General features: G+C 38.1%; 1 protein-coding gene across 1 annotated transcript; it reads left to right on the top strand.

Moving 5' to 3' along the window:
- The first annotated feature begins 1,221 nt into the window (after positions 1-1,221).
- Positions 1,222-59,494, top strand: FRK (fyn related Src family tyrosine kinase). Its single transcript, XM_084515239.1, has 8 exons — positions 1,222-2,119; positions 28,777-28,898; positions 37,089-37,252; positions 37,916-38,084; positions 48,100-48,258; positions 53,106-53,287; positions 55,520-55,685; positions 58,616-59,494. The coding sequence occupies exons 1-8, from the start codon at positions 1,689-1,691 to the stop codon at positions 58,822-58,824; spliced, it is 1,602 nt and encodes a 533-aa protein (XP_084371365.1). The 5' UTR covers positions 1,222-1,688; the 3' UTR covers positions 58,825-59,494.
- Positions 59,495-60,948: the final 1,454 nt, after the last annotated feature.

The raw sequence follows: 60,948 nt of genomic DNA, 5'->3' as shown, positions 1-60,948 counted from the left end.
TTATTAGGTATAGTGATCACTTAATGTGTATGGTCCTTTCTTCTTCTTTCAGTTTCCTTTACACCATTACAGAAGAGTGAGAAAGCAGTTCCCCATCCCTCTTCAGTGGAGATGCACCTGATAAGCTTTCAGTGGAGACTTTCAGTCATCCAGCAGTCCCCACTGCATCGCTCAGCTTCTGCCTATGCCACGGGTCTCATCATTAAAAGGATGGGCTGAGAAACATAGTGAAAAAAAGTGGTTTTGGTTTGTGTGTTTGTTATTATTAATAATATATACATATATTTAAAGCAACAGAAATCAGGAACTCTAAATGGAGCTGGTACACATGTGAATAGTTTAGGAGGATATCATTTATTCACAGAATTTCTAGGTTGGAAGAGACCTCAAGATCATCGAGTCCAACAGTATTCCTGACACCCCTTCAGCCCCCCCAAAAAATAATTATTAATGGGAGTAAGTTTCTTTATCACCTGGAAGTTTTGTGCCAATGAGTGGGTTTTGTTTAACCTCTTATCTGTAACAGCTTTTCTGTTACTGAAATGCCACTGTGTGGTACAGCTTGGCTATCTCCTGGGCTTCCTGCTCCTGCTCAGCATTACGTGTCCCTGAGGCTGGTGATTTCCAGCTGTTATAAAGCTGGGGCTGCACTGCTGGGATGTGGCAGACAGCTCCCCAGGCTGCTCTGCCACAACAGTAGCCAGACTCCTATGCTCTGTCTGCATGCCAGTTTATGGGTGCTTTGGAAAAGGGAACATACTGGCTAGATTAGTTTCCACTGACTTGCTCTCTGGCTGAAGAAAAAAAAACAAAAAACAAAACAACAAAAAAAACCAACATTAATTTTATACGTTGTTGTTAAAATTAACCAACCACCTAGAGCAATTCCTTGGCTAGTAACTTAGTGACTTTATTTCCTTAAAATGCAGAATAAGGATTGAAGTTTTATTATTATTATTATTATTTCTTCTTTTTCCTTCCTTATAAGAAGGGGAAAAAAAAAAAAGAAAGGTGGGTGTGTAAGTGTGCAGAAGCAGCAGGTGTGCTCCAGGTGAGGGTGTCTGCTGGCCTGCTGGCCTTGAGGCTTCTCCTGTGAACAGAAACCAATGCAGACCAGGAAATAAAAAGAAATAATCAAGCTGTTCATGTCGGAGGCTGAGGAAACAGGCAGGTCAGCTCGGTTAATCATTGCCAAGATACATTTTACCGAGGTTCACTGCTGATCATATGACAGTTTGAGATGAGAAAACCTCACCGTGAGCTATAAGAACTGAGAATACTAACCCTGCTCTGGATTAGGTTTTCTGAATTATTTTATTTTTATGTTTTTGCTATTGGAGAGGAGGATTCACTTTCTCCTGCTCTCCCAAGAGTTTATCCCAGAGGCAGTTTTTGTGCTGCTTTCCTGTTCCGATGAGGAAGTGAAAAATTCCCTCCACATCTGCTCTCGCACTTGGATACTCAGTTTTTACTCCTGAATCAGGAGCTGCCTGGAATGAACTCTCAGTGGGGCTCAGAGAGGAGCTTCCAGCTGTGCCAAGAGCTGTTTGATTTTGTGCCAAAGGAGGAAGAAGGAAAGAAATCCTGCAAAGCTCTGAAATACTGATGGGGCAAAAGTTGGTCTAAGGATATTGCAACTGAGAAAAGCGAAAGAAGAGACGAAGCAGAGCAAGGCACAAGGAAACAGGATGGGAAACATCTGTCGGAAGTACTGCACCTGTTTGGAGCCCTATATCCCTTGCTTATTCTCAGTGAAAGAACATGAAAAGGAAGACAAAATTGGCCAAACTTTTCCCAACCTTGCTGTGATATCCACTGACAACCAGAGAAATGAGGAAGCCAAAGAGAGTGAGAAAAAAAGCAAGCCCTTACCTCCTTTGCCTGGCCAGCATCTGGTGAACATTTGCAACTTCGTGGCACTCTTCAGCTATGAGGCTCGTACAGAGGAGGACTTGAGCTTTCAAGCTGGGGAAAAGCTTGAAGTGCTGGATGCATCCCACGAGGGCTGGTGGTACGCTAGGCTCCTCCTGCCGCCAGGGTCAGTCTCTCCTGGCCGCAAGCTCCAGGGCTACATCCCTGCCAACTACATAGCTGCTGACCAGAGCATCGAAGCTGAGCCGTGAGTAGCCATGAAATGCGTGCCACAGTTCCTTTTCTGTTGGGCTAAGTGGGTTTGGAGCAGGCAGTTGTGACACTGCTTCCCACTGAGTAGTAACCTGCAACAGTGCACCTCCAGTGGTGCTACCAGCAATACTGCTAGTCAGTGCATGTGAGGAAAAGGTGAAAGAAAATAAGTTGCAAAAGGCAGAGTGCTGGGGGTTCTGTAGTGGTTTAAATCATTTCCATCTCTGATATAACCCCATGATCTGCTGAAAAAGCACCTGGCAATATCAGGCTGGTTATCACTGTGATGGTTCATTATTGTTTTTCATCTAACAATTATTACTGTGGGTCAGATGCTTTCCAGATTGTAAGAAGGTATCACTCCCACCCCAAATAGCCTTCAGCCTAACCAGTTGTGGAGTTGTCAATTAGAGTCCAGGAAGCTACCTTTACACTTTCAAATCTTGTTACAGATGATGGGCGAGTCTCTAACAGATAAGATTTATAGTGTTTTTTTTTTTTTTTTTTTTTCTATTTATATTTTTTTCTCCTCTGTAAGCAAATCACTACTCAGTAAAAATTTAACTAAAGTACTGCAAAAGACAAAGGTGTGGATATAGCAAAGGAACAGGCTGAATTTCTTAGTTTCACAGAGTTTAACTATGCAGATCATGTTCTTCTGCCCCTTCAAAACATGTCTGATCTTGTTTGCCATTCAGAACTGGAGCAGACATCACATGGAATCAGTTACTCGTATACCTAGTGAGGACGATTAAGGTCTGTGTCAGGCCAGGATGCAGAGTTACTTTTGTGTGCTTCAATCATAGGTAACATCTTCTGCTGAAATAACACTCACTGCTGTTCCTGAAGTGTGTCTTGGCAAAAATTATCAGTGTGGAAAGAGACAGCAGAAATGGTGTTAGTCTCTGAATTCATTTTGATTTTAAAGGAATGATATTGCAACTTTGCAGTTAAATCTCATCTGGACCTGAAACATCTCCAATCTGATCTGCCCACCGTACTGCCCAGGGCTAAGAACACCGGCTCGGATATGGTTATGAGTATTTTATCAGCTGTAAGATGTGTAACATAGGACAACTATGAGATTCCTCTCTAACCTGAAGACTTTAATTTCCAGAATCTGACCAGCCGTTGCTATTTCTGTATTAAGGCAAACAACATTTTCAATGGTTGTGTTCAAAAGAATTCTTCCAATTGCAGAAATTAATCTGCAGGAAAAACATTTTCTGAACACAAGAGGTGGTAGACTCTAATTCAACTCATCTTGGCCTTTGCTCCCTTTCAAGAAGTAGTCTTATTACAAGTCTTCTAAGATTGCTGCTTGCTATTAATACTTTGCAAGTAATTTTTCTCAGTTACAAAATCAAGTCTCAGCTCTTAAGCTTCCTCTTATCTTTGTTGTGTAGTTAACTTTGATAAAGTGCATTTCAACATAACAGTTTTTTTTTTCTTGTAATAGAATGAAATTTATTTCTTTATACTTTTTTTTTCTTTTTTTTTTTTTTTTTTAATTATTTTCTTCCTTTATTAATCATGACTATTTTTTTATTTTTGGCAAAAGTTTTTTTTGTTTTAAGTTCTTTTTATTTTCACCAGATTTGTAGAACAGTGGACATAGAGAGCTATTAAAGCTCTAAGATGAAGTCATTCCTCCAAAATGTTTGACATTTGATTTAATAATTTAAACTTAATTTGATACCAAAACATTTCTGGAAAAATATTCCATTTTTTCTCAAATTTCCTTCTAAGTCCATTGGCCTTGGTGACCTTCAATGAAAAAAAATACAGATCTGCTTATTGTCAGGTCACACAGAGACACTTTTCTACAGTCATAAAAAAACTCATGTTAGTAAAGGCCTCAGAAGGACATTTGAACCAGTTGCCCCAACTCAAGGCAAAAATAAAGTTTGACCAGTCTGCTTAGGGCTATTTACAGTCAAGCTTTTCAATCTGATGGTGATGATTTTTCCTCTTGTATCTGGTTGGAATATTTCTTGCTATAATTTCCTCCAAGACTTCCATTTCACCCACCCTCTATATTTGACACCTTTATTATCCAACTGAAACAACGAAAGCAGCAGTAGTGATGGTGTTTTAAAGAGATAACACTTGCTTTCCCTTAAGTAAAAGGAGGAACATGAAAAAGTTATTATATTTTCTCTTTAATTAAAAGTCAATGTTTTAATCACATTCTCTGCCTGAAATTTAAATTTAACTTCTTTCATCTTTCCATTTTGATTTTAATTAGCTTTCTCATTTGGTGTTGGACAATTGCTTATGGCCATAACATACATATCTGTGGAAATTGGAAAAGTTTTTATTGTATCCTTCCATCTTTTTACCAGTTCTTCATGTTTCCAGCACGGAACTGATAAAGAATGGAAGACTTGTAATCCGTGTCACATATAAATGTACATTCTCTAGCACCATCTAGCTTCTGTATGTCTGCAGAGAAAATGGATGTTTTAGTTTATTTCTAGAAAGTATTTTGAACTTACTAGATCAAGACAAACTGGAAAACCTGTTCCAGGAAGCAGATTTCATGATTATGCAAATGCCTGGGTCACTGTCTCATGCACGTATAGGAATTTGTGAAAGTAATGATTTTTTTTTTTTTCTTTCTGTTTTTGAGCCTTGAATTTGTAAACTAATATCTGCAAGAAAGGTAGGCAAAGACACTCATTGACAGACAATAACAAGCATTCATTTAGTGGTGTGTCTTCATCACACCCAGAGCTCAAGAAGGGGAAGTCCTTAAAAGGCCTTTAGCATCTGAAACTGTCTTATAAGGTTCTTTAAAAAGCAATATTATAGTGCTTCCAATCTTCAATTCATCACACGAGTCTTAGTAAGACTTGGAAATAAAACAAACTGACCATATTCTTTAACAGCTGATTTCAGCATGGTTGTAAATAAACTTTCAAAAAGAAAAACATTGATTCTCAATGCCTGCTTGGTAACCCCATAAATTCACTTAAATAAAGGGATACAAGGACATGAAATATTCTATAAATTATGTAATATCTTAGAGAAGACAGGGTCACTATGGAAGTTTAGCCAATATAGGCTTGAAAGCTGCATGCAGAACTGTTGAATTTTGTTTGCTAATCACTTCAGTTTTGCCTGTAGCCATCAATATTATTAACAACAATATATATGTAGCCCTTTCTAATCAATGTTTTGATGTGGTCTGTATTGTAGAGCCAGTTAAGGATTGGTAAGTCTGTTGGGTTTTGTGTTGTCCATCCTGGCATGAGATAATGTGGGTGATTATTTATTCCCTGCAAGTCCCACAGCAGACTGTTTTGACTTTGCTGAAGTGTCTGTGTTTTTTTTTTTTTTTTTTTTTTTAAAGGGAGAAAGGCTTTTTTTGAAATTTTCCTTGGTAAGAAGGAAAATGAAATAAAATAAGACAGAAAAGTGAGGAACTTTGCTGTCTTGTCCTCATTTAAATAAGCTTTTCTTCCTGGATGTTTCTTGGACTCCATATAGTATAACTGAGGTAGTGCTGGTAAGATAGATTAATAACTGAAATGGAAGAAAGGAAATACAGTATCTTCAGCCTTTAAAAAAAAAAAAAAAAAAAAAAAAGTTTGATACTGCTTATAACAAAGAGAATTTTCATGTATTCTTGGCTATCAGAACATTCAAGCAGAAGTGATAAAAATGAGATTTCCTTACTGTGTTGCTTTCCTCTCATTACTGATTTTTTTTTTCTAACACCTGCAGTACTCCTTACATGGTCTGAAAAAAAAGGCAGATTCAAGCTTTGCTGATGATAAATTAGCATCTATAAGAATGCTTAGCTCTTTTCTTCTTTTTATATCATAGATAGCAGGCAAAATAATAACCCAAACTTATTTTTCATTTTTAAGCAAGTTTGAGTGAGGTCACATCTGGTGCATCCAATGATTTGGGAATGCTTTTTCTTTTTCCCTGGGTCGAGGCACATAGGGTTTAGCACAAAGGAAGTGAAAAATGCATCTGGAGACACAGTTATATGATTTGCCTTGCTTTTTTAGCAGAGCATGATTAGAAAGAACAATCTGACTAACACCAAAATAGGAATAAATATATATATTTCCTCAGCAAGGAGTGTGACCTTACATTCTCTGTGCTTTCTCTGTGCCTGCTATTCTGTGCTATAAACAGGAACCATAGTAACACATTCAGCTGCCCTTACTTTATTATTGCCACTTGTTTTAACTAAACAAGAAAGCGACATAGTGCAAATTGTTATGGACAACAAATATGGCCCAGCTGGACAGTAAATTTTAATGAAGCAAAAATAATGATTAAAAAAGAAAACAAAACTGTTGGAGTGACATGAATTATTTACTAGAGGAAATGTAGAGTGTACTTAGAAGGGGCTCTCATCTACCATCTTGATGGACCTGTTGGCTGTTCATCGATAGTCAAGTTCATTTCATATGCTCCTCCCAACATTATTGACACAGTAATGCTGTGCTGAGGGAAGTAATTCCACACAAACTCCTAGCTGATTAGGACAAACAAGAGCACTGCAATTACTTGTAACATTTACTAGTTTCAGAAACGTTCCTTATTTCAGAGAGATTTCTGGGGTAGGTGTTTCCCAGCTGCTGGAAACCAAGCCCTAATCAACAAAACCTCACCAGTCAATTCCATAATGAGCTTTCTATACAACTCTTTGAAAGCAGAAGTGATTTGCAGGTTATTGTTGTCAGTCTCCATAGTTCATTCCTTTCTGTGGCCTGACTCAGTTTTAACTATTTCATGTATTGACTGAATCTGAGTCACTCTACATAAGTAAGAAATTGTTCACCGAGCCAACCTGTTTCAGACTGTCTGAACATTCAGGCTTATGGGGTTCCTTTTGTTCATGTGGGTCATTTTGCAAAGTGGTATTTAGAGCCACAATGGCTAGCAGCTCTTTCAAAAGTGAAACCTTAAATTCTTCTGAATACCTCAGAAATCTGAATGTGATCCACTGTGGTTTCAGCGCTCTCCCACTCTCGTAATTCCTTTCTGTATTACAGTACAAACTCTTGAGGACACCACCAGAACCAGCAGTAATCCTTGTAATGAAATGGGTTTGTAATATCTGTTCATTAGCTAGCATGGCTGGTTTATATTTCTCATGTTCCTGGAACCTGTCGCATTACATATGAAAGCTGTTTTTAACCAATTTTGGTAGAAAGGGATTCTTTATTGCCAATATATACATTTATCGTAAATCACTGAAAAGGCAGTATACGAACTCATAACTGAAAGAGATGGATGATTTTTTATATACTTTATGTATGTACCTGAATATACTTAATGCATGAATTTTTGTGTATGCACACATACGGACAGTTTATAAGCCTGATAGTTTTAAGACTATGTCAAATAGCTGGGTGATACAGGGTGTGTACCGCAAAGCCAGATCATGCGTTTGATCACATTTTTTCACCCTTTGTTTATGGCATCTGAACTACCTAGCCAGACTTTTGAATTGCCATGAGTGTTTGTGAATGCCTTTCTTGAATTTAAATTATGGAATGCTAAAACAAGACCCTAAATTTACTTAATTAACTTCATTAGTCTTGTCTCAACATTGTCATGCTATCTTCAAGCAAACCCCAAACATTTTCTTCAGCTCTGCTCATTTCTTAAATATACAGTGATAAAGTGAAGGAGATGGTTTACAGAACTATGCAAAATGTCAGGCTTTATCAAGTGCCAGCAGTATTTACATGTCCATGTATAATCCAAATGTGTATCACTGCTCAGAAACATGAAAGGTATTCTGGCATCACAGATGAGCAGTTTATGCAAGTTTATGCAAACTTGTCTAGTTTAGGTCACCTGGCAATGTGGTTTTCTAGATATATAACATTACTTATTCAAACTCTGAATAATGAAGAAATTCTTTCCTTTCTCTACTTTATATGGAATCAGTGTGTAAGTTATATATGGTAATTACTATGCAGTAGTTTCCATTACCACGTTGTGAAATATTTGACAATGAATGATGTCACAACCAGAAACAATATCTTTAAAGACTGAAAACATGGGCAGTTAGATTTTTTTTTTTTTTTAAATGGCATCATGAAACCAAAATGGCCTTTATGGCACATCATTGAAAAACAAAGACAACATTCTGGTCAGAATACCTTAACGGTCCTGTCTAATGGTTTTTCTTCAGACTCAATAGAAGTAAGGATTGTGTGTGTTAACCTAGATTAGTTGTTTGTGAGTGATGTTGGCAAAAACATTGGCCAGGTATTGTACAATAGTTACTATTTCTGCAATAGCTGTCTTTGACAGCTCTCTGCATAGCACAATGCAGACCCGTGCAGAGCTCAGTCATCTCTGAACAGGTTTAGAAGAGAAGAATAGTAACCAGCAGCTCAGTCAGGCTAAGAAGTCCTAAAGTTGTGCTGGATTTAAACAAACTAGGTCAGGTATCTCTGTGAAGAATTATTCTGTAGCAAGTGAAATGCACAGCTGGGTATAGAAGACTTTGAGGCTTTTTCTTGTGTGTGTAGGACCATAACTGTAACGAAAAGATTAAGTCACAAAACATACAAAATACCCTACGAGGTCAAACCAATGGCCCTTCTAGCCCAGTTACTCTGTTTCAGAAAGGATTTTACGAAAAGTGCACAGGCCTATCCACTTTCTGTGATCTGTTCCCTTTGTACTTCACCAGAGACTGGAACTGTTGTATAAGCAATGTTAGAGGGTACATCACTGCCATGTCTAATTACAGACCTATTGTCAAGTCTATTTAGCAAAAGCATAGGTGTTGACACTGCACAATTCTTTATTTCTGTTTGGAGACAAAGAGTAAGCTATAGAAAAAAGAAAAAAAAAAAGAAAAGAAAAGAAGCAAAACCCCAAAACCAATCAACCAAACAAAAAACCCTTCTCATCTCTGCAGAAAGTTTTAGATTCCTAAACAAGGGTTTGGCTTTTTTATTTTTTATTTTTATTTTTTATTTATTATTATTATTTTTTTTTTTCCAATTGTTGATTGTTCAGTCAGGAGTGACTGAAAAAAAAAATAAATCAAAAAACACCAAGCCACACTAAAAAATTAAATTATTTAGGCACAAAAAGAAATAGCAGTGTTGTCACAGTCCCTGTGAGATTTACTCACCTATTTCTTTACAGGCCATGCTTTCCTGTTTCCATCTGTCATAATGCCCAAGTCAACCTGGGTTGCAAATGTGAGTTATTTAACTGTGAGCAACTTACTGCCAAATTTATTTCACATCCTACTGAAGGTGCAGAGTAAGACCAGAATGTACCCTGTTATTATCTTATAGATGGTATCTTCTAACAAAATCCTTTAGCAGTGGTGTTTCTTGCAAATGTTATAATAAAGATGCAGCCTTCCCATAGCCTAAGTTAGACAATACACAATTTACCTCTCAATTTTATTTAAAACAGATTAGTAAAAGATATGATTGTTTATGTTTCATATATTTTCCCATAATAAAATATTTTGTTCCTTTTCAAGTCTCATGGGTGGCATCCCTGTCCATGGCGGGGGGGGGGGGGGGGGGGGGGGGCGGTGGAACTAGATGATCTTCAAGGTCCCTTCCAACCCAAACCATTCTGTGATTCAGTGATTCATTCTAGGATTTTTTCTACGATTCCAAGTCATGCAAGCAAAATAAAAATAGCAAAGAAATAATAGAATGTTTTAGGTCATATTTTAAAAAGACAAAATATTATCACATATTTACTGCTACATGTAAGAGATAAAATAGTATTCAGTGTTTTCCAAATAGCATTATATGGAGCATATTTGAAGGCACTTATTGCATTAGAACTCAAAAAATAAGTGATTAAAATCCTTAGTTAAGAAGCTAACGATGTCATTCAGGTTTGCACCTCAAAACTGCGTTAGGAAAGCCATAAAAGAAATGAGAAATTAGAATGGAAATTGATATCTTTGCAATTTTCAGTCTCCAAACATGCTTAGAATTTATCTGGAAATAGTTTCTTCAGAAGATCATACAAAATATTGATAATGAACCAATAGCTTTTATTTATCACTTAAACTAGATAAAAATACATTCCATTTATCCATGCTGGTATGCTAATCTTAATCCATAAAAACTGGAAAAACAGAGCAGTGAATTAAATAAGGGATGGTTTCAGATGGGATTGCACTAATTGACATTTTCATTATTTCTTCACGGATTACTCTATAATCTCTTATGTTGTAGGTTTATCTGCAATAAAGTTCGTAAGCATTTTGCTTTAGCTTTCTATCATTAAAGCAGATATATTGCTAGTATCCTGAAAAATAAATATTTTTTTTCTTTATTTGTAACACAAACAATTTTGTGGCACACCTTTTCAAAATGGACCACACAAGAAGAGGAAAAAAAATCTGAATCTTACATCTGGTAATTAATATATACCGAGTTTCAGAACTGATGAGAACTCACAAAACTCATTCTTCCTTTTGAAACTACTGGTCATTTGAGTTAGTGGAAGCCTCTCTGAAGGTATGCAGGAGTGTCTCTGCTCCTCTAAGAGTATCTGATCAAAGGAGCCATAAAGAACACACAGATACAAGTCTGACTCACACCTGATAAGGGAGGTGGTGATGATAAATCTCGTCAGCAGCAATGATTGATAAGGGTATATAGCATGCGGGAATGCTTTTTTTTTTTTTCTGTAAGATTATTTGACTGAGCACCTTGCCAAATTGGGAGGACAAGGAAGTGGAGAGAGACAACAACAACATAAAAAACAGACCAATTCATATTAACTACAACTCAACCAGAAACAAACCGAGTAAGTCACACCAATTGATGGGCTATATAGAAACTGGGGGCAAACTGAGACTTTGCAGTTGTTAAGGTGAAAACCTGGGGTCCAGGAGGCTGTTGAAGGCAGCACCTTATCTGTGGCCATCTGTGTGGCTGGCCATGTCTGTGTCCTCTACATGTGTCCATGTCCCTTGTGTGTGTATGTGTCTGGGATATGTGCTCAACTTTGCTACTGGTTGAACCTCCAAATGGGAAAGCAGCAGGTGCATCCATGGACTAGTGCTGAGGGAAGAGGCAGCCATCCCTAACTTCCCTAGCAGCCTCCTTTACCCTTACTCCAAAAAAAAGAGCCTTGATTATGTTCCTGTTATTTTATACTTTTCCCAAACTCCGACAGATTTACAAGAGTTTAGAAGTGTGTACATATTCTCAGTCTCTAACACAGATGAATCAATTATATTTTCTACCTTTCTGACATGGTGCTGTGATCTCTTACAAAATAATCTGTATGTGTGGGTCTTGTGATGATAGTGCACATAGATTTTCACAGATGGGCTAGCCTTACTTCTAGAAGTCAAAAGTGTCTTTAGTGTGTCACCCTTCCCATCTGTCATCCTGAAAAGGCTACCCTAAAATCTGGGTGACTGCTTTGTTAAGACATTTGTGACCATGTGAAAGAGACAGTATGTTAGGGTAATGTTTTTAAAGTAAAAGAGAATATATTTAAGTTAGATATAAGGAAGAAATTCTTTACTGTGAAGTTAGATACTGGAACAGGTTGCTCAGAGATGTTGTGGATGCCCCCTCCCTCAATGTAATCAAGGTCTGGTTGGATGGGACTTTAAGCAACTTGGTCTAGTGGAAGGTGACCAGGATGACTAGGAAACAGATGATCTTTAAAGTCCCTTCTAACCAAAACCATTCTGTGATTTTCTTTCCCTTGGCTTGTGGTCATTTTAGGGTTCCAGACAGCACAATCCTTTTCTGATTACCCCTGGAGACTGAGTGAGACAGTGGAGGTCATTCTCTAGTGAAAAGTGACCTGAGAGAGGGCACAAGTCTGCTCAGACAAGTCTGCTTCCAGCAATAGGCTGAGGAAGTACGTGCCTGTGCCAAGAGAGCTCTGCCCAAAAAGCAGTGGAAAGATTTTAAACATCCTGTACAGCCATGTGGGGCTTTTTGTTCCTGAGGGCTTCTGTATTACTTCTGAGCAGAAGTGAATTTCATTGTAAGAGAAGAAAATAATTTTTCAGGAATGATTTTCTCAAGAAAATCAATTCAGTGCTTTTGGAAGCTGTAATGGTTTAAGTGAACATATGACTGAAAAATTTCTTGTACTTCTGAGTTTCCCTTAATGTTAAATCAATTGATGTTAGAAGTGCTTTGTACCATGTTAATATTAAGGCTACTTCAAGGTTTCAATTTTGTTCACCAGATGTTATGAATAGTAGAGCTCTTGTTACTTTTACAGTACATTTTAACAGTAGATCAGTACTTTTGTTCAGGTGTATGTTAACAAATGTGTAAAGACACTAGCATTGATGCAATATTTTACAATACTCTTGAGAACTCTGTGCAGCTGAAATAGGGCCTGAGGAACACATTTTATTTTATTTATTATTATTATTATTATTATTATTATTATTATTATTATTTTATTAGGGTGATTGTATGGATATATTTCACAACAAAAGGCCCAAAGCACTTCCCATGCTTTGATGGGAAGTGCTGATAGCCAAAAACTGATGATAGCCTTTCATTTACTAGAAGACAAGTATTTTCATTTACTAGAAGACAAGTATTTTCAAACAAGCTTTAAATGCAATGAAGTCCTTACCCAGGTACAAAACCACTATTGGGAACAAACTGATACACTAATTGACTTTAGCCACTTAAATTGAAGAAATACCAGTGATTTACATAATTAAAACACAGCAAAAAAAAAAGTAATATATCACTTCCATCTCCAATTTATTTTCACATATAAAAGCACTTCAGAGAAGATTAGATGCAGATGAACAATATTCTGAAGAATGTGTGGAACTGTTGAAATGAATTACTCAATAGTGAATAATCTCTGGATGAGATTTATTTACGGAGATTAACTCAAATTAATTCTATCAGGCTGTGATTTGATTGCTATTTTATTATCTTTTGTTCCTATTGTACAATGAAGCTAGAATTGGGTGAGCTATGCTGATTTGCAGAGCCCATGGACTTGGCCTTGCAATACTATCCCTACAGGAGAAATCCCAGTCGCTTCCCAGCCATCATTGACCCAAAGATGTGATGGTTTGTTGTCTTGAAGGCTCTGTCTCAGAGCCACCACGTTTGTTTTTAATGCAGCTATGTCTTTCCCCAGGTGGCACCTTTCCCAGTGGAAACCTTGGGGAAAAAGGGGCAGCACTATCATCATGAAGGGTTTGAGTGTGGTGGTATTCACTTCAGAAATTTGAATGGACTTGGATATGGGGCAGAGCAGATGCATGGCCTCTCCCCTCTCTGGTCAGCCTGCATTTGGGGAAGGTCACCTGAGTGTGCCATTCACCTGAGCACGCTAGCCCTGGTGAGGCATGCCAAGGGCTGGGGAGAGAAGCTGCTGTGCAAAGCTGCATGCCCCAGCCAGAAGAACGCCTATAGGTATATAACTAACTAATAGACAGGGTTCACCACAGAGCCTTTGGCAGGGTTGCTGGGGTCCATCAACTATGGAAACACAGGGAAACCTGGAGCACATGCTTGATCCACAGACTTTGAAATATATTCTGTATCCCTCCCTTTTTTGCTGCCCTGAGAAAGAATCTGCCTTTCCTGTGGGCTCCCCCATGTGAGGCATGAGCACCATGCTCCAGGCTCTGTTTTGGTTTGCTCCCTACATCAGTCTCAGGGCAAATTCAACAATGCATTTGCAGCACAATCAACTGTTATTATCAAGAAGTGAAAAATCAACATAGTACTAGGCATAATCTCTTTTAACAGAATCACGCGGCAATGCAGTTATGCCCTCTTGCAGTACTTACTGAAAAGGTGTAAACCCAATGTGTCATGGACTCTTGTATATTAATGCCTGACTAATCTTTTTATTTATGTTTACAATACAATAAATTTGTTCTGTACCGTAACAGGAAATGCCAATCTCTGTGGTGGATTTTACCACACTCACTGTTGAACATTACCTTATCCAAACAATCCCACGCAGTGTCTTACTGTAAAAGTCCCTAACGCTCTGACAGGCCTTTTCTTTAGGGCATAGCTTATTATTTCCAACAAAAACAGTGGGGTAACACAAAACAAAGCTATTTCTTAGACCACAACAGTTTTCAGGGGCCCAGGTTCCTTCTTTAAGACACATCTGCTGCCCTTCTCTCACACGAACAAATAATATTCTCCTGCAGCTTCTTCAGCTGGGCTCACCAGTCATTTGTTAGTGTAACCTGGGGACCCTTTCGGGTCTCAGGCATACATGAGATCGATCTGTCTGGGTAGGTGGGTGTTTCACGCGTTTAATAGGGCTATGTTGTGGTCAATGGGCTCATATAAGGTAAGCTATTGTTCAATGTTACAGTCAGGTTTTTAGCAGGTAATTAAAACAATTTTTATTTATTTATTTATTTATTTTTTGGAAAGGTACTATACAATGTAACTGTGGTGAATCTGGTCCTTGAATCTTGAAGTACAAAACTTTTTTCTGTCCATAACTTGCAATTTCCTATCTCACTAAAAATAAATAGTAGCAAAAATTCTGCCCACTTTTGATGGTAGCTCATGTACTTTCAGTTCCAAAAGGATTGCCTGGGTTGTAACCATGTTACACTATCCAAATTATGTTGAGTAAGCATCTATGCATGGTGTGTATTCCAGCAAAATAGTGATTATGGTATGTTACAGAATGAGGTTCAAATTGCATTGTTTTAACTAAAGATGCTCTGGGTCATGGATACTCATCTGGGTCATGGATACTTAGGCATCACTTATGCCTAAGTGCTCACATCTTAGTGCCCAAACCAACATGGGAAGAAAAAAGGGGGAAATGGCTCCCTTTTGAAGAAAGAAGCAGCAATGTTTCTCATTTTATTTGTTACCCTTTATTTTTGCCCCTAAGAAAAAAAAAAAATAATTTTGTATCAAATTAAACTGAAGAAATTACAGGGTATTGTTTAGTTGTACCTTGTTTCCAGATAACTTAATACTTTCTCAACAAAGTTAAAAATAAACATTTATGTACTTTGATAGAAACTTCATTTGAAAACAGAAATAAGAAACAACTTTAAATATGAAAATTATTCAATTTGAATGTACATGTATTTACCACATAAGAACATAAGCTTTAATATTTTGTTTTGAAAATATATACAGAAGTAGAGAAGTATAACTTATTTTTATTTCCTTTTTTTTTTTTTTTTTTTTTTTCCCCTTCTATATCTCTTCAGTTATCAACTCATTCATTCTGCCACCTCACCAGTGAAACTCTCTCAAGTCTACCATAAATTTAGTATTTATGGAAAAATACCAATCTATCAGCTATAATCTCTTAACAAGAACATTAGCAAAATGTTATCCAAAAGCTCAGAGGAAAATGGGATATGTTACTTTCCAAAAGTATGTCTTTCTAATTGTACTCATTAAAGAGAAATCACAGCATTGATCTCAAAATGTGGAAAGCACAGTGGGACTTATACTGCATTGCTCTACAGACAGTCATATACATGCAGACTTCTACATACTTGTGTAACATAAAATAATTATGTGCTGTTGGTTTTGATAGAACTCTGCCACTTGTATAACATGGAAATGATCCTTTAGTTTTTCAGAACTATTCATATGTTCTGTGTTTTCCCATGTGGAAAGAAAAAACAACTTACTCCACCTGCCGTCACTGTGAAAAGACTCAGGACATCCCGGTCCAATACAGTGCATGCAGATGGTCTTCACTTAACTTTTGATAAGTTATTCAGCAACAAGGACCTAAGCAATACGTGACTCAGATCTTTACGTATGAAGCAAGTGCATTGTGGTTGTGTAAGATTAAACGCGCTACCTTATGTAATCAACCCTGAAAACCAGAATTTCTAGTTTCACTTGGAGTTTCACTAGTTTCTGATAAATAAGGAACTATTCTTATGCTGGCAAATAAGTAATCACAACAGAGCTGTGTTAACGTATAGGTACATTTTAAATGCGTTTTTATTTCAATATTGTCTAAGTTAGATACTTTCTGCAGCATGATAAGATTGTAATTGATTTCCTTATACAGATTGTAGAAGGCTGTTGTTACCAACACATTTCTTTAAGTTTTATTCTGACTATCTTGTTTATGACAGTACTTTGGGAAGTATGGATTAAACCAGTACATTTAACAGTGACCTCTAGTCAATAAATATATGATGAAAATGCATGGTAAAGTATTCTCTTGGCAAGCACTAGTGCAAGTAGAATGATGAAGAAAGGGAAAGGGAAAATATCTCTAGAGAGCACTGCTTATAGTGAGAGTTTCTCTGTGAAACTGTATCCCCAAATAGGACTGAAATCATTGCCAAAAATGTGTGCCTTGCAAAAGCAGAAGCTGGAAACCAGCATTTCATTAGCAGGTACAGTAGCTCAGGCAGCAGCAGGTTATAGTCCCTGAGCATGAAATGAAGTCTTTAGTTTTGTCATGTCTTTAACTTCTCTTCATCATTGTCTGTTAGCTCTGACTTTCTCTTTTCTCCCATCTCCTTGATGATATATTATGGTCCTCTCTGCTTAGAATTCTTAATATCCCATTTCCTCTGTCCATCCTGCATTGTCTTATATTGTTTTATATTCCTTCCTCTTAAATTTTGTCCTTGTACCATGCATTCTTCAATATCTGAAAATAAATAACAGTGAGAAGTACATGGTATTAAAAACAATCCCAGACAAGCCTGTAGAAAGTAGAAAGGAAGAAGAGCTTTATGTCCAAAGAAGCTGAAACAGCCTGATATTTTCCAGCCTCTGCACAGCTGGTCTGCAAGCCTTAGAATAATTCTGGATCTTTCAGTGTGTAGATTCTTGTGCCATGACTGTGAAAGTTTACATTTTTGAGCACACTTATGAAAGGAATCTTTTGCAAGTTTTAATCATCATGGGTATATAGTTAGTATAGTTAGTATATAGTTAGACTATATACTTTTCTGTTTTTTCAATGTCCATCATTGGGTTCACTGTAGATTATAAAGGGAAGATTGAAGCAGCCAGTGCCCCTCTGCCACGCTCCACTTTACACATGCAGTTCATCACTTGTAAAGCACATCTGCTTCTTAGCTGTGTTATATCTGGGAAGGCTCTGATCTTTGCAGAAATGTTTGCTAATTTCTTAAAATATCAACTGTTGGGGAAATGGTATTACTTCATTAGGCTTATAATTAAGACAGCTTAATATTTTCTATCAGAAGGGCTTGTTTAGTTGCTTGCAAGTTTCCCAGGCTTTACCTGATTGGATGTAAATTTTCCGGGGCTAATACCAGGAAAGTATTTCATCACTGAAAGTAAAAAACATGGCTCAGAACAGTATGAGAAATCCTTCATGCATGTACTTTGGAAGAAGAGCTTGAGATTTCATTTTGGAGACAGCTATACTGCTGACGATACGAAACTGGGAAGTGCTGTTGACTTCCTGGAGGGATGAGAGGCCTTGTAGAGGGATCTATATAAGCTGAAGTACTGGGCAGTGAGCAATGGCATGAAGTTCAGCAAAGGAAAATGCGGGGTCAGTGCAGGTTCTACACCTGGGTTGGAGTTGTGCCAGACACAGGCACAGGCTGGGAGAGGAGTGCCTGGGGAGCAGCCCAGCAGAAAGGGACTGGGGGTGCTGGTGACAGCAGCGTGCTCTGGCAGCCAGAGGGCAAAGAGCATTGAGGGGTGCATTAAGCACAGCACAGCCAGCCCATCAAGAGAGGTGATGCTCCTGTTATATTTATTGCTGGTGCAGCCTCACCTTGCGCATTGTGTGCCGTTCTGGGCTCCACAATTCAAAAAGGATGTTGTGGTCCTTGAAAGCATCCAGAGGATGGCAACAAAGCTGGTAACAAGGCGTGAAGGCATGTCCTGTGAGGAGAGGTGAGGGCACTTGGGTTTTCTGCTCTGGAGAAGAGGAGGCCCAGAGGTGACCTTGTTGCTCTCTGCAACTCCTTGAGCAGGGGAAGTGGGGAGGGAGGTGCCGGCCTCTGCTCCCTGGTCACCGATGATAGGACATGAGAGAACGGCACAAAGCTGCACCACAGGAGGGTCAGGCTGGGCGTTAGGGAAAATTTCTGTATCATGAGGATGGACAAACACTGCAACGGGCACCTCCTAGGGAGGTGGTTGATGGCCCACTTTGGTTAGCCCTGAAGTGCTCAGGCAGTTAGACTCAATGGTCTTTGAAGGTCCCTTCTAACTGCATTTACTCTACTCCACATTAAGGTCTTACTTGCTACCTAAGAAAACTATGGTGCAAACTGACCAAGCATCTGAAAATAAAATTGCCCTTTATATGTTGTAACCAAGCAGAGTTATTAGAATTTGACACTCCCTAGATGTTTTTGATATCCTGGGAAAGCCCAGCAAGTGCTTGGAGCCTTCTCAGCACAGAGAGAATGTGCTGGGTGTACCCTTAGTAGACTTGTGTCCCAGCTTCAGTACTGATGTTTACCCACAAAAGACTGCAAACCTGGCATGGATTAAAAGCTGACTCAGCTGCACTGTTTGTCCTGCTCAGACAACAGCAGGGAACAGTGGCACATGCAAGCCTGTTCAGGTTTTCATGTGCTGAGTAAGGGCAGCGATCACAGGATGGTCATATGTTGAAACGAATTAAATAAGACCCCAGAGGATCTCTCTGTCTCTGTTTCACTTTCCACATCTCTCCTTGTCTTATGTGAAACAATTCCTGAAGTTAACAGACATTGTTCTCTGAATGAACTACTACATACAGTGCAATGCTAAATGCCCTGAAAGGTAGGCCTTAGGCTTTTCAAGCTGGATGTCCAAATTTAGTAGAGAATATTTATTATAATCTCCTATTCCCTAGTCCCTTTTCTGTGTTGTTTCTCCACTGTAAAATAGTTTACAAACAAAAGTGCCACAAAAGAAGTTTATGAATGTTTGTAAAGCATTCAGATATTATAATCATGAGCACTATAATAGAGGCCTCTAGGAAATTGGCCATTCATGTAATTTTATAACTTGTATTGAGAGCAAAGACTAAATGTACAGTAGAAAAACTCTATCTATGCAATGACAAAACAAAAAGCAGGGTAACTATTCATTGAGCAGCACTCATATTCACACTGTAGGAAGCAGTGGATGTGGCCATGTAATTAAAGATGGTATCAGAGTGCGTCTTCCTGAATTGATGCCAGGAAAGCTATATTAATATTGCCAAGTCTTTACTTCAGAGTTCTTGACTTTGTGGCTACAGCTTTCTATGAATGTAGATGTTGAGGCACTTAAAATATAAAATTTATAGACCACTGAAACTTTTATTTATTTGTTTTAGCTATTGTATGAGCTTTCTACATTCCAGAAGAAACTGAGATATATTTGTTTTCACTGTATATAATAGCTGTTTTTCTTTATCTTCATCGAAGGCTTTTGCTCTAATTGCAGTAATTCTTCGTTCTTAGTTCAGAAAATCTTTCATTCTCCTCATAGTTTAGCACTACAGATACAATTAACACAATACAGTTGTAGGGTCACTGGAGGGCCAGCTAACCTGTTTATCACCATCATTTCTTTTGTAATGGAGACTTCAGGACAAGAACCACAGGAACCACAACAAACCTTCCCAGTTCTGGGATTTAGTGTTCTCATAGTATTTACCCTAACATGGGAGTGTAAATCCCAGTTGCAAGGATTTATGACAAATGAGAAGTGATAATCTGGGATAGGATCATGCTGTCCATTTCAACATCTTTAGTGTTTTTGAAAATCAGTTTCACATGACTGATTCCCTGATATTTTTTTCTGTTATGTCTTCACCCATTTTGAATGAGCTTGCCATGTAGTTCTCAATGATCTTTTCTCCCCTTTCCTCCTCCCCATTCTTCTTGTAGTAGTCACAATGTCTATATGTGGCTATACCTTACTTCTGATTTAGCCCTCTGGATTTTCTCCTTTAGCTGGGCATTCACAAAATTCAGTGTGTCATGTACCTCTGCCTTTAGCTTTATTTTACCTCCAAACCTGTGATTTGAATGAAAAACTGAAATAATCCCACCTTATCCCAGCCACAGCTAGTTATTAAAGCACATTCAACTACTTCAGATATGAGATGTGGAGATGGTTCTGACTTTGGTCCTATGCATGTTCAGTCTAGGTGGAGTAGAGAAAAAAAGTGGAAGTTGTACTCTGATGAGCCTAAATGATAATGGGTGCCGTAGTCTGAACTTCCATATCATTTTCTGTTGTGATCTTCAGTACAGCTAACCAAAGAACATTGAAGGTTCTGGTGAAATTTCTAAGAAGGCTATTTGAGATGGCTTGGTGTTTGGCTTGGTGATGAAGATCTTAGCCACATCTCAAATGGTGATGGCACACTGAGTTTATGAGCTTATTATGAGCTTAGAATTGCTATTGATTGGGTTTGCAAAGGGGCTGCCCAAGGGGAGGTTATGCTGCCAAAAAATTTCTCCAGTAACAAATTTTTCACCTCAGATGTGGTTTGGATGATCTTTGGATGTGGTTCCTCCAATGAAAAATCAAGTGGTAGAATTAGGGGAAAGACAAGTGCTAGAGTTGAAGGGAGGTGGCACAGGGGCAATTCAAAGAAGGTGAAGGTTGCAGAAAGATTTGTTTCCTTAGGACGTTTTCGTCTGACCCATGCCAAGGGGTCCCTCTCCAGAAGGACTTGGGCCATAGTATGAGAGGTAGGAGAGACAAAGCCTAGAGGTCCAGTATGAGTGGGGCTGCTATGGGGCTGCTCAAGGCAGTGATAGCCTCTAGAAAGATGTGTTCCCTAATAAATAAGATATATTCCCTGAGAAGTATTTTGAAACTTATGTCTGGAGTTCATTGTTTAATACTCAAACAAGACTTAGGGCTATCCCATGCCTAAGGCTGAGCTTGAGGGGCAGGTTAGAGTTAGGGAGGATGCATTACCAACAGTGTTAGTGGGGCTGCAAGGGGCTGCTGAAGGAAGGGTAGACTGCCAAATGAATTCTCCCTTGAGGGTTTTCTCACCTAGTCCATGGATGAGGGAGTCTGAGGTTTTCAGCCCATGTCTAGAATTGGGTTAAAAGTGCAGCAAATCTCAGAGCTGTAGTGCGAGTGGAACAGTGGGAAGGGGCTACCAAATGTTGGTTGAATATGCCAAATCTTTGTTTCCAGACTGCTTATTCATTTGACATGACTGAGGCTCTTTGACAGAGGCCAGTCCATGCCTAGGGTTGGGATAAGGAGTGAGATTAGCCCTAGAACTCCAGTGTGACTGTGACTGCTAAGGGAGAAAGACTTGTCCCCTGAGAGATTTTTCAGGGTGGTGGCCCATGACTGGGGGTCTTTGAGCTAAGCTTCAGAGCAGGTCTAGGGTAAGCATTAAGGTTGAATTAGTTTTAAGGTTAGCAGAATGACAAACTCTAGAGCTCCATTTAGAACTGAACAGGTCTGTTTGAGACAAGTCGAGTGTTAAGAAGGACTTATCTTCTAAGAAGTGTTTTGTCTGGCCCATGACTGGGTATCTTTGGCTAAGGTTTAGCCCACAGCTTTCAATAGAGTCAGGAGAGAGACGAATCCTAGAGCATTAGTTGTAATGGGACAGTAAAAAGGCTCAGCTAGATGTGCTTGAGGCTGCAAAAAAAAATTGCTTCATGTCTTCTTCATACAGGCTATGACAGGAGGTCTTGGATAAAGCTGGTACTGTACATACAGTTAGTGTATGTGTTAGGGTTAGGGATTTAAGAGAGATAAAGCATAAAGCACCACGGTAAGGATAGGAAGCAAAGGAGTTGCTCAAGGAGTGGTAGGCTGCCAAGAAACATTTCCACTGAGAGCTTTTTCATCTGGGCTGGTAATTCTTTTGTTTGGGCTTAGTTTTGGGGGTTCGATAGAGTTAATTCTAGGAGACAGAAGGAGTCTGTGGTTCCCAGTTGAGATCTTCTGTCAGATCTGCTCTCTACGTCAAATGAATGCATTGCACCAAAGGCAGAGACATGATCAGAATGAAATATTGCCTTAATGCTAAGGAACTGAAATGTGGTGTGACCACTCCCATGACTGGAGTGCTACATTGACTGGCTATAGGCTCTTCAGAAGGGACAGGCAACACAGAAGGGGTGGTGGCATGGCTCTCTATATTAGAGAGTGTTTTGATGTTGTAGAACTCGAGACTGGGAATGATAAGGTTGAGTCCTATCACTTAGGATCAGCGGGAAGGCTAACAAGGCAAGCATCCTGGTGGGCGCCTGTTACAGACCGCCAAACCAGGAAGAGGAGACAGATGAGGAGTTCTACAGGCAGATGGCAGAAGTTGTGAAATCGCCAGCACTTGTTCTTGTGGGGGACTTCAACTTCCCAGACATATCCTGGAAATACAATAAAACTCAGAGAAAGCAGTCTAGGAGGTTTCTGGAGAGTGTGGAAGATAGTTTCCTGATGCAGCTGGTTAGTGAGCCTACTCACTACTCACTACTCGGGGAGGTGCCCCGCTGGACCTTCTGTTCACAAACAGAGAAGGACTTGTGGGAGATATAGTGGTCAGGAGCTGTGTTGGGCAGAGTGACCACGAAATGGTAGAGTTCTCTATTCTTGGCAAAGTCAGGAGGGGAACCAGTAAAACTGCTGTCTTGGACTTTCGGAGGGCAGACTTTGAGCTGTTCAGGACACTGGTTGGCAGAGTCCCTTGGGAGGTGGTTCTGAAGGGCAGAGGAGTCCAGGAAGGCTGGGCAATCCTCAAGAAGGAAATCTTAATGGCTCAGGAGTGGTCTGTCTCCACGTGTCCAAAGACAAGCTGATGCGGGAGAAGACCAGCCTGGCTGAACAGAGAGTTGTGGCTAAAGCTTGGGGAAAAAAAAAAAAAAAAAAAAAGAGGTTTTATGGCCTTTGGAAAAGAGGGCAGGCCACTCAGGAGGACTATAAGGATGTTGTAAGGCTGTGCAGGGACAAAATTAGAAAGGCCAAAGCTCATCTGGAGCTCACTCTGGCTACTGCTGTTAAAGATAACAGAAAATGTTTTAATAAATCCATCAACACAAAAAGGAGGACTAAGGAGAATCTCCATCCTTTACTGGATGTGGGGGGAAACTTAGTGACAAGAGATGAGGAAAAGGCTGAGGTGCTTAATGCCTTCTTTGCCTCAGTCTTTACCATCAAGACCAGTGGGTCTCTGGATACCCAGTACCCTGAGCTGGTGGAAGGGGATGGGGAGCAGAATGTAGCCCTCATAATCCATGAGGAAATGTTTGTTGACCTGCTACAGCACTTGGATGTGCACAAGTCAATGAGGCTGGATGGTATCCACCCGAGGGTACTGAGAGAACGGGTGGAAGAACTGGCTAAGCCACTTTCCGTCATTTATCAGCAGTCCTGGCTATCAGGGGAGGTCCCAGTTGACTAGCAGCTAGCAAACATGATGCCCATCTACAAGAAGGGCCAGAGGGTAGACACGGGGAACTACAGGCCTGTCAGTTTGACTTCAGTGCCAGGGAAGCTCATGGAGCAGATTATCTTGAGTCATCACGTGGCAATTGTAGGGGCACCAGGTGATCAGGCCCAGTCAGCATGGGTTTATGAAAGGCAGGTCCTGCTTGACAAACCTGATCTCCTTCTATGACAAAGTGACATGCTTGGTGGATGAGGGAAAGGCTGTGGATGTGGTTTACCTTGACTTCAGCAAGGCTTTTGACACTGTTTCCCACAGCATTCTCCTCAAGAAACTGGCTGCTCTTGGCTTGGACTGTTGTATACTTCATTGGGATAGAAACTGGCTGGATAGCCGGGCCCAAAGAGTCGTGGTGAATGGAGTTAAATCCAGTTGGAAGCTGGTCACTAGTGGTGTCCCCCAGGGCTCTGTACTGGGGTCAGTCTTCTTTAATATCTTTATTGATGATCTGGATGAGGGGATCGAGTGCACCCTCAGTAAGTTTGCAGGCGATACCAAGTGCATGCGTAGATCTGCTTGAGGGTAGGAAAGCTCTGCCGGAGGATCTGAATAGGCTGCACCGATGGGCGGAGGTCAACTGCATGAAGTTCAACAAGGCCAAGTGCCGGGTCCTCCACCTGGGGCGCAATAACCCCAAGCAGAGCTACAGGATGGGAAATGAGTGGTTGGAGAGCTGCCAGGCAGGGAAGGACCTGGGAGTGATGGTTGATAGTCGGCTGAATATGAGCCAGGAGTGTGCTCAGGTGGCCAAGAAGGCCAACAGCATCCTGGCTTGCATAAGAAACAGTGTGGCCAGCATGTCTAGTGATTGTGATTGTCCCCCTATACTTGGCTCTGGTGAGGCCGCACCTCAAGTACTGTGTTCAGTTTTTGGCCCCTCGCTACAAGGACATTGAGGTGCTCAAGCATGACCAGAGAAGGGCAACGAAGCTGGTGAGGGGTCTGGAGAATAAGTCTAACGAGGAGCAGCTAAGGGAGCTGGGCTAGTTCAACCTGGAGAAAAGGAGGCTCGGGGCAATCTTATTGCTCTCTATAGGTACCTTAAAGGAGGTTGTATCAAGGTGGTGATTGGTCTATTCTCCCACATGCCTGGTGACAGGATGAGAAGGAATGGGCTAAAGTTGTGCCAGGGGAGGTTTAGGTTGGATATTAGGAAGAATTTTACCAAAAGGGTTGTTAGGCACTGGAATGGGCTGTCCAGGGAAGTGGTTGAGGCACCATCCTTGGAGGTCTTTAAAAGATGTTTAGATGTAGAGCTTAGTGATATGGTTTAGTGGAGGACTTGTTAGTGTTAGGTCAGAGGTTTGACTGGGTCATCTTGGAGGTCTCTTCCAACCTAGATGATCTGTGATTCTGTGAACAGAATGGAAGGGAAGAAAACCTGCTTTGCATACTCTTTATTTAGATGTGGATTTTTTAATTTTTTTTTTCCCCCACTGGGGTTTTACCTTTTTCTAGGCATGTTGCCAGATGCTGGAAACTGCCAGGGATATAGCATTGCAGGCATTTGCCTTCCTCTTTAGGGATTCTGCCTGTGGCTATGCAGCATGCAATACCCTTGGACCACGTTACTTTTCCTCTCTTCCACTTTCCAGATTAGAAGTTCTTGTCATCTTCCTGTTATAAGACCAAAAAAAAAAAAAAAAAAAAAGGGGGAGTGGGGGAAGGTGAAGAAGCAGATTTTTTTTTTTTTTTTTTAAACTGAGCAAACATATGGATACACCAAGCAGAGCTAGGTAGATGAATGCTGTGGTAATTAGATAGCAGCAGTTCATTGCGCACTGTAAGACAGAGGACGTCTGAGCAAAGAAGGTGGTGGAGCCGAGTAACACCATCAACTTCAGCTGAACTTTTGACTCGGTTTTGATTCAAGCTGGACTGAATGGGTGAGCGTAGGTGACATGATCATTATTTCTCAAGAACTTGCCCATCAGGAATAACCACCAGCATTCAGCTTGATGAAGTTTTATAATTTATTTTCCTGGAAGAAAGGGGCTATAGAATAGCAGCATGGGTATCAGTAGTGATACTATTAGAGTCGGGAAATGTCTCATTATCAAGTCTGCTATGATCCATGTGTGATCCTGTGGGTTAAAAAACCTGCCAGTGGAATTGATCACCAGTAGAGATGGGATCACTACACTCTGCATGACCACAACATACCTCACTGGTATTCTCATATGGGGACATCATCTGCACCAAGTAAAGACAGTGTTTGTTATAGACCTACATGGAGGTAATATTTTCTGTCCCTAATGTCTTCTTATACATGTATCTTGTGGCCAGAAGTGACCTGAAAGTCACCTGCAATTGTTAATTAAAGTGTTCCTGTGAGTTTTGAATGATGGTGGAAACAACAATTTCTGAGGAAGCTGCTAGAAACAATCCCCCAAAAGCAGGTCTGACATTCTATAGTGAAAATGGAGAAAGAATGGGATGTTGAACACACTGCTTGCCAAGATATTAAATGGCATGCTCCTGGGTCTCACTGACAGAAGGGCAACAACAGCTCCTGCTAGAAACAGACACTTATGCCAAAGTCTGAATGCACTTATTTGTGCCATATGATGCACATATCCGGCATTGATAATGATGACCCAAAATGATCTAGCTGCAAGCTGAAGTTCAGAATAAAACTGTGAATGAATCACTGATTCAAGAAGCTCCTGAACTGACTAGTGTCAGTGGAAGACACAGATGTTAGCGATACGGCTGGTTAGGTAACCTGGTTGTGGATGGTGCTTGATGTTTTAGTTTTTTTAAGTAAAAAACAAACAAACTGCTTTTCCAAGTGTCCTATTTCAAAACCTTCATTTAACTTGGAACTATAAAAACAAACAGATTTACCAATGAGAGGGTGGTGTTGTGCTCTGACCTTCCTATCCCACAGAACTATATCCGATGGTGAGCAGTTTGATTCATTATTACCCTTAGAGTACTTTTTCTTCTAAAATACATGCTTTTGGATGAAGTAAAATATTAAGCCTTTTGAAGCATAAGCTCAATCACTAGTAATTGAAATAAGCCCTTCACCCTTTATAAAGGGAGTTTAAACTTCCATTTATAATGAAAATAGTACTTTGAATTCAGATGTGCTTTTGTTAAAAAAAAAAAAAGTGAATAGCAAATTAATTTATTTGCTTTGAGGTTAAGGAGTTATTTGTTTTTCTACATAATTATTGCAAACCCAATGACTTTGGACTAGGAAGCCCATATTAGCCTAGGAAGCTGTTAAAAGTAGTCTTCATGATATTTTTCTGAAACGTACTAATCACATCATATGAAGTCATGCAAATTAGGGAATACACAATATGTGTCTGCTTTTCGCCGTCTGTAATAATTGCCTCAGTTACACTTGTCATATACTGTTTGTTCTAATTATCTTATTTTGCCAGCAGCATCTTTTTACCTGCTGAATTTGCTTGGAATCAGATGCTCAGTCCCGATGACTGATGATCAGGAAACACTTCTTTACTCAGTGACTGAGGAGTGACACAGGTTGCCCAGACATCCCTGGTGATCTTCAAAAAACACCTGGACATGGTCCTGGGCAAGCAGCTGTGGGTTACCCTGCTTTAGCAGGGGGTTGGGCACCAGATGCCCTCCAGAGGTCCCTTTCAACCTCAGCTGTTCTGTGATTCAGTGAATATCAGTTCAAATTCTTTAAAAGCATATAGTTTGCTAGTATGCAGATGTTATTCTCAAGCATATGTATTTAGAAATTTCACAAAGGTTCTAATTAACTTTTTAGGGCAGATAAATTTTCTTTGGGATTTGAATTGTGTTTAACTATAGTGTACTCTGTCCTCTCATTCCTTTGATGAGAACATCAGTCAAGGATTTGAATGTTTATTGATTACTTTGTTTTCTATAGCATACTTAATGAATTAATTAAATAAATTAGTAGAATTAATAAGCTTACTAATTAAAATTATTACTAGAACATTCCAACTTTTTAATTAGATTCTTTTACTTGCCAAATATTTACCAAGGCCTATTTTACCCAAATCAATGTCAAGTCAGAAGACAGGAATGCAGTCTAGATTATCTGGGTTTCATTTTCTTTTGTTAACAAAGGATACTAGTGTAGGCTAGCACCATCTGTATTTACCTCTTTTTATTTCCTCTTTATTCATACAAAAACATTTATCATTCTGCATGCTTGCTCAGCCAAGGTTTCACCCAATGTTCTGATTTATTTTCTTCATTTCTCTTAATGATTGGAAGCATTACAGATACTAAAGCAATTTGTTGATGACTCCTCCTGTACTTTTCACTAGTAATTGACAAATCAAGTAGCTGAGTAGGCAACTTACATGTCATGTGATACACTGATTTATCTTAAGAGTTTGCATAATAAGTTTATCTCTGATTAATTTAAAAGGAGTTCGCCTGTGGGTATATGGCATATCTTTGATAACTGTTTATCAACATTTACCTCAAATAAGGGGCAGAGCTAATCTTGGAAAGTACTTTGTATGTTTGCTGGATAGAAGCTGAATGCCAACCCAATTGAAAATACTGACTCATCTCACTCTTATTTCAATTTATTTTACATTCAGCACAAAGCAGCAAGAGAGATAGCTAGTACCCTCAGAGGAGGAAACTAAAACTATTGTTTGATCAACACTTTCTAAACTACAAGTATTAGTGACAGAGGAAAAGTTTTGCAAATATTTTAATTTTAAGAGAAATATCCAGGAGTAGATTTTCATAGAATATTGATGTTCAGATGTTTGCTCTGACTTGAGAGACATTGCTGTTTGTTGAACAGCAGCAAAGCTGAAAAATTGCCAGTAACTCATTTGAGATACCAACATGGAAGTGGGATGTGGAAGGCCTTAGCATGGATGACCTCTTGGAACCCTACTGTATTTCTGTAGCTTTTGGAATTTTTTACTTTTAAGACGTCAGGATTTAGTGCATACCTCTGCATTGTTCAAATGATGTCAATTGACTTAGCATCAGTTTCTGTTATGGTAGCATTGGCAAAATTTCTGGGTGAATTTTTCTTGAGACAAAGCCAATCTGTGGCTTTTGAATTTTCATTGCCTTGAAATCAGTAGGACTTTCCATCAGCAACAGAATCCAGATTTCACTCAAATGTGCAAGCAATATTTAATAACAATAATTTTGTCATATAGTTTGTAGGGTTTTCTTTTATATTTTTCCATGTTATTGGAATTTTAATTAGCATATCACACAATATGTTTTAGTAAATTTACAGCAAACTTGTAAAACTGAAATTGTCTTTCTAGCATGTTTCACTGACCGGTAAAATTAATAATTTTATTTGTTTAGATGGTTTTTTGGCCCAATCAAGCGAGCAGATGCCGAGAAACAGCTGTTGTATCCTGGAAACCAGTCAGGAGCCTTCCTAATTCGAGAAAGCGAAAGTCTAAAAGGCGAATACTCACTTTCAGGTATATTCTAGCTTTTCACCTTAAACCATGTTTAAAATGTTTTTCAGGGTCTGGACATTTACTTTTTCATTACAGAGTGGTCATGAAAATTAAATTAGTTTGTGATAATATTTATTACCCAGGAGATATATAAAGAAATCTTGGCAAGGGTAATTTATTTTTTTTACTAACTTTCATTTCATAGGCTTTGGTTATTATTATGATCAGAACACAAATTATCTTTCTTGTGCTTAGTCCTTCCAGTGTTCTAGTTGTCTTGAAACTATTTTCATGCTAAAAATGTCAAAAATACCTTAACTGCTCTTCAGTGTGGTGCTGACTGGTACATAAAATAGCAATTAAACACATCTTAGCAGGTGTCAGCAGTTTAAGAAAATGATGTGTCTGCTAGAATACAACCACAGGTTTATGCTTACTTGTTGTAAGGGGAAAGTGATGGGAAGATATTCAAAGCTGTTCTTCAAAATCAGTTGTATTTAATTGAAAAGTTACTTGTAAGTATTGGTAAAAAGTTAGATTTATAATGATGATATTTTGAAATATACTTTCAGTCCATTATTTGAATCCAAAAGACTATCAAATAAGAACATCATTATTTATTTGCATACATTTCTATGCCATCTTTTTGTGTCATAGACATTTTCCGCAATAGATGCACATGATTATTCATTGGTTATTTTTCATGGACATTTTTTATCAAACCTGTCATAACAGTGTGCATCAAGAATGTAATGTATCTGAGACAACACCCAAACTTCCTAATGTTCTCTATGTATTTAATTCTATAATCCAGTAAAGAATCTTGATGTTTGTGAATAAACTTTAAGCTGTCATGTGTGGATTTATGTCAGTAAAAGGAGTCTTGTGCATAACCAAGTGCTTTCACATTGAATCCTCTTCTGCCTGGATGTTCATGTCAGTCATCTTCTCAGTATAACTAAAAAATTCATTGAGCAACTTAGTGAACTTCTGAAACATTCTTGGTTTCTCTTTCTGAATTAGAAAGAAAGGGTATGTATATACTTGCACTGTCTTGTTGTAATACGAGAAGGTTACTTTGTATTGCCAAGACAAAGAAATATATGTTGCTCATGGAGTGAAATACAGGGAAGTTTATGAAATAAATATGATATTTACTGTTCTGGGAGAGTTCCTTCCACAGTTTTCAGCTAGCCCACAAGGAAGTTTGCTTTTGCTAAGAAGCACTGATATGAAAACTAACATCAACAAGGAGTCAGACTGCTCCCAAACTGTGACAGAACTGACCCACTGTGTGCACACCCTTTTATCCAAAGATCATACTGTAGCCACAGATTTTTAAAAGTGTTTTCCCTTGATGTGCCAGCTTATCCCCGTCTTACATGCTGTCAGCTTCCTTCAAGTGTTCTTCATCAGTGAACTGATTTCATTCAAAGAACTGGGCTGGACTGATAACGGTATGCTGTTATGCAGGAAAGGATAGCTATGCCTGTATTACCTGCTTAAAGCTAGCACTTGAATACATATTACCTTACTAAAAATCAATGAAAAACCTTGTGCTTGTGCACCTAGGGGTGGAAATGCAATTTCTTTTTATTATTCCCCAAGAGTAGCCTTCTAGAAAAGATTCAAAATCTTAATTCCTTACCCTACCTCCTGACTAAATCTCTGAGATGAAGGCAGCAGTACCTTATTTACAGTATGAAGTACTACAGAAAGTCAGAGAATGAAAATAGACATTAGTCCAGCATTCATGATAGGATGAGATCACCCTTGCTGCTGTTCATTGTTTTCCTTCCAGATCCTGGGTAGATACTATATGATAACTTATTTAGTATATTTGAGTCAACTAAGTAAGCTTGTAGCACAATTTTTATTTTTCAGATTTGTATATAAGCCTGATAGGGAACAGGAGATTTGAAGAGGGCTTATAATAACAAGATACAACCATCTATTTGGATTTCTTCCATGCTGGTTTGTTTGATAACAGAAGAACTGAAGAACATTATATATGTGGAGGCAAGGCTCCAGCTACAGCAGCCAGACCTCCTTTGAGCACAAGTTTGGGTTGCTCTCTGAGCATATATGCATGTATGCAAGGGCCATCTCAGATTTATTAAATATTTGTGCTCTCTTAGGCAAAGAAGGAAAATAAACTCTGAAACAATCTTTAGACAGGGAGTATTAATGAAATGATTTACCGCTGCTGTTAGATTTTTTAGCAGCTTCCCAGGCTTGAATCTAATTTAGCCTCGACTTGCTACTTAATCTTGAATAAGCTAAATATTATTATTGCTTACCAATCAGGCTTGACTGAATGGTGCCTATTTTGTGTTTTGCAAGCTCTTTGTGTCCAGTGTAAGAGTACATATAATGGTCGGGATATTGTATGTCCATAGTCTCATTACTTATGTATACTTTTTGAGAGATTTTTTGAGAGATCAGCATTCTAATGTAAATGCTGAAGTGGGTTGTAATATGGGGAGAATTAATTGGACAGAAGGTTGTTTAGTTCCTCAGATATTATGAAAAATGCATTTTTTTTTTTTTTCTGAATCTCTCCTGGAGAGAGAGAGTTCTATCAGCAGTAATGGAACACTCAAAGCAAAGCAATGTTTTCTTGAGGAGCAGTGACTCAGGACTATTTCTTTTAGGATGTCTTGGAGAAGTAACCATCTCCCATTTGGAATATATTCTGATTTCTGTTTCCAGCTTTTTCAGTGTGGAAAAAAAAGACCCCCAAACTCCCATCATCTGTAGGACTGATTGGATGTGCTCTACTTGCTATTGCTTCTCTGGTTTCACTCCAGAGAAGATGATAATGGCTAAAGAGTGATAACCTACCTTTCAGAATTAAGGTCTTTCAGATTTTTTTTTTTACTGATTTACTGTCTAACATTCTTTTTCCTTTTTTTTTTTTTTTTTAGTTTTATTTTGCATAAGAAATAGAAAAGGAGAGAAATTTTTACCCAGACACACATAAACTGTTAAATTTTATGACTTTCATGGTTGATATCCACACTCATGTGGGCAATGTGAAAGAGATTTAATGTTAATGAGAGAGAGAAATGGATCTTTTTAGAATAAGGAAGAGAAAGGAAAAGAAAGGAAGGAGGTAGGGAGAGAGAAGCAGTAAGCCCTGCCATTCCTTATAAAGGACACTTTTCACTTCTATCTTGCCTTGATGGAAAAACTCATATTTCATTAAAAAAAAAAAAAAAAAAAAAAAAGACAAAGGACTATTTAAATTAAAAATAAAAAGTGGTGTTCAGAAAAGCTTTTCTCAGCTGCAAATGGTTAAATGGAAAGCATATCAAACTACATAGGGCACTGAGATGTGTTGCTATCATTTTAAAGTGTTTGACATTTTAAAAATAGGTTTTCCCATTTTAAAAATGCACATGTTGTAGACAGATTTTTATGTTGATGACTCCAGCATCTGGTGTGAAATATATTAAATTTTAAACATGTTGGTGCCATCTTAGACATTGCCTCTTTTTAATTAAAAGCCATAATTTAGATGTGCTCAGCTTAATTGAGTATCATTGCCAATGATAGCAGGAGGCTCTCTACTTCCCCCCTTACTGAATAATGGTATCTAAAAGACTGATTGCATTAAATGGCAATGGAAATGGTTTGTGTTATCTTCCTTTTTATTATTTTTTTTTCTTTCTTCCCCCCACCAAAATATTGTGTGGTTTCCACTAGTCCAGATTGGCTTTAGGCCTAGGAAAAATATGTAATCATTTAAGGCAGCAGACTGATAGGAGTGGCAAAATCATGGCTGTAGCAGAAGACTGATCTCGGAACAGCCACTGCACACATCTGTGCTGGTGAGAGTGATCCAACAAGCCTCCTTCCTTCTGGCCCCACCTGGGACATGATGACCGGGCACCACTTTTGGCCTTGAGAAAGGCAGGCTGTGGCCCAGTTGCTGAAATGTCTCTTCCTTCTTCTGATGAAGGACAGGGGGGAAGTAAGGGCTCGGAACTCCAGGGCTTCTTTTAGCTCCTGCTTTCCCTTCCTGCCTACTGCTCTGCATTGTCAGTGCTGGGGGAGGACTGCTGGGAGGAGAGATGCTGGGATGCTGGCAGTGATGATGGCCTAGTGTCTCCATGACTCATTTGGTGAGGATGTTGACTCTGCTACTGTCACCATAAAATTTAATTTTGCTGCCCTGGGCTGTAAATTACTTTATTCTCATCCTTGCGGTTGCAAAATTTATTTCTGCATGGCCCAGACTTGCAAAGATGGGAAACAGGGAGAGAAGAATGCTTCTCTTAAACTAAACCATGAAGAAATCTAATAGGGAGCTGAGATTCTTTGGGGGCAAGGAAGTTGAGGAGAAAGCCACTGCAGTCTTCAAACCCAGTAGCTGTCAAGCTGTGTGAAGCTGAAGTTGCAATCCTGTCCTGTTCAACAGTCTGGCTTGGGCCTAGGGAAAACTGGAAGCACCAAGGGGTTATGGCTAGATCTTCCCAGAGTAACATGTGCTCTGTGTCATGCATGGGCAGAGGAGTTGTGCCACTCTGCAGCTTCTGTAATTGTGCAGTGCAGCACTCATGCAGCCAGGCTCAGCCGCAGGTTACAAGTGAACAGTCCCCAGTCAAGCACTGCACCAAGCCTCCCCTTATTTGCTTATCACAGGCAAAGATTCTGTCAAACCAGACATTTTCTCCAAGTTATCCACACAACATTCCAGACTCATTTAAAGGAAATAAAAAGCTATGAAATTGCCATAAACCAGCAATGTTACCTTACAGGAATAAGAAGCCAATGAAAGTAGTATACAGTAGAATAAACCATCATTTTCCTCCACAGTCTTAAGAAATTTCCCTTTGGTCAGATATACGGCATGGTGGTCAGATATATGGCATTCTTTTTCTCATTTATTATTTCCTTGTTCAAGTCTCACTTCTTGGTTGAGGTAAGAAGGTTAGAACAACTGATTGGCAGATACTGTTTGGCTGGTCACAATTTGACATGAAATTGAGGAATGCAGTCTGAATAGCAGCAGAATGCCATGAACCGTGATAAAGTATTTGGTATCTACACAATCCAGTATAAAATGGATCCTGTCCAGAACACTGAGGTAACCATTACTCACAGATTTAGAAAACATAAGGTCAGAAGTTTGCACTGGTGTGGTCTGACGTATATACTGGCAAGCATAAAGCTTCATACAAGGCTCCTTTAAGAAATTAGAGCACATCTTTCAAACCAACTCTTACTTTAAGATTAGCTGCTTTGCAAGTAATAAATATAACACTGCTAATAATTAAAAAAGGTAGTCAAACTACTATCACTTTTGATATAATACTGAGACAAGATTAACTCAGTCATCCTGCTGCCCTTTTATGCAATGAATCATAAATAGCAATTAATTTGCCTATATGCATTTTACTTGAACCTTTGAAAAATTCAATATATTTTCAGTCTGTTGTTACTGAATTACACTTTGCTTCGTTTTTCTTTAGCACCATTTTTGAAACATGCATCACAAAAATGTAAATACATTTTATAATTAAGAAAATACTAATTAAGTGTGTTAAAATAGATTGGTATCTAAAAAGCCTGATGTAATTATCTTAACACTCAGGAGTTATATATATGTATATACAACTCCTGTAACTCAGGAGTTACAAATATTCTCATTTCTGGTCCTCATGCCAAATTGTAAACTGGTAATTCAGCTCTATAAAAATATTACTTGGGGCAGAAAGAAAATCCCTTAACATTTTCAGCAGCTCTTAGTCGCCCTCTGGTGGCCTAGCATGACAATCGCACAGTACAGCAGAAAACTATTTGATCATCTCTGATAGTAATTAAGGAAGAAGATTTTTATTTTTTATTTTTTATTAGAAAAAAAGGCTAGAGAAATATACTTTATGTAATCTTTGTTATTTGCAAGCAACCAATAACTTGGAATATTTTTTTCTATGTGCAATATGTAGCTGTCTGTATATTCTTCTTTAACTAATGTGATCAACAATTAAATGCCTAAATAGAGGAGAATAGTTCAGTTGGAAGGGACCTATAAAGATCATGCAGTCCAACAGCCTGATCACTTCAGGGCTAACCAAAAGTTACAGCATGTTATTGAGGGCATTGTCTAAACTCCTCTTGCCCCTGTGTAAGCATGTGGCATCAACCACCTCTCCAGGAAGCCTGTTTGTCCATTCTCATGGTACAGAAATTTTCCCTAATGCCCAGTCTGACCCTCCCCTGGTGCAGCTTTGTGCCATTCCCTCATGTCCTGTCATCGGTTACCAGAAAGCAGAGGCTGGCACCTCCCTCCCTGCTTCCCCTTCTTGGGGAGTTGCAGAGAGCAAAACTCATGCCAAGTGTTACAATATCAAGGATCTATCTACAATAGTAATTCCAGAGGGGAACAATAACAAATTTGTCAATAATTAGATATTCAAATACAAAAGGCTGATGCTGCTTATGGGATGGAAAGATATTTCCATTGAATTAATTACTTAACTAAGAGTTTCCACTAGTCAATGCACCTGAATTAAATATGTTTGCTGGAATTTCAGTTACTGAAAGGTATTATGGAGGTAAACAGCAGACGGCCTTTCCCTTGTGCTTCCTTTTGCTTTTCAGATTTTTGTCTTGTGTGACAGCACTGAGAAGGGGACAGCAATGATAATCTCCTGTATTGATAGGTGTGGAAGGAGCCACATGACCTATTGGAAAGGTGTAGTGTTAGGTGATGAGGACCAGGATGGCAAAAGAAGAATCCTTCTCCCCTATGGATCTCACTCCTCACTCCCCCTCACTTTAAAAGTACTGTGTTTTTTAATGATTTTTTTTTCTCTCCTGTTTTTACCTATTGCTATTTCTGTCTTTTTCCGAAATGTGATGCTTCACATTTAGTCCTGCTCCAATGTATCTCCCCCTGGCCATTCCTCAAACTCACTGGATGATTCCCATTTTTCATTTTGGTTTGATTCTTAATTTCAGTGGTCTCCACAATAATTGAGCAGCCTGTGTCCCATCACCTTGCTCCCACACCAGCTCTAAATTAAAAAAACAAAACAAAACAAAGCAACAACAACAACAAAATTTATCCACACTTCAAAATGCTTGTTTCTCACTTAATTTCATTACAGTTTGGTACTTGAGCTCTGAGCATTTTTCCACCCGAATCTCCCCATATCAGAAAACCTTCCACTGATGCATGTATCTTCTTTTTGAGATGAAAAACATGTATCCTAGTATTTAAACATCTTCCTTTTTAAGTTGTGTTTTATATGGTCAGGTTTCCTTATTAGCAGCCAAATTCATTTTATGGCACCATTAATGTTAGAACTAACAGCTGAGGCATTGTTAGGAATTAAACCAATTATCCTATCCAATGCATTAGGTGCATTTCCTCCATCTCTGGTCTGCCTCTGCTTCTCTGTCTATCTCCTGCTTGCAGGGACCTAGCTTTCCTTCTGGCACTGTCAAGGAGTGGTCTGATGGTCACAGGAAAGGACACCTTGAGTATCATGAGGTGCACCTGAATAACCTACTGGAAGAGAGGAGGTGAAGGTCTTTTTGATTACAAAAGGATAGACAAGAATAAAATACATTTCAATGAAAATGGTAGTCATCAGCTATTCAAAACCAAACATTATTGTCTTTATTTTTACATATTCCAAGCACACACAAAACTTAAAAAAAAAAAAAAAAAAAAAAAAAAACAACATGGAAAATGTGAGTGCTTTCCAGAAAACCATGGGTTATGGACAATATATTTGCACTAACATGCTTACCAGTTCAGAAGCTGTTGTTTGGAATGTTTATACTGACAAATGGAAGATTAAAAAATGATCAATAGATTACTTTGAATTAAATGTTCCTGGCTGTTTTTGTTGTCCTACAAAAACACACAGAGAAAACATTACATGTCATGGAAAACATGTACTGCCCCATCAATAATATCCTTATGTATTGTTGTGTCGGTCCATGTGGTGGAGGCAAGAATCTCCAAACCTAAAAAGAAAAAAAAGTTAAAGAATGATAGACTGGATATGCTAAGCTATCTAAACAGTGGGCTTTGGTTTGAAAAAGAATTTGGATTGCTGGCATTTTTGAAAATAATTTATTTTAAGGTCGTCACAAATACCTTTAGAAATCTAATATCCATTATGCTCATCAAAAGTTGTATTGTACAATTGTTGTGATACCTGGAAACTTAATATATTTAAATCTTCTTAGTTTTAGATGGTGAATCTGTGAAGCACTACAGGATCAGAAGTTTAGATAAAGAAGGCTTTTTCCTGAGCAGACAGAAAGTTTTTAAAACTATGAATGAGTTTGTTTGCTATTACAGTAAGAACAGTGATGGCCTTTGTGTAGTGCTTGGAAAACCATGTTTAAAGGTAAGTGTGGATAGTAAAGTGTGCAACATAATTTTTATAAGCTAATTTGTCAGGTGTCAGTCAGAAAGTACTAACCCCGTAGCTGCTTCCACCATTTAAAAATGGTAATGATCTGCATATTTTCAGGAATTCTTGGGTAGCAGTACAGTTTCATTTTTGAGGCTGATATGTTAATAGCAAAATACCATGCCATTTTGAACAAATCATCTTGAAGTTGGAGGAGAAAATATGACAAATAATGATTTCTTAATACCTTTTTGTAATTGTATATGATGATGAAACCTCCAGCTTCATAACTCCAGCTGTGCATAAGTAATTTCTGAGACAAAACCACAAGGTAGAGGTGAGCAATACATCACTGTTCAAAAAAGCTTGCTAGGGGGATGACTTCTAAATTTTACTTTTAATGGCAGGATATTTTCTTTAGGATATTTCTTATTTCTAACAAAAACAAACATACAAACAAAAACAAACAAACAAACAAAAACAACCAAGAACTGGGCTCTATTTTGTGTTCTCAGCTTATTTAACCATGTTTGTGCTCTCAGGGAACACTCATATCAGATTCAACTTAATATGATGTAGTTACCAATGACTTGGACATTCTGCTGATAAAATAAAATAAATTTCTAAATTAACATATTATTTATTTTCTTTTACCAGGTACAAATTCCTAATACTTTTGATTTGACATATAAAACTGTTGACCAGTGGGAGATAGACCGAAATTCTTTGGTATTTGTTAAAAAATTAGGATCTGGTCAGTTTGGTGAGGTATGGGAAGGACTGTGGAACAATACCACCCCTGTGGCAATCAAAACATTAAGACCAGGTATGTGAATTGCTCTTAATTGCTAATAATGTGAAATGCTGCCAAAGCTGCTGCTTTATTTTTTCAATGGTATTAAAAAGAAACCCTATCAGTATATGCAATTATTCTTAAAATCATTGCACTTAAACATGAAGGCTTGTAAAACTCAAGGTCCAGATAGTCTTTGGTATTTTGAGTGAGAATTTTATATAGTTTTCTGTTTCAGTGTGAGCTGGACAAATTCTTATTCAATACCTATATTATATGAAAGGCAACCCCAGCAAGGCCATCTCCTTTGTACAGTGTTGCTGGTATGGAATTGTGTATACATTCCATCTGTAGGTGAAGTAATCAACTTAATTCTGGTTTGTCGTTGCTAGAATTGTTCCAAGTGACTACATGCTATATTATAAAGACTCCTTTGGAATACGTATTGTGTTAAGTTTGTTGTATTTAAGAAGTACTTTAATCTCAATAATGACTGCGTAAATTTTCTTAGGTTTTAATACACAATATTAATATCCAATATTTGCATATAGTACAACCTTGTGACTAAAATAGCTTTTGAATTTTTTTCTTGATTATTTTTCATTAACTTAATCTGTGCATTTTAAGTTGACAACATAAAATATCTGCCAGCAGATGGCAAGAATCTCATAGAGAAGACAGGTAACCTGGATGATATATACATTTTTAAAAAAGCTAACATTATAGTTTGTTGCTGTTAACTGAAAAAAAAATCAAGTTGGGCATTAATGATCCCATTTCAGAAAACAAAACAGATTAATATATTTGGTTCAGAAGAACAACTAAATATGCTTGAATTGTCTCCTGAACAGGGAGGAATATAAGCATGCATTTTAGGGCTATCTTTCATCACAGTATTATTTCTGTTTTGGGACTTGCAAACTGAAAGCAAATAAGAACCTTGTCTTTTTCTTTCTCTTAACCAAAGTGGGAAAACTGTTCAGACTAAAGTCCTCCTGTAAGTTGTGTGAAAGACAGTATACGTTTTCAGAGAACTGATGCATTTCCATACTACCTAGTAAACACTGAAACCATATTGAAATTTCTGTCCATTTCTCTGTCCTAAGACAGAATCCACTAATCCTCCTTTTGTGACAGGGATCCATCAGCCTATTTTTAATGACTCCTGAAACCTGAAGTCTGAACCCAGACTGTTTCTCCTTGTATCTGGCCTGAATCTTTCAACAAGCAGAATTCTTCGTGTAAATAAGATTTTTTTTCCCCCCAGATATGATTCTGAAAGGGAGAACAAGTCCAGATGTGTAAAGACAGGGAATTACTTCATATTTCTTACACGCTAGACCTCTGTTTAAACAATCCAGTATAATGCTTGCCTTTCTTCTCCGTAAGGCAAGACTCTAATTTGTTCATCATAGTTTACTTTCTTTTAATGATTTATAGCAACATCTGGATAAGTTTGTTTTATTGCAAAAGACTGAGGGATTCTTCCTAAAGCATGAAATATTTTCAACAATATTTAAAGAAGGAAATTAAAACTGGGATGAAGAACAAGACTAATCTTAAATTCTTGTGACATTAAGTTTTCTTTTAGAGATTGCCTTATTCCTTCTTCAAGAAAATATGAGGCAATTAGCACTCTAGGAAAAGATTTGTTTCTCATCAAACAAAATAATTAGATTTTGCACAAATTGCAGTGCATACATTTATACTTATTTTCTTTAAGAGGAAAGTGCAGCTGACATTTATCTGGTATTGCATATGCAAAATGGGAAGCTCTCCTAATCATTTCATCTCCTTTTAATAACTCATTTCAAAACTCTACTTCAGCTTCTCCTGCTGTATAATAAGAACAGTGCATATTATCAGTTCTCTATGAAACAAACTTGTTTTAATAATGGATTCTATCAGAACTGTCAACACTACCCAGAAATACTACTAATGAAGCTTTCATGGGACACTAATGCCAAGATACAGCTGCAATTTAATAGCTTTTCTCTCTCTTCCTCTTCCTCTTCCTCTTCCTCTTCCTCTTCCTCTTCCTCTTCCTCTTCCTCTTCCTCTTCCTCTTCCTCTTCCTCTTCCTCTTCCTCTTCCTCTTCCTCTTCCTCTTCCTCTTCCTCTTCCTCTTCCTCTCACTTCCTTCCTTCCTTCCTTCCTTCCTTCCTTCCTTCCTTCCTTCCTTCCTTCCTTCCTTCCTTCCTTCCTTCCTTCCTTCCTTCCTTCCTTCCTTCGGAAAGAAAGCAAACGAAAGCACTAGCATGTGCAGATAGCGCTAAGGTGTTAGCAGTGAGGGACATTCATAATTAAGAATCACGGGGAAAGTGCAAGTATGCAAAGGATCACAGGAATAGAGTATGCTTATGAGAAAATTTCTCCTGCAGTCTAGGACCTTACTGTTTGGCCTGGAAAACCCATGAGCATGTAGTGGTGTAGTGGCCAGCTTCCACCCTGGGCACTCTCTTTTCCAGTTGAAACCCCTTCCAGGTTTCTTTCCCAGGGGAATCAGGGCATAGACATAGGAAGGATATGTTAATAAGAGTAATTGTGACATGGAAACATGCTCTCATTTCCAGGAAAGAGCAGATTAACCAAGTAAAATCATCACATATCAAACAATATACAAGAGCATGATAGAAATCAGTACGTCATAGATTCATGGGCTTGATAACCAGAAGGGATTTCTGCTAGTTTGAATATTTTCCTGTTGAGCTTTATTTTGCAGTGTAAATCTAGATCACGTATAATCTGAATACATTGCTATTATATGTCATTACATTTCACCCATCTGATGGATTATTTTCATCTAATTAAAACACAGCTTGTTTGTGACTAGATAAGAACCAGACATCTTTTAGTCCTGAGATGGAGGTACAGAGAGAAGTTGCTTATATTCATTGATTATATATCACAATGACTGTAAGAATGTGGGCATAATTTCTCATCACGGTTTAGCTGCTGTCTTCACTTTAATTTTTATGTCTTTTTTTTTCTAATAAAATAAAAGCCTCCTTGTATGCTTATTTTTTCTTTCTTTTATGGAGGCACTTAAAAACTGAGTTAAATCAATTTTCAATCACAATTTTCAATCATCTTTAAAATTCCTCAAATAGATTTTTTGGATTTCCTCTGATTTCTATTAATTGTTGCTAAAAGGCTTAAAATGTTTGTATTTAGATATATGGCCTTCAAACCTGTAAGAAGAATTCAACTTCCAGAATTCTGGTGAGGTAGCAATGACGAACTTTTCCCTGAACCAATTCTCACTTGATGTAAATTTGTGATTTCTGGCTTATGAGTAATTAGCATACTCATAAATCTGCTTCCATTCCAATCTGGAGCTAGAGCCAATTTTTCAGATATTGCACACAAACTAGAAAATTCACAAGTGTTCCTTTCAGAAACATTTACGCCTAGCATTCTAGCTACATTTTTTCCTCCTATCTTTAGGCATTTTACATCTTAGATGTATCAGACTTTAATAATTAGTGGAAAGAAATAGGCACTTACATGTTATATGAGTCATGCTATAGATTAGAAATCTACATTAGAACCAGGGAATAACATGCTATTAAAGCATATTTATTTCAATTGATTGCAAAGTCTGGACAACTAACTCAGATCTGGTGCCTGAAATTGGAAGAGGTGAATCCAGCTACCAGCAGCATTTTGTAATTTCCACAGACTTTACAACAGTGACAAAACTGAGAAATATGTTGAGCTGTTGGAGCCTATGAGGTCTCACAGAGGTGAACCTCTGAGTCCTCTGACCATGAACTGCAAGGGGACTGGGGTTCCTGAAGAGGTCACAGGAAATGACTGTCCTCTGATGCACCTGGTGGGATAAACTCCCACTGCCTTCCTGACTATGGAACATCTGGTTTAACCAGCTTCAGGGGGCTGGGTTTGCAGTTCACTGGCTATGGATGATAAGACTCCACACACAACCCTTCCAGACAATAAGGCAGATTTTACAGGAAAAAGAACTCAACCTGAGATATTTTCAGATTTAATGAAACATCCTTTATCTGCTAGCAGTTTTTTGTCCATCTCTAAACTGAATAATCAGAACTTCATCATTAAAAACATCAGAAGATGAGATCTATTGATCCAGTATCATTTTTTTTTTCCCCTGACTTCTTGGAAACTTTTTTTCAGAGCCAATGGTGGACTGTGGAGCCATTCACAATGTCAAAAAATAATTTGTGATCCCTGAGTTTGTCCAAGATTTCTGTTAGCCTTGCAGGAAGAGTCACAAGTCTCATCATTAAGATACAGTTTTTGATTAAAATAATAACAAGTCATGTAAAATATCTTCAAAGTCTTTAATTAATACAACAATATTGAGATTTTTTTCTTATCAAACTTTTTTTTTATCAGTGTGAGACAGGCAATCATTATGTTAAAATTTATGAATCTTGATCCTTTGTAACCAGCCTTCCGTGTCACCTCAGTACTTGCTGGTGTTATATTTAGAGGTTTCAGCTACAGGATTTTTGTCCCCTGGGACAATACCCTCCTTTGTGGAGTATATGGGTGGTGGTCATGTCCTCCCATCTCCTACTCCTATTTGTCTCTTTTCTCTTATCTCCTCTACCCTTCTCCCTCTTCTTCCCTCATTGTTTCTGGCAATATTAGGTACACCTTTATTATTTTTTCCACAAACATCCAGTGGAGAATGGCACAGGAAGAAGAGCTTCCAGCAGTTGTAAGGCAACATATAAGCCATGATTGCTGTTAGATCCCTTCTGCAATAATCAATCATAAACAGGCAAGGATTTAATGTCCCCCTTTCTTTGATCTTCTGTGCAGTTGTTCAGTGGACTCTACCATATCTAAACTAGGATGTGGTCCTGATAAAAAATGTCAGAGGAGCAGGAGGTTTTTTTTTTTTTTTTTTTTTTTTTTAAGGGTCTCCTGCCAAGGAGAGCTGAACATACTGTTCAGAATATATTCCTAGATGTATGGTGGAGAGCAGCCAATGAGCTCCTGCTTTCCTACTTTGTTGGTGCTCCGTCAGGATACTCATGCTCTCTGATTGATTATGCAGTCACTCTTGATTTAATATTTTCCTATATCTTTTCACAAATTAGCATTCACATTGAAAATTATACTTCTTCAGAGGAGAATCCCCTAAGTACATTTTCAGATGTCTATAAACAAAGTTCTCTTATGCAGTAAACCTAATATAAAAGGCAATATTAGCTGGTAACTTTGCAGGGGTGTGACTGAGAACACAATTACATTAGGCTTCAGCTGAAAAAAATTGAGCAGTGGAAGTTTGTCCACTGCACTATGAAGAACAAATTTTCCATATTGATTATGCAGGTGCATAATCATGAACCATCCTATGTTGAAGAACTGCATTGCTTGAGCTGATGACAGCTTCCTTCAAGCTTCTGGCAGTGAGTTGCTCAAGTGTTTCAGCAGCACACTGAAGAGAGTTCAGCAGGGAATAAAAGTTGAAAACACATGAGTATTTCTAGGCCACAAATGACTAAAATGTGTGGTGTCTAGGCTAGAAAGCACAGAACTATACGTCAGTTGATCACTGTGGCTATAAGCAAAAACCATAGTAATGTGATGCCTACATTCAGATAATGGTCTTATTTGTGCATTGGCGTTTGACTCACTCTGCTTTTGAGACATCTGTGACATTTTAGCAGGCAAAACCATAGTGATGGATGGGTGAATGAAAAAACAAAACGCAAAAACATCTTTGCTTTAAGGAACAAACTTCTTAAGAAACAAACTTCTCTGCCTTTCAAGTTATTGACCCACAATTATCAAAGATGTGTAGGGATCAGAGATAAGAAAATTGTCTAGAAGCCATCAATTGTATTTCTATTCTTGGCTCTGCACAACACTGTCTTGTTGTAGGTCCCTGAACCATATCACTTCATATTTCTGTTTTTATTTTCTCACTGAGACATAGTTTTTTCTATTTAAGTGGAAATCATTACAGTAGGGATTTTCAGTTTGTCCTATGCTGAGTGTGATAGATTCTCTATAACCTGTTCCCTGGGCTAGTTTGCTTATCCAACTGTCAGCACATATAGAAGACATCTATCATCACTGATTAATCATAGCTGAGAAAGTTCCTTATGCCTGTTCAAGTTTACAGATGCACTTGTCATTATCATATTGTAATATATCTCCCAAGTTCCTCTCTTTGCATGGAAGCTTCCCAAGTAAGATTTGTTTAGGAGGCATTCTCAAAATAGTCTCTGGGTCAGTAGTTATCAGAGGTTTTTGTAATATTTTCAGTTCTTCAGTATGTCATGTCTTTAGGCATATGCAGTGTAAAAAGCTTTGCACGCAGGAAATTTTCCCTATTTCCCTGAACAAAGAAAATTTATTCAATTTAGTTTAGTACATAACTTTACAATACATAACTTACAATTCAGTACGTAAACTTGCACTAATTTGTAAGTTCACTAGAATGTGATGAGAAACATGCTTGAGGGTTGTTGGATACCTATCATATTCTCCTGGTAGTGTAAATAGTTCACAGTTAGTCTCTTGCGCTAAGAACTTGTACTTTTTAACATTATTTTTTTATTATGTATAAACTTATTCAGAAGATCACAATAATGCCCAGCGTACTCTCTACATAAGACCACTCTTTATAAACTCGTACAGAAGACAATGTTGCTCTGAAGTGCAAGGTTACTTTGAAGTCATTTTTGAAGGTTTATCAGAAGTTGCAAGCAAAGTTTCTCCAGAGGGGCTTATCAAATATTTAAAGGCCACTTACCTTTAGGCCAGTGGAAATCAGATAGAAATAACTGACCAAGTGTCTGCCTTGTAATGTGGAGCTTCCTCAATTCTAGAACAACATATTTTCAGAAAGAAAGTAGTAAGTGCTGATATGCCTGTTTTAATTAGCCTTAAGTTAGAGGTGATTTCTGGCAAAGAAACACACCATAGATTGCACCAAATAAACATGTCCCAGCATTTGGTTCTTAAGGACTTTGATCTTACCAAAACATTTCTCATTCAAAAAAGAAATTATCAAACCCATATCTTCTTCAGGTACTGATCAATCTACTCACAAATTCACGTCTTGCAAAAGGATATGTGTTGTTTGTGTAAAAGCTTATGTTATAGTTTATTTTTGATCAAGTTGTTTCTAACCTACATTAATCTGCTGTTCATATTGTGTTTACCAGTTACAGATGAAAATGGCTACTTCATTACAAACACATAATTCAATGACAAACTAAAAAAAAACAACTCATTTTGGCACGTATTTTATTTTATTCATTCCCATAAGCTTCTCCAGAGAAATATGCTGCAACTTCTTTCTTGCTCTTTTGATTGGTAAAAAACACAGTCTTGTTTTGAGACAGCAGTTTTTACTTTGCTTATTGAATTGTTAAAACTTAATCTTAGACAAAAAAGTGATAAAACCACTCTTTTCTTTTTTTTTAATTATTATTATTTTATTTTTAGTTAGCACCCATTTCATGGTGCCCATTACACTATAAGGGGGAGGGTTGGTCAGTGTTTACTGCTTGTGCTATTTAAAGATATAAACTAAGAAAAATGAAGGTTATACACACTCTTTATGCAGAAAATACTTATTGATCTTGTCACTGTTTTGTTATTATTATTAATATTTTTAATTAACAGGGTAAAGACAAATTTGCTGTTATTCATAATAGAATACTTCCCTCTTGATCACTTTATTGGAAGTTGTCATATATGAAAAACGTGTTGCTTGGGTTCAATTTGTAGGAAGAAGTTTATAGCATGATTAAACTGAGAGATTTCTCGTAGGCAAAATTTGATGTTGGAAACAAATCAGACTGTCATTTCCTATGGTGTGAAGAAATCCTGTATAATGATCCATAGAGAAAAGGCAGTTTGGTAGACCCCAAGTTAGCAGATACTTTATTCCTTTTAGGATCAACATGTCAAATGTTGGCAATGATGCTAAATCACTAGTCAGGCTTATGCATTTACCTTTAGAAGAACAATACCTCAGGTTCTCTTTAGATGTCAGGGTGATTTCCACAACAAATCTTGAAAAGAGTAAGCAAATGGACCGCAGTATTAAATCAGTATCAAAGTAAGCCCAAACCCTATAAAGATAACTGTAGTTTTTTTTTTTTTGGTGTATGTTTTTTGTTGTTTTTGTTTTTGTTTTTTTGACTGTTAGAAAAGAAGAATATGTGGAAAGTTCAGATAAAACTGTAAAGATTTTGTTACTTTAAATAGGAAAAGGACGTAAAGTTATCATTACAGATATTTATTTTTTTTTCTTCCAAGTCTCATCATTTCTGCTCTATCAAGACCATCTATGAGTCATCTGCTTTTTGTCCAGTTCCCCACTTTCCTCTGACAGTGACAAAAAGAAATGGGTATAGACTGTACCAGTTAAGGAGATGCATTATTGGCTGCTATCCATTTATTGATGGCATAGAAATCCATTGCCTTTCACCACCCCTCCTAATGGCATCCTATAAAATATTGCCAAATTGGACCCTGTGGAATTGCCAAGCAAAGTGTTAGAACACCAGTATGAGCACCTGTCTCTGCTCTCAGAGGTTGCAGTATCAAGTGGCTTTTTTCACAATGTCTATCAGCAACATTTTTCAGTCATTTCTATTGCATTGATGCAAGGATGTAAAACCACACATTATTTTTATGTTTTGGGAAATAGGTTGGAGCACTGCTTAGGTGGTAGCATTCAAGGTGTTGGGTGAAGTGGTCCGGGCTGATTTACCAGTTCATTCTGTAGAACAGATTTTCTGGTGGAGTTTTATTGCTGAGGCATTTAGCATGCTCACAGCATTTCACTCCATTTAAACATACATGTTAGGAGCAGAGCCAAGATCCCAAATGAACCTTGTCTGTTACCTAATATTAAAGAAAATAAAATAAAGACTCTTACACTTGCAGGCTTGATTTCTCAAATGACTCATTCTGCTTACACTAAGAAAAGAGGCTGTTTTTAAACATGGCATAGAACAGATTAGGCTTGAATAGTTTTTTTCAAAAACCTCACTGTAATATTTTCTTAATGAAAATATTTTGATTTAAGAAGAAGGAAATATTTGAGTAGTTGGATAATTTCACATTCGTTTTTAAGAGTATTGTGAAATCCATGTTATTTGCCATCATCCTCAAACCTCTGAGAATATCTGATCACTATTGGATCATGCACATTGAAAAAATTTCATCATTTGTGCATGTTTTCTTTTCCTAATCAATGCCCTATTCAGAAAGTATGAGCTCTAATCCTAACTTTGCCACTGACTTTCACTCCCTGTGCCATTTCTACATTTTTTTTTACTTAGTTTGACTTACACATTGACTCACCGTGTATATGAATAGAACTAGAGATGATAGTTCTTATGTAATGAGTAAAAATTTGGGATTATTAACTGTTAAGATACTTACACATTTAAGGTGGTATAAAATTACTATTGCATATTCTCTCTGAGATTATATGTATTTATTTATATGTATATATTATGTAAACATTATAAATAGTTGTTTGCATTTATGTATATAAAATACACATATCAATTCCTTATATACTAAAGTGTTTTCAATGCTTTCAGGTTTTGATTGTTGAAGCTGATAATGATAGTGCAACATAGTCTTATTGTAGCACTATTTTTGTAAGAAATTCTATGTTCATTATCTAGATACTATTACCTCAGTTTCCGGGTATTTTGTTAACAAGTTGCAACATAATTATTTGCTTAAATTATATCAGTTTACATTCTAGCCTCACTTTTTTTTTTTTTTTTTTTTTTTTCTTCTGTCTAGGAGAGGCCTGTGGGAGGTTAATCTTAGCCTTTATATTCCTGGGGGCTGGAACACATATGTTCTCTGTCCCTGTGCAACTGGCATATTTCACTCATTAACTGTTTATTTCATCTGCTCTGCCTGTTTTCTCTGGGAACTGTGAAGATTTGAGATGCTAATGTGCTTTGAGAGACAGAAAACAATCTCAGTTATTGCCTTAAGACTGCCAGGCTGGTAGAAAGGTCTTTAATAACCTTAGCTTATGTTTTGTTATATGTTGTTGTTCCAGGTTCAATGGACCCAAAAGACTTTCTGAGGGAAGCACAAATAATGAAGAACTTGAGACATCCAAAGCTTATACAGCTTTATGCTGTTTGTACCTTGGAGGACCCAATTTATATTATTACAGAGCTTATGAAATATGGAAGTCTTCTAGAATACCTTCAAAGTAAGCATACAACTAGAAACTCATTTCAAGGGGTGCCACAGCTTTCAGTTTAGTAAATATACTAATATAAAAGAAAGAATTAAAACACTTGGTTTAATATGAAAGATGTTTTATTTGTTGTATTTGGGGATGAGAAAGAGGAAAGAAAGATGTTTATGAACAAATTTGACATGCCAAGGTATCTGAGAAGCAGGAAAGAATCACATTTAGAGTTTTGTTCCTGCCTTATGATGACACATATTTTTCCACCAGTTCTATGACTAGATGGGAATGTACACCAACAGAATAAAAAGATAAGCATACCAGAGGACAAGTCATCATATTTGACACAAAACAGAGGCATTTCCACAACATGTACTTAATAGTTTTAAAATCTATTATCAGGCAAGGATAGCCTTTCACTGTGAATGTGTCCCTTGCCTGTTGCACCAGGTCTTTTATCTCAGCAGCACTTCAAAGTGCTCTTCTGAAGAAAAATAATAATTAAAGACAAAGTCGTACAGCCTGGAAAAATTAGCGTAATGATTGCTCTGTAAATTCAACTCAGCTATTGAGAAATGCCTGGTTCTAGTGCTGTTCCTCATTTTCAGTTTAGGATATGACTGATATACCGATGTCTCTAAGGTTGTGATGTTCTCTTAGAATCATAGAATTGTTAGGGTTGGAAAAGACCTCCAAGATCATAGTCCAATCATCGCCCTACCACCAATATCACCCACTAAACCATATCCCTAAGCACCACATACAACCTTTTCTTAAACACCTTCAGGAACAGTGATTCCACCAGCTCCCTGGGCAACCCATTCCAAGGCCTAACCAGACACTTCAGACAGATCTTAAAGATCTCAGTAAATGTCTTCTGCCTCCTGCCCATAAGGCAAAGACCTGTGCAGTATTGAAGACAGAATTTAAAGCGATACATTTCTTTCCCCATCCTCTCTATGGAACTGTTTCTTAAGTGAGGCTCAGTCCAGGGACATTTTCAGCTGAAGAAGTCTCTAGTAGAGGGATGACCCAGTTAGGAAGCCCCCAGAGGGGCTGCAAGGAAGTTGTGCCAGGTCATCTACATGTTTGCATGCATTACTAAGTGCTAGTAGTCAGAAGCTGTGAGGCACAAATTTCCTTTAAATTCTCATCTTTGGTGCCTTTATGTGCAGATTGCTGCTTATCTGACTGAAAGAGCCTGGCACATCAGAAAATGATTGCTGTGCATGAAAACATTTATTGCATAAGAGAAATAGCTCTGAGAAAGCCAGGATGAATCACAGCTATTGCACAGGTGAAAATTGTCCTCCCTTTGTACACGGAGTACAATATGTCCAGGACATATCAGCGCTGCAGCCCATGTTTAGATCAGTTGCCAGCATATGCACAGCAGCTGCCCTTGTAGGCATTGCATGTATACAGCCTGATTTGTGCACTAATTCCTGCAGCCTTGCATAAGAGACTATGCAAAGTCAGTTGGTCTCCAGGCGGCTATCAAAACTGTAAAAATGGCCAATGGAAACCTGCTGGTATCTTTCCTTTTCTGATGGCCTATGCACAGGGCAATAAGCAGAACTAGGAGGTGGAGGCAGAGATTCACCTGCTTCGATAGGTATTGGTCAGAGAAGTTATTGCCACCAGTGACAGTAGTAAGAAAACAGATTTGAAGCTCAAGTAGAGCTCTCTGTCTGAAAGTGATCTTTATCAGTTGGAGGTCAGTGCATAACTCTTAATAAGCATTCTTGACACTCAGCTACTTCAAGAACCAAGAAAACATTTTAAAAAAGCTGGTGTTTCTGTGTATGTTATGAGTAAAAATGGCAAACTGGAAGAGAGGAAAAGTCTGGAGAACATTCCTCAGTTAAATTCCAATTCTGGAAATTTTTGGTACATGTTTTCAGTTTTAAGAAGCCCTAATATTTTATGTGTGGTGACTATCACATTTCACCATAATGACAGCAACTGAATTGTGATGGGTACATGAAGTCCTTGTATACCCTATGAATGTACTTTGGGATACTTCTTGATAAACACTGCTATTCAGAGTTACTGAGCTTCCACCAGTATGACAAAAATGTAACTGAAAACTTTTTTTTTTTGTTATTGGATGTGAATGAAATCATCGTAAACATATGAATACCTTTATCATGCATGTCTGATAGACCTTGGGCTTTTTCTGACAGAGACGCAGTCTGGACATTTGGTGAATTATTTCCAAGGAAATGCTCTCAACTGGTGAAAGTGCTGTGTATTTATTTATTCATTGTCAGATTCTGTTGATGAGAATATTTGCTCATATTTCCTAAATGAGATATTGTGATTGATTGCTTAGAACAGGGTGCAGACCCTGAGCTGTCTTTGATATTTCCTCTAATAAATTTTTCATATATGGGGGATAGTCATGTCAAAAAATATTACTAGGAAAGGGCATGAAAATGCTACATTTTCTTTATAGGATAAAGAATAAGCCATGGGGAAGTTTTGTAAATTCACAAGTAGTGCCTGGTTTGGATGTGGAAGTTATATTAACTTTGTTTTTTGTTGTTGTAGTTTTTCTTCCTTTATAACACTTTTCAAAAAAAGTAACACACATGCATGCCCATATACTGCAGCTGGAAACTCTTCTACCCAGCTCTGGTTTAGACAGATGGGAGCTGGCTCTGTTCTGGAAACCTCTGTAGCTGTACATAAACAGTGAGATCAGTTGTGGCCTCCTCCCATCCATCAGCCCACATGCTAAAGGTGGTAGGTCAGCCTCTGCTGCAACTTATAGAGGTGGATCTTGTCCCTCTCCTTTAACATGGTGCACCTGTATGTCCTAGAAGGAATAAAGCACAAGAAGGATTTAGCAGCTCTGACTCCTATTCTGCACTTACATAGTTCATTACACATGAGGAGTCATCCTTTCTGCTGTGACATTGCTGTGTTCTGTCAATTGGAGCAAGCTTGCATCAGGCCAGCCTGGAGCATTGACAGAGAAAGGACAAACCCATGCCTAAGTCCATCTGTGTCTTTGCATTAACAAGGAGGTAGTTCGCAGTCTGCAGGTGAAGGAGCAGTGTGAAAGGGAACACAAAGAGAAGGTTTTTAAACTGAGTCACAAAAGCTAGTTTCCAAAACCCAGGTACCTATGCAAGTACCTGTACATCTTTAGTTATTTCCTGATTAAATACAGCATAAGCTTCATTTGTGGATTTATTTTTGTCCAGTAAGATGAATAGTAAATGTTGATGTCTGCCAGTTATCAGAACTGCAAAACTTCTGAGTGCTATATTATTCTGTGGCCTGATGATGGATTTTCTTGACGGTTAAGCAATAGATTTTCACATAGACTGATTTTTCTCTCTCTTTTCTAAAGGTCAAGGCAGCTATTAAACATATGTGTGAGAGAGGAAAAGAATTTCTGAGTCAACAATAAAAGTAAATAATCTCAGCAGTAGATTATCATGCCAATGAGTTTAGCCTCAAAAAGAAAGTAGGACAATACATATACAGAGCAAATATAAACATTTAAAATTCATTTCTTTTACCTATTCATCTCAGAACATCTAGATGAGCATAAAATTCAAGATGAGGAAAGTGCAGCATAGATTAGTAAACAATGGAATTTCACACTTATCGTAAGGGGTGACTGCAAAGGTAGGTCAGATAAAATGCCAGAACTGGAGGAAGCTATGCAAAACAATGCCAAGACACTTTCACTGTGAATCAATTCAAAATAAGTGACAGAAAACTGCCAGCCTAAAATGTTTTATTTAACTCAGAGGCAGTAAGGAAGACAAGACACCATCCTCAATGAGAAAGAACTGCCAATACATGAAGCAACAAACACTTAGCTTTTTGATATTGTTAAGATTCTGAAACAGAAATTTGAAGTCATTCTGAATATTAGATGCTACAGACATCGAAATATGTTTCAGTGCTGCAGACTTTGGGTGTCAATGCCTGAATATAACACTGATTTGGTTTACCTAGATTACCTTGGGGTATAAATTCTATGCTGAGTTTATCCGTCCTCAAAATGCCATAAAGTCCCTGGATTTGAATTCCAGTGTGTCATACCCAGTAACAAATTATTGGTACCTGTCTTACTATTTATGGCTGCAGTTTTTCATGGCCCTGAGGCTTTTTCTTCATTTGTAGAGGCAAGCTGTTCTATGCAAAGTTATTTTGCTACTTTATTTTAACAGCCAAACTTTGACCGCAAATCTCTATTTCTGGAACTTGATGATCTTACTGTGGTGGGAGTGGCATAAACTTCAGAAACTTCTACAACAGAAGCAGGCAGCTTGAAAGCAGCTCGAGGAGTCCTTGTGTAGAAAAGCAGCAACAGAGATAACAGCGTGAAGCAGTCAAGTGGACTGTAAAATGAAAATGAGAGTTACACTTGACAGCAGATGGTGTATTTGCTAGTAAGAATCACCAGAGAACAGGCAGCAGGGCTAATTTTGTCCTTTTCCCTCTTTAGTCATCTTTGGCTACACCCAGTGAGTGCTGACGTTAACTCTTACTTGCATTTTGGGATGGGTTATACACTTTTCAGAAAGGCAAATATCTGCATTGCTAAATAGATAAATGTCTTTTTCTTTAGAATATGTCACCAGATCCTTCTAGACCTAGAACAACTGCTGTATTTGGCATCTACTGTTTTCAACAAGATGGGGCAGTCATTGTCACTTGGTTATCATGAAACAAGCTCTGTGACTTAAAGTAGTGCTGTTCACTAACCTCTGACATTTGTTTGGTCTGTTACATCATTGCATTGCATGGTTGCCTTGATTTGTGTTAGCTGTATGAATCAGTTAACTCTTATTTATATTTGAATACCACAAATATTATATTACTTTTGTCTTTTTAAATAGAGGATGCAGGCTCCAAAATCCTCTTAAAACAACAAGTAGACATGGCTGCTCAGGTGGCTTCTGGGATGGCCTACCTGGAAACCCAGAACTATATCCATCGGGATTTGGCAGCGAGAAACGTTCTTGTTGGTGAACATGGTGTTTACAAAGTGGCGGATTTTGGACTTGCAAGAGTTTTTAAGGTGGGTTGTGAAAAAGTAAATTGGCTCTAATTCAGCTCTAGGGGAAAAGGAAGAAGACATCAACTAAGGTATGTCCTGTAACCTCTAAATTATTGTGTTCAGGCAAAAAAGCAAGTCCAGAGAGAAAAGGATCCTTAATGCATTTTCTTGTACCCACTACTTGTGTTATCACATGTAAGGTTAGAAGCTGGCCTGTGCCTTTGTGTCAGTCTGAAGATGGCTGCCTGGTGGGAAGATTGCTTCCCACTCAGCCACCAAGGAAGGAAACCCTTGCTTTGCAGCCTTTATCCACAAGACTAGTGTCTAGCACATGGAGAGAAATTGCAGGAATTACACTCCCAGGCCTGTAAGGAAAAGCAGATAAAAATGCATTCACAGCTATTTTCTCCTTTTTTACTTCTGCTTTGTCTCTGTGATGCTTGGGAGTATAGGTAGCAATCATAAAATTGCTACCTATTCCTCTGCACCACTCACTGTGGAGTTCATAAAGAGAACTCTCAGACATTTGAATCTGATGCAGCTTTATGTTCATTGCCATTGCACTCTCTTTCTCTCTCTCTCCCTTTTTTTTTTTTTTTTTTTTTTTTTTTTATCTCTACCCTTGGAAAGTATGGAAAACCAAGTAATGCTGACCAATATCACCCTAGGAAAGAGTTGTGGATTAGAAATTTCTTACCTCTGAAAAGGATCTGAACAGAGTTGGAAAGACTTGATTTGACATATTTTATGGATTCAAAATGTAGCCCATGATTTCTGAGGTCTTACTATTGCTTTTATTGATTTATGCTTTTATGAGAAAGAAAAACAGAGAAGAAAGCCCTCTGCTTCTCATTTACTTTTTCTTTTTAATTCAAGCATCATATTGAAGTTCATAAGAGTTGGATTTATTACATATACTGAACTGTAAAATAATGGCTTGACAATGGTATCAAGGGGCTTTGAAAGTGCTTTTTGCTTAATTTTAATTCTTCTAGTTATATATAAGATCAGATTGCACATCTTTAACAAGAAAAATATGTTTTTAAATGAAGATTGCTTATAATATGTATTTCTCCTTTGTTCTTGCTAAAAAGGGTAATCATTTACAGCTGTTGACATTGCTTGTTAAAATTTAACTTCACTAAAATATTCTGTTATAGTCATTTTTGCAGACTTTCTTAGGAATATTCTGTCTCTTGAGTCAAAATACTAGCACGATCACATGCAAAGATCCCAAATGAGGATCTCAAGTGAGAGAAGTGAAATACAGAATGTTAACTAGCATAATCAAATCATTTCTTGCTTCTAGTATTATGGTCAAAATGCCAATTATATCAACGTGTAGATACAAGACATTGTAGATATGTAGATACAAGACATTTGAACCAATAGTTCAAAGCTTTAGCACATCACAGCTGAAAAAGATACATTCTAAAGTAAAAACAAACAAACAAACAAACAAACAAAAAAAAAACAACAGAAATTCTTGTATACATATGCCTGAATCTGCAGGAGAAAATCTGACCAAGGCATGGGTGTGGGTGATGTACACTAAACCACAAGTAGGAATTAAAGAGAGAATAAGTGTTCACAAAGTTTAGGTGTCCATGCTATAAAACTTTAAGGAAACGTTTCTATGGGTAAGGAAAATTAACTCAAATTTGCAAGCAAATAATTTTTCTTTTCCTATAAGTATTTCATCTTCACTTCACATGAATTAATTGCAGCCACTGTAAGCTAATGTTAATTTGAATCACTTGGAGTTTGTTCTTCAGTCCTGAAACCTTCTTAAGCGATTGTTATCAAAGTTAATGGCCCTTCAACGTTACAATAAATCATAGACCAAAGGTTCTGAATTCATTAGCTCTAGCTCTTTCCTTCTCTATTTACTGAGACCAGACATGGAGGCATTTGGTCTCTAGTGTCAGCAGGATGCTTACAGTGCCACTTCTGACAGATTTTTGAGATCTTGCACACCAGATTCAGAGCTCACAGTAGCAGGTCATAATTAATCACAAGCCACTCCAACTCTGTGTGCTCACTTGAAATGATAAATGCTTTGGAAAGGCCTCCAATGAACAGTAGCACTTCTCAACTGTAAAGCCCACTTCAACAAAAGACTTCAGTAAGTGCATGCTTTAATACCATGAAAGGCAAGCGTTTGATAAATTCAAGCACAAGCTTAGCTTGGTCAGGTGCTTAAGTGCTTTTCTAAAAACAATCCTAAATCAGACTTTGTTTTACTGATGACAGGTAGAAAATGGAAATATATGTGAAACCAGGCCTGAAACAAAACTTCCAGTGAAGTGGACAGCCCCTGAGGCAATCTGCCACAACAAATTCAGCATTAAGTCAGATGTGTGGTCGTTTGGAATACTTCTCTTTGAAATAATGACTTACGGAAAGATGCCATATGCTGGTAAGCATTTTTACCTAAGGAATGATTTCTAGTTGTTTTCTTGCTTTTAGAATGATGTATTGTTGTGGTTTAACATGGCAGGCAACTAAGCAGCATGAAGCCATTTGCTCACCCTCCACCCTCCATCTCTGGGATGGGTAAGAGAATCAGAAAGAAATGAAAGCCTGTGGGTTGAGATAGAGACAGTTTATTAAGACAGAAAAGAAAGGATAATAAACAATAATAATAATAATATGTACAAAACAAGTGATGCACAATGCAATTGTTCACCACCCGCTGACCAATGCCCAGCCTACACCCAAGCAGCCAGTCCCCCCATCTCGGTCAGCTCCCCCATATTTATTCTTCAGCAAGACATTAGATAGTATGGAATATCACTTTGGCCAGTTTGGGTCAGCTGTCCTGAGTCTGTCCCCTCTCAGCTCCCACTGCAACCCTAGCCTGCCCTCTGGCAGGTCAAAGCAAAAAGCTGAAAAGTCCTTGGCTTAATGTAAACACTGCTCTGCAACAATTTAAAATCGGAGTGTTATCAATATTACTCTCATTCTAAATCCTAAACACAGCACCACAGCAGCTACTAGGAGGAAAATTAACTCTATCCTACCTGAAGCCAGGACACATTAAAAAGCTTAATGCCTGTACCACAGGCATGTTAAAGGGTTAGAACTGTAAATACAGAAAGGTAGCTGTTCAGATGATACCCATTTAGTGGGTCAGACCTTCTGGCTGCCCCAGGCTCCCTGGAAGCTTTCCAAAGGCTGTGATCAACAGCCATTCAAGATTTCTCTTGCTGGAGTCAACCTACATTTCACATACACAGAAGCCAACTGCTTATTTCCCTCCAGCACCGGATCAAAGATGCCAATTGCTAGAATGTGGAAAAGAGAAAGGCTTTTTATAGGATCATAGAATCATTAGGGTTGGAAAAGGCCTCCAAGATCATCTGGTCCAACCATCCCTGTACTACCAATATTACCCACTAAACCATGTTCCTAAGCACCAGGTCCAAACTTTCCTTAAATGCCCCCAGGGCAGTGATGCCACCACTTCCCTGGGCAACCCATTCCAATGCCTGACCACTCTTTCTGAGACGAAATTTCTCCTAATTTCCAACCCCAACCTCCCATGACACAACTTGAGGCTATTCCCTCTTGTCCTGTTGCAAGCTATCTGCAGAAAGAGGCAGACCCCCAGCTCCCCACACCTTCCTTTCAGGTAGTTCTAGAGAACAATAAGGTCTCCCCTTAGTGTCCTCTTCTCCAGAATAAACAACACATTTACTCAGCCAGTCCTCATAGGAATTGTGTTTGAGACCCTTCACCAGCATCGTAGCCCTTCTCTGGACACTGCTCCAGGGCCTCAACGTCCTTCTTGCAGTGAGGGGCCCAAAACTGAACATAATATTCAAGGTGTGATCTCATTCTCTCACCTGCCTTCTGTCTTGTTTTTCCTTTCTTTTGTGTGGATATCACATAAAAGAATGTGCTATCATTGATGAAATACTGCATAGGTACTTCAGGAAGAAGCCATCCAAAAAATGAATAAGGGTGATTTTCCCACATTCCTTCATATTTGACTACACAGTGGAACGATTTCATAAAGAGAAAGATCACAAGTATTAGGAATAAAATTTCACCAACCACAAAAGTACATTTGATGGTATGAGAAGAGCCAATATACCTAGCACTCTGAGAAGTGCTCAAGAACTGTGTCTCCAGTAACAACAGATATCAATGAAATGCCTGACTGTGATTCATTTTGTGCTAGTGAGGAGAACACTAGGGCAGGACTGAACCAAAAAAAAGTTATGTTGCATCCCAACAGGCCTGAGGGCTGGTGCATTTACCATAAATTACATTTAATGGGGTTCAAAACTGGTATTTACTGTAAAAGGAAAAGTTGGTTTTGCTTTTTAATTTCCATCTTCCCATCCTGTGAAAGCACTTTAGGAAAAAAACAAAACAAAACAAAACAGAACAAAACACGCTCCAAATCCTCAAATTGTTCTTACACGAACTGTATATGTGTGCATATGTAAACACACATACATAAATTATTCAAGTAGAAGCACCATGATTTTTGGTATTGTCTGAATAAATACATAGCATTATACATTGGCAAAGGCGTAGTTTACCTTTAACTTTACAGAAGAAAATGTCCTTTTGCCGTGGTTATTTGCTTTCTTGATATTACTTTCAGGAGTATGTCCTCTGTAATCAGTTAAGAGATAAGGTTATGTTGAACCATTGTGGCAATGGGTAATGTACAAAGGAAACATCATTCACAGATCTAAGAAAAAGAAATAAAGATTATACAACTGAGGATTTAGTTTAAAGAGTAGAAAATTGAAAGGGAATTGGACAATAGCCTTAATACATAAAAGGTACAATAAAGATAAGGGAATTGCTTCTTCTTCATGACCCACGGTGACAGAGCAGGATGCCACAAGATAACTGCACCAGAGGAAAATTAGGGCTGATGTTATTGAAAACTTTCCAAATGCAAAGAAAATTCAAAAGCAGGTTAGATTTTCTTGGGAGGTTTTGGAGCTGCTGAGTGCAGAGTGACTTAGATTTAGCTTAAGTGAAGTAGATGTCAAAATAATTTAAGCAAAGGACAGGTGGCGGAGGAGAAGCCTCCCACCACGACAAACCCATTTTAAATGCCTTGCATCAGAACAGTCAGGGTAAGGGGCCTGGGAAGTACTGGAGGTGCTTTTCAGCTGCTGATCTGGGCACCTCCAGTGGTTTCTGTGTTTTTTTTCTATGGAATGGGGCCTTCCCACTCCCGTCTCTGCCCTTAGCATGGCTGCACTTGGAGAAAGCACACCCTTTTCTCATCTAGGTAGGAGTCAGGGACATGTGGCGTCACATGTGCCTATGCAGACCCTGGAAGTCTGATGAATTCTTTCTTCCTTGAACCATTAACAGGCCTGACAGGACACCAGGTGATTCAGATGCTGGACACGGGGTACAGACTGCCTAAGCCCAGGTGCTGCCCACAGTCCATCTATGAGATGATGATGCAGTGCTGGAGCCAGGAGGCCAGTGAGAGGCCCACCTTCCAGGTCTTGTGCTGGCAGCTGGAGAGCTTCATAGAGAATGACATCAGTGCCAACAACTGTGACAACGCCAAGTGAACCCCAAGATGGGGGCTGAGGTGGAAAAGTGAGTGAATGTGACTGAAGGGGTGGCTGTGAAATTAATTTAAGCCCGGATATGAAGCGAGACATTATGAGGTGAAGACAAGGAGGGCTGCTACACTGTCACACCAATTCTGGCACTCAAAGACACTTCAAGTTTTTGCTGCTGGCAAGTGTTTTGCAAGATGAAGCATCAGGAAGCTGAAAGGGTGGGGGCTTCTCAAATACAAACTGGCTTCTATTTATTTTTTAAATATCAGATCACAGGAATGAAAAAAAAAATAATCTTGCACAGTAGCATTACAGCATTTCATAATTTCTTTATGGGAATAATTATTTTCTTTTCCTTAGATTTTTGAACCATACCAGTTTGTGCTTGTAGAGGAGTTTGATCGCTCTGCACAGCAGGATCTGTGCTTTAAGAGTTCTCTTACAGAAAAAAATAATAATAAAAATCCCATTAACATGATGACAGCAGAATCCAGATTAATTGCCTTGCTTAAACCCAAAGTACACATGCTTTTGCTGTATTGAAAAAAAAAAAAAAAAGGCAACACAGAAGTTCATGGGGGGAAAAGAATTATTTTGTTCTATAGATGCAGGATTGATCTTTTTCTAGTTTGTATACAGTTCCTCTTTTACAAGAATAAACACAATCATTATTAGATTCCTGAAGCTGTTTGTTTTGAATGTTAAATAGTGTCTTGAAACCTATGATCTATCATTATTTATTGAAGTATAAGGACTTGTTTCATAGCTCTTAAAGTTTAGGATTTCTGGAGAATTTAAAAGTTCTTAAAAAGATCTTAAAGTTTAGGAATTCTGGATATATTAAAAAGAAATCAAGACTACGTTAACATTTCAGAGTGACCCCCTACATCTTTTCCTTCTGCACACATCAATAACTTTCTCCAACAGGACAAGGCTCAGGGCAGGAGTAGGTATTTCACAGAAGAACTAGAAATCTATGCTTCCATCTTCTCTAGATTTAACTTTAATGTAGGAGATTTAAATAATTGATGATCCCTTTTATTTTGTTCCATGGGGAAATGGGGCCCAGATGCTTCTGCTAGCAGTCTTCACAGCTACAGATTTTAGAAGTTTTTTTTTTTCCAGATTTTCTAATTAACTTCAATATCAGTTTTGCTAAAATTTAATATAACTGTGACAGTTTTATCTTCAGTTGTGAGGTTTAGAGGACCAAGCTTCAATTATTTACTTATGATTCATCAGTTAATTATTTAACAACATAATCCAGGAATTAAGAGCTCTACTGTGTTAACATAGCATGAGCTCAGTGTAAGTTTTCAACCATTTTCCTCTAATATCAAAAAAGGTATAAATAAATTAAAAGATTCATTACTTTAAAGGCTGGGTGGTTTTTATTACCTCTCTTCTTTATCATCTTTTCTTCTCTTTAGATATATCAGATCCATTCATCTCAGTGCCTTGCTTCTAATTTTTAATTTCCTTTTACCCTCCTCTACTTTTGGAAGGCAACATACCTTTTCATTATTATTATTATGTATATATATATATATATTTTTTTTTTTTTCTTTCAAGCATACCTTTTATGTGCTGTCTATTCAGAATTATATTCCTTATTTATTTTTCCTCTTTCTGTCTGACTACACCTACAGTCTCTTTAGTGTTCTGTCTCTGTTCATCTTCATTTTTTGTGTGCAATGTTTCTCCCCTGTAGCTGTCTTTATACTAATTATATTTGTAAAGCACAATACAGCAGTAATTAATTAGCTGTCATACCATCCATGTGATTTTGGAAAATGATCACCATTCTGAAAGAAGAGGTTAAATGGCTGTGCCAAACCCATACTGATAAGAATTGGCATGGAGAGTCCCAGGCAAAGTCTCATGCCTTAATACTGTCCCTGTTTGTTTCTAGGCTAATGCTAAGTACTGGCTCCTGGCCCCAGTGAGATATTATTTATGGTTATCAAATCTCCATCAATCCATGCGCCTCTCTTCTAGCCAGGAGCTGTGTTTAGCACTGTTGCAATGTAAGGTTAGCAAATCCCACAGAGACGTGTTATGTAGTCAGAATAGGAATGGTGTTATTCAAACTTATCATCAAACTTGCAATCTTGATGTTCAAGCAGTATT

Source organism: Aythya ferina, assembly GCF_964211825.1.
Source record: "Aythya ferina genome assembly, chromosome: 3".
NCBI classification, from domain to species: Eukaryota; Metazoa; Chordata; class Aves; order Anseriformes; family Anatidae; genus Aythya; species Aythya ferina.
This window is presented reverse-complemented; position numbering and strand designations above follow the sequence as displayed.

Bases quoted from the DNA above. Each gene is read 5' to 3' on its own strand.
- FRK (XM_084515239.1), top strand. From the start codon at position 1,689: ATGGGAAACATCTGTCGGAAGTACTGCACCTGTTTGGAGCCCTATATC. The intron at 37,253-37,915 runs GTAAGTGTGGAT...TTCTTTTACCAG, and splicing joins TTGGAAAACCATGTTTAAAG to GTACAAATTCCTAATACTTT. The intron at 38,085-48,099 runs GTATGTGAATTG...TTGTTGTTCCAG, and splicing joins AATCAAAACATTAAGACCAG to GTTCAATGGACCCAAAAGAC.